Source organism: Lepidochelys kempii, chromosome 5 (assembly GCF_965140265.1).
Source record: "Lepidochelys kempii isolate rLepKem1 chromosome 5, rLepKem1.hap2, whole genome shotgun sequence".
In the NCBI taxonomy this organism is placed as follows: Eukaryota; Metazoa; Chordata; order Testudines; family Cheloniidae; genus Lepidochelys; species Lepidochelys kempii.
Window position 1 is genome coordinate 21,048,574 of NC_133260.1, and position 60,948 is coordinate 21,109,521.

Sequence of the window (60,948 nt, forward strand, 5' to 3'; positions counted from 1 at the left end):
ACCTTAGAGACTAACCAATTTATTTGAGCATAAGCTTTTGTGAGCTACAGCTCACTTCATCGGATGCATCCAATGAAGTGAGCTATAGCTCACGAAAGCTTATGCTCAAATAAATTGGTTAGTCTCTAAGGTGCCACAAGTACTCCTTTTCTTTTTGCGAATACAGACTAACACGGCTGCTACTCTGAATCCAATGACTAAAGTTTTGCTGGATTGGATTTTGCTGGATTGGATTTCCCCCCCTATAAAGAGCAGTGCACATCTATAGACCTGCATAAATGATTATATATATATATATATATATATCATTCAAGGTATTTCCAGAACTGATTTGGATATGATGAATATTAAGTAGTTTTTAAAAACACCTATAAATATTTAAAAAGAAGCCAACTGCCTTTAAAATATTTTTAACTTTGTTTGCAATGTCCTTCTAGCATCTCAAACACAAAATTAATTTAGCCCTGAAATGGTGACAGACCTTTTAAACTATCACATCACTGCCAGTTATGTTCTAAATGTAGAATTCCAGGGAAAATACATTTCTCCAAGGTACCTCCTGACACAGAATTTGATTAATGAGGCTGTGTCTTTGGAACTCTACAGGGATTGGAATTCACCCAAATCTCAGGCACGATGCTGTTTATAAGAGCCCTTTTACAGATTCTCCCCCAACCTATAGATCAGAATACCCCCTTAATTGATTTTGGATCACTGGATACACTAGTTGTAGGTTCAGCAGTCCCCACCCCGGGCCTCCTCTCTGAAAGAGAAAGGATTCAGTACAACAGGCAATTTTCTCAGACCCAATTGTGAACTGCATGTATAGCATTTTGTTTTGATTATTTAGCTGTGTTCAGGGGCAGCAAGTTATATGGGCCTGTGGGGCCCATGCTCCAGGAATATTCAGGGCCCGGGCTCCACCAATGCTCGGGACCGGGTCTTTCCCCATGCCCCGCCTGCCAACCCCGCTCATCTTTCCCGGAGTGTCTCCTGGCCCTGCCTGCCGGCCCCCCAGGCAATTTAAAAGGGCCCCAGGGGCCCCTGGCCACCACCAGCAGTGCAACATGGCTAGGCCTCACTCTGTGCCACTCCCGGAAGCAGCCGGAATGGCCCTATGGCCCCCGGGGGGGAGGGTTCTCCATGCACTGCCCCTGGCCCAAGTGCCAACTCCGCAGCTACCATTGGCCGGGAACTGCGGCCAATGGGAGTGATGCCTGCAGGCAGCGGCACACGGAGATACCCGCCTAGCAGCTGCTGCCAGAGGGATATGCGGGTCACCTTCTGGAGCCACCCGAGATAAATGCCGCACCTCTCACACTCTCCCGCACCCCAACCTCCTGCCCCATCCCAGAGCCCGCACCCCACACCCAAACTCCCTCCCAGAGCCTGACCCCTCAGCCCTCCCACAGCCAAACTCCCTCCCAGAGTTTGAATCCCCTCCTGCACCCAAACTCCCTCCCGAACAGCAAGTACCGAAACTCCCTCCCAGAACCCGCACCCAAATCCCCTCCCAGAGTCTGCACTTCTCTCGCACCCAAACTCCCTCCCAGATCCCAAACCCTATCCTGCACCCAAACTCTCTCCCAGATCCCAAACCCTATCCTGCACCCAAACTCTCTCCCAGAGCCCACACCCCTCACTCCCTTCTGAACCCCATCCCCCTGCCCCAGCCCAGAGCCCACACCAAGCATCCAAACTCCTCCTAGAACCCACACGCCTCCCGCACCCAAACTCCCTCCCAGAGCCTTAGGCAAGTGTGTGGGGGGGGGGGCGGGACTTGGACCCATTCTGGGCACCACCAAAAATTATACAAACCTGCCGCCCCTGGCTGCGCTGTTAGGTTGCATTGTTTGCAATGGTTTGTTAATGCCATTTAATTGCACAGTATTTGACACATTACTCCTCAAAGTTGCTGTACGGCATACATTTAATCTGACTGCAAAACCAGTAGTCTTTCCTCCACTGCTGAGACTAAGATCTGATTTCCTTCTCATCCTCCACAGTATTTTGTTTGCAACATTGAAGAACTGGAATGATTAAGGTTTTATCCCTGACTTGTTTTAATTCTGAAGCTGAATTAAGTATTTAAATTAATCTTTTAAAACAGAATGATCATTCTGGAGTTTGAAATTTGTGTAACCTTGCTCCTCAGTAAGAGTGAACCCCATTTTTACAGTTTTGTCACATGGCTGGCTTCTTCGTATTAGTGATGCACAACTCTGTTAGAACTTATGGGAATAGATTAATGTTCACTTCAATCCATCCATCCCCGAAGATCTTGGTGCCATTAATTGTGCTCAAGTCAAGATTTCCCTCAATTTTCCATAATTCATTGACAAGTCTAATGCACCTTGGACAAGTTCATCAGTTTCCATGAATTACCAGATATGGGTGCGTCAGGAATGGGAGCACTGTAAAAAAACCCTAACCTAAAATAAAGCATTTGCACAATACATGCATTCTTTTGGGGACACACTACATGTGGGATGCATGTTCCATGCATTGACAGTTCAAGCATTTCCATGTGCGACAAGGTGTCTCTTACACAAGACCTGACAAAACTCATGAAGAAGTCAACGAGAGTTTTGCTAGAGAAAGTAGTGCAGGGCTGGAATGGTTCCCTCTGGTTTTCAGAGGGTAGTTTAAATCTCCTTTGAGTTGTGTTATTACTCTTTCAAATGAGTGTTTACTCAATGGTTTTTCTTGCCTGCTTTAGAAGGTAATGTGGAGATATCAAAATATATTCTGACTCTAAAGAATTCATATAAATACTGGCCAAAGCCCTAGTTAAGCACTTGGAAATAACATGGTTGCCATTTCAGTACATAGACAGTGCACACACACCACACACACCCTACCTTGTGGCAATAAAATGAGAAATATTAGTTCAAGTCAGAGATGATGCATTATCAAAAAATCTTATATTTAAGGCTGGTCAAAAAAATATTTTTCTGCAAATCACTTCAAACAAAATTAAATATTTTTGCTTTGATCAAAGTTTTTCAAGATTTTTTAAAAACTTTTATTGCAAAACAAATTACATCTCTTTTTTTTTTTTTTGAAAAATTAAATTGAAAAAAATGTTCATTTTAGTTTTGTTCCCTCCTCCCCAGACCTCTTTTCTCTCCCTTTTCCCCTCAGAGATAAAAGAGGGAAGGGGAAGGGGAAGGAGAAGCTCCCCCCAAAATACAAAATTTTCAGTTCAATAGGAAATAAAATGTTTTGAGAAGTTTTGTTGAAATGTCATTTCCTTTGAAAATCCATTTTTAATAAAAAAGGTGTAAAAAAACAAGCAGCTCTACTTATGATGACACTGAATGGAGAAAAATGGTATTGTGCAAGGATTCTCAGCTGGTATAAATCGATTTAGCCAATTTACACCAGCTGAGGATCTGGTACTAGATTGTTGCATACAGAGGTATCATCCTGGGAGACTCCTACTCTGTAGAATATAGAGGGACAATGATGTAAGGTAAGGATGGATTCTGAATTTCCCCTCATTCTGATATACCAAATGGAATTGATTCTACCCCTGATTTGGGGCACTGATCCATGTGCATGGGGATGGTTTTACATGTTACTCGAATATTTTAGTGTATGTTTAATAATTCTTAAGAAAGGTTTAAAATTACTGTTTGGATGTATTTTTCATGGTTTGAGCATATGCATGGGGATCTTAGACAACTGCAGGCCTGCTATCAGGGAGTTACTTAGAAGGGCCAAAAGTTTGCAGGAAAATAGGAAGAAAAGTTCTTTCCATTTTTTCCTCCCAAATATACCAATGAAGAGCCCAAAATTAATGAGCCTGAACATGTGACTTAATGTTCACCCTCTTGTGTCTCCACGAGCCCTTTTATACCATAACCTGAAAAGCATCATAGAAAAAAATTCACTTAAATTTATCTCCTGGACTATTGTTTTAATTTTGTTCTTAATCACGTAGGATCTGATCAGAGCCCATTGGCGTCAACAGAAATATTCCCATTGGGTCAATGGGCACTGGATTTTTTTAATCCTCCTAATGAAGTTCCTGGGAGTTGAAGTTATGATAAACATGTGTGGGGAAACTCAGGGCATTATTTATCGAATACTTGATTCTCTCTCACTCGTAGTAAAAACTAAATTTTGAACCCACTTAAAACATTGTTGAGGCATTTCTTGACTTCAATCGAGATGAGCATTTTGCCATATTGTTTCTATACATATGTTCTGAGTTTCAATTTGGATTGCTATGTGCCCTGCCTACCAGTTAGTTCCTCACTGGCTGTGGTTATCGGAGCAGTAATTCTAATTTTTATGCCACCATTTTAGACAAGTGTCATGATATTTTTAAAGAGCCTGTCTCCTACAATGATAGGCATTACAGGAGTCAGTATATCAGGTTTGAACATAATATTCACACTTTACCATTGAAAACTATATGTGATGGGTAACATAGCAAGTTCTAAAATTCCTGGGTGACAATGGGAATTTTGTCATTGACTCCAGTGGGGCCAAGATTTCACCCCTAATCTTCACCACAATAAATGATCTCTATGTATTTTGACATCTCCGTCCGACATAATAATAATCTCTGGGATTTCTAATTCAGAATAATCTCCAGATCATCCTTTCTTTAGCCTGCCTGTTGTTCAGCTCACCACAATTCAATTTCCACTTTAAATTGTATTCACCTACACTGTGGTTTTATATTGTTCAAGCCTGTCTTCTGCAACTGCATCAGGTGCACTGCCGTCTCTGTCTGGGAATATTGTTTGGGGAGAGATTTCTATTTATAATGGCTCTTTTCAGGTGCTGCAGTATGTTTGAAACTGGTATGCTTTCAGCTCTGCTAGAGTATTTCTCCTTTCTGCTGCTGTGTAAGGTTTTCCCTGCCACTAGGGAGTGTAAATGTGGCTTCACATGCCGTTCTGAAAGACCCTTGAAACCTTTCTATAAATCAGTACAAGTTAGTTTGGATTTTCAGACTATTGTGGATAATGTATTTTTATGTCAAAATAATGAGGCAGAGCCTTGATTTTTAGTTCTAAGTCCTTCATAGTGGGTCTTACCCCTGAGAGGTGCTGAGCACCCAGAGCTGTCATTAAAGTTAATGGGAGTGTTCAGTGGTCAGCACCATTAAGCATCAAGTCCATTATATTTATTTTGAACTCAGCAGCTCTTAGCTTTCATATTAATTTTGCTTTTTACTGAAATGCTAACTAGCCACAAATATAGCTTTATCCTTATTCCAAATAGACTTTCTCCTTCTAATGACATAGTGTTCTGAGGTTTGAATCACTGCCAACGATTCTGTATTTTAAAAACAGTAATAGCACTACCATAGCACTTTTCTTTTTAAAGCTACTTACCCCAGTATTCCAGCTGTAACATTGTTTCCTTTGCTCCCCACTGTGAGAGACAATGAAATATATCCTAGAGGAGTTTTCAGATTTGTTCTACTCTGGGCAGGTGACACTTTGCGTATGCACACAAATTGTTATCATGCAGTGCCTCCACACAGAGGTATATGCTCTCTCACTCACTATGCGGGCCACGCAAATACCCACCCACACGCATGCACAAAAAAGAGAGAGGAAGATTACTATTCCTACAGAGATCAAGTCAACAGTGTACCAGTAATGATCAGAAAATATCCCACAAACAAAACAAATCCGTAATACAGTTTGGATACCAACTGGTTCTTAATTGCACTAGTGTATTCACTATTTTTCCTGATCTTCCCTTACATTATCTCACCCTTCCCTACCCCATGAATCATGTGATCTAGTCTTAAACTCTTGTCCTTTGAGAACAATAGGAATGACACCTTTAGTGCTTTCGCCTTACTTTATGGCCTCATGATCTCTTGCCCTTTGGAGTTCAAATGTCACATGAGGCAGCAGGCAGGCAATTTTTGATGTAACCTCTGAACTCCAAATGATAAAAGACTCTGCAGCTGAAGGAGACAATCCATCTCAGTACAGTCACATAAAGAATGCTACTCAATCAGACAGTAGATGCAAATTAAATCACATTTTCCTGGCAGTTACTGCTGAATCCAGATTCGGAGAGGAAACAAAAACAGATTTGAAATGCATTCCAAATTTAGAACTCAACGTGTTCAAAGTGAGAGAGAAGGGTTTGTGAATGTGGTAACGGAAGGGCTTTAAAGTCATGAATTATAAATAAGTCACTTACACATTGTCCGATGGATTTATAAATCAGTCTTTTGTTTAAGGTGTAGTGTAGTTTGTAATCCGCTGGCTGCTGTATCACTTGCCTTTCTGGCCATTAGAACGCCCTACAAACCCTGTGTCAATGGTAGATAAGTATTAACAGGTGTTATACAATATAAGCATTAACGGCACCACATTGGCATAAACGCAATAAGGGATGTCCTGAAAAGATTCCCTCTAGATACAGCATTCATTGCATGGCACACATGCTACACAGCAAAGGGCCAGTTAGGATAGCAAAGGTAGGACTAAATCATGAATACTCATAGCATCATCTTAAGTTTGGCATAATGATAGGTAGACCAAAAGGATAATGGGCAGGTTCCAGGGACCTGTCTTCCCCCCGACTCTTTGCAGGAGCATTTTTCTGGGAGATGGGTAGTGATTGGGGATGGGGAATGCTATAGAGTCTGTCTGATGTCAGCAGGGGCATTCTTGAAAATTGAAGGGAAAGGTTACTGCATTCTTTGTTCCCCATTGCAGCACAAGGCTCTGGTACCAAGGCAGTTGCAGATCCAAAGTGCAGTCTTGCAACCCAGCTGTCTGTCTTTCTCATTGCTTGCCAGCATTGACTTTCCCCCATTGAGCAAACTGAACTTCTGGAATGCCATCCCATGTGGTATATTTTCTTCTCAACATGGCCTACTTCCTGCTTATGCAGACAATGGTGCCTGTCTATCTGGGCACACCCACCCACACAATAATAAGGTTAACTTGCAAAAGTTATGATTCACCCAATAGAGATGTCACCATCTTTAAAAGCACCACGTGGCTCCTAGCCCTTGCAATACAAGTCACATCAGGGATTTTTAAAGATGCTCTTGTAACTTAAAGTTGTAACATGTTGGGCAGTGTCCAATGAAATCACATAGGTACATATTTTAAGCCATCACTCAGAGGAATTAAAAAGCCAATGGCAAGCTCCAGAGGCAACCTCCTCTGGCTGGCTCTATAATAAGTAATATGTAGCCAAGAAGCACTAAGCCCAATTCTTGTGGTCTGCCCTGTGTGCTGCTCCAGTGGTATATTGGGGTAGAAAGAACATCCAGAGAATCCTTCCGCACAAGAAGCTTCCACAACCAGTGCAGAGCCAAAGTAAGGGCTCTGTGCTGGCCCCATCTACTAACCTGCAGCCAATGGGGCTTGGGCAGGGCGGGGCATCAACATGGCCCGAACAATCTATCCTCTGGCTATTCTCTGTCTCCCATGTGGTGTCACAGGAAGCATACTGTAAAAGAGAGCAGCCTGATGAAGTCTAATTTACACTGGCACCCAGGTAAATACCTGGCTGACCCAGATTACTGGAGGCATAAAAGTAGCTTAAAGCAGTGGCTCCCAACCAGGGGTACGCGTACCCCTGGGGGTACTCAGAGGTCTTTCAGGGGGCACATCAACTCATCTAGATATTTGCCTAGTTTTACAACAGGTTACATAAAAAGCCCTAGCAAAGTCCGTATAAACCACAATTTCATGCAATGACTTGTTTATACTGCTCTATATACTATACACTGCAATGTAAGTACAATATTTATATTCCAAATAATTTATTTTATAATGCTATGGTAAAAATGAGAAAATAAGCAATTTTCCAGTAATAGTGTGCTGTGACACTTTTGTAAGCAAGTAGTTTTTAAGTGAGGTGAAACTTGGGAGTACCCAAGACAAATCAGACTCCTGAAAGGGGTATAGTGGTCTGGAAAGGTTGAGAACCACTGGCTTAACTCCATCACCCCACTTGTGCTGAGGCATAAAAACAAGGGAACTATGTCAAGAACTGTACTGCCAGTATCATGGATGGGCTGTCAAAACAAGAAAGTAGACAAACATGTTACCTTGTGCTTCATGACAAATTTATGGAGAAAATAACTCAAATGTTTCCTTTCTACTTTGAGAAAAAATAATTTGAGATACAAATTCTATTTTCAGATTCCTAAGAGGTTCTTACCACCCGAGTAAAAATGAGTTTTATGATACTATAAATCTTCTGTTAATGACAGGTATCTTCATGCAACTGTATCTATTTTTCAAACAACAAACACAAATCCTGCCGTGCTTACTCCAGCAACACTCCATTCTAAGGGATAGGGACCACAGTCTGGCAGAGCCCCTAAGCATGTGTTTAACTTTATGCACGTGAGTAGTTTGCTCATGTGCTTGAAATTAAGCACACGCTTAAGTGCTTGGTTGAATTAGGGTTTATAGCAAACAGCTGGGAGGATTCTGTTCCCTCTCCCCATGCACAGATTCCCTGTGAAAAGTCTATTACCGAAGCATCCCACGGGAGTCCAGAATTATGCTCACAGCAATTGAAGACATGAAAGGTCCATTTCACCGATCCTACTGCCGGTGGAGGATTGTTCCCTACATTATGTTCTCCAGCGCTTGTTCAGTCTAGTTTTAAAAAGTGTCAAGCGACGGGGCTTCCATTTTTAAAAATCATAATATTCTTCAGAAGCCTGGATGTTATTTAGACCTATTGAAGTAGTCAGTGTCTTTTAAAGATGGAAAATCCCTTTGGAAATGCCCTTGAAACAGAGCTGCTAGAGAAACAGCCCACCAAGACCCTCTTGAACTCTCCCTCCCTTCCCCCATCCAACCATGTCGTTCCCCACATGCACACACACACAGAAAAGAGATCAGTAATGAGAGCTCACTAATGGATTGGCTTAAGTATAGAACAACATCCCATCACTGTTCTAGAAAATAATCAATCAAGCACTTAATTTTAAACATAAAAAGTAAGCTGCCTAGAGACTGTTAATAGATAACCAAATAAATTAACAGTTGTAGGTGGGATTTGAAACTAGGTCAAATCGGTCTCTCACCATCTTTTTGTGCTTGTTACAAATGGTGTCCTTGGATTTGTGCTAAATTTCACACCTTCTCATAATGGGAAATCCTCTGTGATCCAATATTGCTTCATAGCTGGATCATGACTACAAGCGATTGTGCATAAATTTTATATCTACTTTCATATATTGATCTGTAACTTGGCTTCGTATCGAACACTCAGTGGGGTCATAGCAAATGTTGAGGAGGGAAGCAGAGCAGAAGGGAACCCAGATACACGTAAGAAAGAGAAGATTTATCCATAAGAAAATAGACTGTACATAAGTAGCCCACACCACTGTTCCCTCTAAGCTGTGCACGCACACACAGATTCTCAATCGCGTGCACACGGGGAAACACCACCCACCCATTTGTCGGGACACCCGCTCACCATCACCGCCAAAGTCCCGGGGCTGGTGTGGCAATGCTTCTTGGGGCAGCTTCCGGTGGTGCGCCCACCTGCAGGAGCCTGCAGTGCAGGCGGCTCCCTCCTGCCCAATCAGACCTGCGGGGGTGGGGTTTGCAGGTGCCCCCCCCCAACCTGACCCTAAGAGCCAGAGAGACCTGCTGGCTCTTAGGGTCCCTCCGTGCTGCCGGCACCTGCATGCCCCACTCAGCGGCTCCGGCAGCTCCCGTTGGCACTTTTCCCAGCCAAGGGGAGCCACAGAGCTCATGCTTGTGGTGGGTACAGCACATGGAGAGTGGAGACCACCACCACCCCCCCACCGCTCTGACCCTAGGAGCCAGAGACCTCCCAGCAGGGCTGGTGAGTGCAGCCAGGGAAGGGGGCAGAGTGTGGTGGAGTGAGAGTGTCTGGGAGGTGTGCGTGTGTGTGTGGGGTGCTGGGCTGTGAGGTGCTGGGCAGTGGGGGAGGTTTGTGTGTTTGGGGGTGCTGGCAGTGGGGGAAATCTGTGTGTCAGGGCACTGGGGGTCTGTGTGGGGCATTGTTTAGTTGTGGTGGTGGGGTTGTGGGGAAGGGCACTGGGAGGGAGAAATCTGTGCACGGGGAAACTAGCAAGTTGGGGGGTTCTGTGTGAAGTGCTGGGCAGCTGCAGTGGGGCTGTGTGGGTGCTGGGCAGGGGTGGTGGTGTGCACAGCACTGTGCATTTGTGTCAAATGTGGGAGTTGTGGGGGGGGCTCTGGGCATAGTGGGTTCAGGGGGTGCAGGCCAGGGGAGCTGTGTGGCTCTCTTCTCCCCCCCCCCCCGCACTCGCTTGCCCAATGTGTCCTGATATTTCACTCTTGCGATCTGGTCACCCTATTTATGGTCAGGACAGGGGGACCCACACATCTCCTTGTAGTCTGTTCATTTGGCTGTGTACAAACTCGAGTATGTGCGAATAAGTCAAAATGCCTGGCTGTAGTTGCTAAGGAACTGAAAAGATTTCCCAGAAATGAACAAAGGTAAGTGTTGTTTTCGTGATTGAAATCTTTCAAAGGCATTGGACTTCATACATTTACTTGTTATGTTTTACTATTTTCCCGTGTTTTTTTTTGCTGCAGATACATGGACGTGATCTGAGCTATGCAAAAACTTCCGGTATCCTGATCTGAATGATCTCCCATTTGCCGTTTTGTCAAGTCACACTGTTAAGCACACTGAAATATTAGCCATATAATAAAAGTATTAATTTTAAATAAACCAATCTGGTAAAAAATCCATGCCAAAGTGTCACTGTCTGGAGGTCTAAAGCTTATAAGAACAGTGACTTCATTTAAACCTGGATGGCTGGATGAGACTATAAAGACGGTTACAACAAAGTCACATAGTGTAATGCCTGTTAAACTTCGTGAAATATTCACATATGATGAGGACAACGGAGTGGTTTGTATATATTGTCGAGATGCCAGAGCTCCAGGAGAATTTTCAACAGGAAGAATGTGGAAAGATGTGTGGAAGTTGGATTTCTTAAAGTGTCTTCTGTCAAATAAGTCTCATATAGATGGTGTAACAAGACTTAGAAACAAAAACCCTTCCTTATGGAGCGGATTGCTTAGCATGATTCTTGAAAGTCCAACTGAAAAGCAGAGGAGGCAAATTAATCTTGAACGCAAGAGCTCAAACCCAGAAGAAATCAAGGTACTTATTGACAATGTGTTGTTGGCTATTAAAATGAACAGCTCAGTGCTTTCTGTTCAGGATATTAATGACCATATGGAAAAGTACATGCGCATACCAGTGAGCTGGAGAAGTAAAAATTATGCATTTGAATTTCTTGAAATCATCAACTGCATTGTCCAAAATGACCTCATGCATGAAATAGCATCGGCAATGTTTCATACTCTAGCTGTTGATGAAAGCACTGATATATCCATTAACAGATACTGGATACTCTACTTTCAATATAGATCCATAAATTCTGCAGACTATAAAACTTCGTTTGGTGGACTATTACAATTGCAAGAATGTGATGCTGTTTCAATAGTGTCTGCAATCAAAGAGTTTTATAAAAAACACCAACTTGATCTAATGAAAATATTGATGTTCACATCTGATGGTGCCTCCGTGATGTTGGGCAAACTCAGTGGTGTGGCGGCTCAGTTGAAACATGACATTCCACACTTAGTCCAGCAACACTGCATTGCACACTGGGAAGACTTGGGGATTTCTGATGCATGGAAAGAGGTCAAGCTGATAAGAGACATTGAAACCTTAATGAGAACTGTCTACACAGTGTTCTGTCAGTCATCCAGGAGAAAATGAAAATTTCAGGAAATAGTGGATGCTTCTGAATGCGAGTCTGGCTTTCAGGCCACCCAATGAAGTGCGCTGGTTATCTAGGCACTTTGCACTTCGAGCAATTATTCGCAACTATCATCCTCTTCTGGAATATTTTGAGCAAGACAGATACTGATCCAGTTTCTAAATACGGCCACAAAAAAGTAGAATACCATGGAATAATGAATAACATTAGATCTTTTGAATGATGTTTTGTCGGAGCTGGCTTCACTATCCACGCTGCTCCAGAAACAGGGCCTTACACCTCTCAGAAGCATTTCACCTTGCCCGAGGTAAACTGAACAAGATCAGAAAACAATACCTTGGAGATTCAGTCTTATGGAGTGACAAAGTTAAGGCTCTCTTAGACATGAGCTCTCAAGAAAATAATGAAATTGATACCAGTTCCATAATAACTTTCATAAACATCTTGTTTGCACATTTGGCAGACAGGTTTCCAGAGGATGAAGTCCAGGAGTGGTCCGCTTTTGATTGGGCAGCAATAGTTAAGCGTGACTTCAATTTTGGAATTCATCAGGTCAAATCCCTATGTTCAAAATACAAAGGTTTCAGAGTAACAGCCGTGTTAGTCTGTCTTTGCAAAAAGAAAAGGAGTATTTGTGGCACCTTAGAGACTAACCAATTTATCTGAGCATGAGCTTTCGTGAGCTACAGCTTAGCTCACGAAAGCTCATGCTCAAATAAATTGGTTAGTCTCGAAATACAAAGACTTTCTTGCTGAAGAGATTGTTATAGTCAGTCAGTACAATGACTTCAAGTTTGCAGTAGCCAAAAGAATCAACAGCCAATCTGTTTTAAGTTTCCAAGATATGGTGACATTTGCTCATCAGAACGAACAGTTTCAGGATCTTGCAAAGTTGATGGATATTGGAGGAACATTCCTAGCATCACGTGCAGACTGAGAGCGTGGCTTTCGCTTAATGAGCACTCTAAAAAACAAACTACGGAATCATTTACAAGTAGATCATTTGGACATGCTGATGTGTATTAAGAGTTACCAGCTGGATGGAAGACTGATAGATCTGGACAGAGTTTATATTGAATGGGCAAATGAAAAAGATCACAGGGAAAAACAGTAAGGTTAGTTTAGCCGTCTTTGACATTTCGACCAATAAGGAAATTAAAATGCATTTTTAACAACATATATTATTCTTGGCTGATAATCATTTATTGATTTTTTTAGGAAAATTTTAAATTTAAAACACAAAATTTTGTTTTTCTTTTTTTACTTATGTCTCTATCTCAAAACCCATATAAATTGACACAAATTGCAAATTAAAACTTTAAATATACAAGCATTTTACTCACTTGGGCGCATTCGCCTCATGGCGCACACATTTGAACTCTGCTTCAAAAATTTGCACTGAAGAAATTAGAGGGAACACTGGCCCACACGTATACTGGACCTTACCCCTCATATAGAGAATGACAAGAAGAAAGTGCTGCAAGTGATCTTCTGTGGCTTTGTTTCTCCTTACCTGAAAGTCTTGTTGTTCGATTGTTTTAGCCACCATGTTATGTGATGAGTTAAGATACTAAGGTCTAATTGTCAAGAGCTGCCAATAACCCAATGGAAATAAGTGAAAGTTTGGGAGCTCACACCTCTGAAAAAGTCAGACCTAAATTGTATCGATTACTGAAAGATATACAAAGAGATAAATGTCTACCCTAAGAGAATTAACAGCTTTGACTATAAGGATTGTTGATTTATCAAAATATGTGGAGACACCTGCATGTATAGAGAATCCACTACTTACCATTGGGGGGGGGGGAGCGGGGGCTCATCTAAACTGATTAGTGAACTCCAACCTTGATGTACCCAGAATGTGCCGCTGTACGACACCAGGCTACCCCACAGGAATAAAACGCCATTATTTCCACCAAAAAACAAAGGGCACCTAGATTAGATGAGTTAAACATTGCTGCACGTAGGCTCTCTTTTTATCACGTGAAGAAAAAGAAGTTAGCACAGAGAATGCTGGATATTGGTCTGAAAAAAATCTTCCTTCACGTATTCAGAGAGACATCTCAAGTATTTCTTTCAAAAAAAATTTAATGTCAATATCCATCTTAATGGCAATTGGTACATCAGATTATTCAAATAATTCATTTTACACTAAATGGAAGTTCCTGTTCAATCTAATATCCCCGTCTTGCAGTTAAAGCAAACATTGGAACATGTAAGGTATTAAGAAATAAAAGGAACCATCTTTCACATCTTTCAGTGCATGCTAAGTTCCAACATTTTGGGTGGGATAGAGGGGGAAGTTAAAAGGAGCCTCTGAATACCTTGGGTGAAAAAATCCTGACCCCACTGAACTCAACAGTAAAATGCTCATTGACTTTAGTGGAGCCAGGGTTTCTCCCCTTATGTATTAGGAAAAAAGCCGACACTCCAATGTGGAAGTAGGGCACCACTTTCGGAAGCTATCACTTCTTTAAGTAGGTAATTAAGGAGATTGTGTTCAACCACAAGAAAAAAAAAAACAATTTCAGCATCCAGACAGACAGCAAAACTACCATGACAACCTAGTTTCCAAGCAATTCTTCCAAAACATATTCTTTGCAAATGTTTGTAATTCCTGTTTCTTTCCTCAGGACACCATTGCTTCTATTTCCCGTCTCCCTCTGGTTTTTAAAGTAACATGTTGGGATTTAGTTGCTGAGCTCTTATTAATGAAATAGCTGTTACACAGCCAAACCTGGGCACCCCACCTGCAAATATTTACATCTGCCCTCTCCTCCATAGGTCTTTTGAGCAATGTCTTGAAAATGAACTGTGGTTCTGTAAATGGAGTACCATTTATAACCACCATGAAGCTAGATTATTGTCCAAGGATCTGCTAAGGAACCCCTTCAACTCCCATCCAATTCATCCAGCGCAGACAAGCTCAGAATCTGGTAAGACTGGAGTTAGTAGCCACAAACCCTTAAAACTTGCCTCAGCTGCAGCTGAATGCATACAAATGTACCAATAGGTAAGAGAAGATTTTAACTTCCAGCTACAACAGTTATAAAAGATGGTGATAGAATGCTAAACAAATGACAAGGCACGCAAATAGGAAGTTCTCAGAAAACCCTTGGTTATTGTACCCATATATACTTCCAAGTATGTACTTATGGAGTCAAATGACTTGGGCCGCAATGGAATTCACATGAGCATTGCGGTCTCTGCTTTCACAATTATTTTAAAATGCAAGAAAAAAAATGTAGTTTCTTTAAAAAAAAAATCAGTAATAGTGCTAGTTAACTGTAATCGTATTTTATTATAATTTTGATGCTGTGATGAAATCTGTCAGACAAAACAATGTGTGAAATAGCAAGAGAATGAGATACTGTACTCTAAAAAAAGGAAAAAACCACCAACTCACTGAGACAGGATCAGTCTGCTAAAAGCTAGAAATTAAATGATTTCCACACTATGGGCTAATAGCAACAATAGCCTGAACAGGTTTGGTAATTATCCCACTTGTGGTTAGCATACATAAAAACAGAGTATCTCCTATTACTGGGGATAAATGTAATGCCTCATAATTAATGCCAACTAATATTCCCTCTACATTCTTCAGTATGAAAATAAAAAGCCAATCAATTTGTATAATATTACGTTCACATAAAGTTAGCCTTCCATTTCCAACTTTGGGTAGATTCCTAATTGTGCTGGTAACAATGCATATCAGAAGACCTATATATTCAAGGCTTTTAAGAGGCATTCACAAGGAAAATTTTGTAAATATACTATATTCTGTTACCCCATAACAGTCAAAGCAGAGATGTGGGATTGGAGACAAGCAATTTTCTGTATAATGGGAGGTGTAAGGTTAAAAATGTACTCCAAGGTATGCTGCAAGAATTGTTACTCTGGTTTTCTGATTCCTCAAATCATGGCCAGAGGCTTTCCCGTGTTAGGGCTCAATTTCGCCCTGCAATGCAGGTGGATAACTCTCACTGATTCCATCTGAGGGAAGTAGTTGGCTCTTGGTGGCCTATTCTCTGATCCATGCAATGGGTGGATGCAGGGAAGGGGATAAAAGAAGAAGATGGAAACATATGTGACTAACTCCCATTAGTGCTAAGAGGAGTTATGAGCATATCAGTGCTCCCCCTGGCCCCACATTAAGCAAGAGAATAGACTCTGACTGGGACTGAAGGAATTTAAAGGCAATTGGAGCTCCTGGAGAAAAACAAATTTAGCTATACAGTGCCTGGCCATCACTCTTTCAGTCTCTCCAACACAGACCCTACTAAGCAGGAAAAAGGCCAGTGTGAGGATGTACATCAAGAAGGAAAAATGTCATATGATGTTTGTTGCAGTCGAGAGACTATACAAAGCCACGTACCAGACAGTGTGGATCATGGAGCAAGATGCAGCACAAGTGCTGAAACTCAGAATGCTAGACAGAGCGTACTCTCAATTCACCCAGCTTCCGGGGGCATAAATCCCAGCACAACCCTGCAGCGGCAGCAAGTCCAGCATGAAAAGAGGGCGCAGCAGTGGACCTCCTTTCTGCTGAAGAGCTGGGGGACTGTAAGAACCTGTTCAAAAAAGTGGAGGGTGCAGGCCCGCTATACGATGTACTGATTCCGCATCCCTGCAGCAACCTCCTATGAAGCCCCTGGAAGCGTTTAAATGTAGCCTTCCCCTTTACACACCTTCTGGGAAGCTGAAATAGGGGTGGCAGTGGAAAAAACCTTGTTCTTCTCTTAGGGAGAGTGTTAGGCATGGGGTGTGTGGGGGTGTGTCTGGCTGAAACAGGAAGTGTAATTTCCATCTCCCTGTACCAGGGAATCTAGTCCACTGGCTGATAAACAGTTATGTTAATTTAGGTCTCCAGCATCCTAAACGTCAACTCTTTCAACATAAAATGGAGCAAAACAAGGTCTTATGGCAACAGGGGCCTGTGTTATCCTTAAACAACCCTATCTCTGGAGGATCAGGAGCACAAAGTATGTGCATCTCACAATTACCTGAGCAAGTAAAATTGTCTAATAATCACAGCCCCTGCCCTTCTACAGTTTATGATTAGTTGGTTCATCAATTTAAGCAACGTCTGCGTGTTATAATGATTTGCAAAAAGCCTCCAGTATTCGGTGCTAATTACATAGGATAAACATTTGTATTCATGAAGCTGACAGCTAGACCAGTGCCTATAAATGAGCTCTCCCACAGAATACTTTTAATGGATTCTTCTGGCCCTGGAGGGAATGGCCCCTATACGAAGGGACTGCTAATCCAGACTCTGTGATAATTCCATTCTGAATGTATTTCAAGCCAAAAACTGAGAAATGTTGGGTAGTGGCCAGCAGCTGAGACATTCAAAGACAATGTTGGTCTCCAAGCCTGGTGCCAGTGCTGAATGGCCACTGCTTTATTTTATAGAATCTCCATAATTTAAAGAGTTAGGATTAGACTCTGCATTCCTGGTATATCCAAGTGCCCCACTGAAATCAATGGAGATTTAGAAGGGTCAGGAGCTCAGGACCAGGCCCTAAAAATAGCCCACAGAATGTAATAGGGCAGAACTCTGTTTCTGGGTTAGGGACTTTATACCCACAGCAGCTGTTAGGATAAGAGGCATCCTGCACCCCTCATCTGGCACACCCACCACAATGTAAATGACTCCTAATATATCACTGGAGTTTTAATTGACAACATGAATTAAACTGGATCGATTGTGCCCATGTAGCTCCACAGATAACCCACAAAAACCACAAAGTCCTGACGCAGTGGAAAGCACAGAGCAGATCTATAAACCCTCAAAAGAGCCAGTTCAACTTTCTGAATTTGCTTAATCAAACAGAGAAAGCCCTTTGGAGAAGAGAAAAGCATTTGGCTTGAAGGATAAGCCAACCCTTACAACCAGCTACAGTGTTTGCTGTTCACAGTCACGAGGTTTGAAATATATCTAGAACTCCATTTAAGTGGAGTGTGCTCCAAAAATATAACTCAGTCCTGGGTCATTTCTTTCACTTCATGCTCTCCACAGACAGATTTTCCTTCAGACAATGAGGAAGTTTCAAGAAAATGTAAACAAATCACCTACAGTGCCACTGTTCCAATGGGGCAAAGCCTGTCTTGGCTTTTGCAGAATCTCTTTTCTCCCAGGAAAACCAAAATAATCTTCTATGTTTTAAAAAATATATACATGTATTTTTAAAAATCAGAATTCAAAACACATCTGAAAATATATCTGTAAAAGATGACCAGTAATCGTGTTAGCAATACTGCACCAGTATCATAAAAAAAAAATAGTACACTCTACCTGGAAGGCTGAAATGAATATATTCATGACATTAGTGCATATAAAGAACTCCCTGCAAAGAGCTTTAGATGCCAGTTTGTATCAAAGGTTTTTCAGTGCTTACTTTTCAGCCTGATGCTATGAAGTGCTCATTAGACCCAGGGGAATTGAGACCTCTCAGCACCTCACTGCATCAAGCCCTTCCTTCCTTCTCTTCCACCCACCTCTCTCAAATAAAAAAGAAAAACTTCAAATTCTCCTCAGTTACAAAACTGCAAGCCCACTGAAGCCACTGGGGTTAGAAGAGTGCACCAGAAAGCTAGAGTTGACTATTTGTGTAGCTTGTGCAATTGGCATCTGTGCAATTTCTGATGTTTGTATTGTTGCACCATTAAGCGATTTCCCTGTACAAAGCAAGTGTGTTCTTCTATGCTGCACATCACAACTGTTGATTAGTGAAGAAGGATTTTGCCTCCCTGCAAACAGGATTTACACAAAGCGGACAGCGGAGGGTTAACTGCTTGGAGCAGATTTCATTCGACTGGATATGTGAACAGACCAAGTCTGCCAGTGCCTGAAAGACAGAGTATTAAAAAACAGAGGTGAGTGAATCACTTGCAAAAAACATGCACACATTACCAAATTAACAAGTTAGCCAGATCAACAATTGGTCAGACCAAGGGATGTATTGTGACACCAATTTTTTAATATTACTTCCCCTTGATTTTAATGGGGCCCTTGATTTTAAAAATTCATTGCCACAATATTTGCCCTAAAAAGGAACATTTCTGCTTTTCTGGCAATCTCAATAAATAGGTGACTGAAAACAATGAGAGAAAAATTGTGTTTCTTTGTCAAAACAAAGTTCAAAATAAGTATCAATTACAAAATAACAGTGACAAAGAAAAATAGCTTGTGGTCTATGAACTACAAAGTATAGGGAATTCTTTTTTAATAGTCAAACTCAGAATTTTTTAATAATATGAGAGGAAACCAACAATCTGCTAGAGCTTTCCAGAGGACTGCTATGCTGTATTTTCTACGAAAGCTATAGTAACAATACGGATACCTTGGAGAACAATGGATTTCCATTAAGAGACTCTGCTCTTCTGATGTTTTCAACTCCACACTGGATCAAAAACAAGAGAGGAGAGAAAAATAAAGAGCTGTTACGGAAAAAAAATAATACCCAAGTATCTTTTTTGAAGAACATCATTTTCTATACCATTTAGAGGCTGCCCTAAAATGACTGAATTAAATGTAGTAATATTTTTTCAGCATGGCTAAAATGACAAGGAGACAAAATTTTACTTTGATAGCAGGTTCCTCAAACTCCTTATTTACTGATGATCATACAAACCATCTATCTTAGTTAAAATAAAATGGGTCAAAATCAGCTCTCAGATACACTGATGAAAATTCAAAGTAACATCTCTGAAGCCAATTCAGATTAACTCCAGATTTACACCAGTGTAACAGCAGAATGTGACCCAAATCCCATACCAACTTTCAACCATAAGATTGGAGCTAAAAACAGGGGGGAAAGAAATTTGGGAGCAGAATTGCCCAAGCAATTATGAGACCTGAAGTGATGTTTACCTGATTTGCTAAAACTTGAGCATATTCAATATCCAGCTCATAGAGAGTTTCAATGTGGTCACTGGTAAATGCTATTGGAACCAACAAAATGTTCTTCTGTCCCCTTTGACAGAGCCCTTCAATAGTTTCATCTGTCTGAGGACCCAGCCAGGGCATTGGGCCAACCTAGGAGAAAGTGGGAGGAAAAAAAAAAATATTTCTTCAAGCCTTGATAAATTCATTTCTACAAGAATTATCCTCTGTCATCCTTTACTTAACCTCCATGTATTCTATTTATTCAATGAAGAATCAAATTAGCCTGTTTATCTTATTATTTTTAGCAGTATCTTTGTCCATCTCTCCATCTATTACTTTTTGATGAAGAAACACTGCCTCTCTGTTTAGACCCCCAGATAATCCATCCTGATAACAAGCAGAATCCTATGAGACTGCATTTACTTAGCTTTATGTTAAACACAACATATTTTGAGTGGATGATTGGCTTTTAGAGGGGCACTTTAAAAAATTACTACAAATAAAGTGTCCTTTGTTTTTCATTCCAACCCTCCCCCGCCATGCTACTGAGCGGGATTTACCTGACTTTAAAGAATTTTTCTATTTTTAAGACTAAATAAGCTGATGGTGTTCCTTTAACATCCAAAAAGTACCGATGCTGAGCTAACACGATACTTTTCTTGATGCTTAGCTTTAGAACAAAACAACTCTGCCCCCATAACTGTAACACATTTGAGAAATGTAAATTACTGACACTATGTAATTCTGATGAGGCTAACATTTCTTAAAGTTCCTTCATTTCAGTTGGAGTTTACAAATGTCGTGTGCAAAGAAAGATATCAACCCATTCTGTGTTACCTGCTTTAAAAAAAATGAAGTCTATTTGGATTGGGCTTATGTCCTTAAAAACGGATGTAATCATATAAGTTATCTTTTGGAAGGTCTCGAAGCAATATTTCAGCAGACTTCATTATAGTTCATTTGCTTCCCATTTCCAACTGCTAGTCAGAGAAAAATCCCCACCACTGGGTGAGCATATTAGCAGTACTGGAGAATCTCTGGGCTATCAGAAGTTTACTTGGGAATGATGCATCAAGAACTTCTGCAAAGTGGCAAAAACTTTAAGTGGTTGTTCAATATATATAGAAGATAACACCCAGGCACAAAGAACACCATTCCATTGGAACACAGCTACTTCCAGAAAGTAGGAGAGATAGGAATAGGCTGTAATAAAGTTGGAGAGAAGAGATCATCCTAAACATTGATGACTAAGGGGCTGCAGGTGCCTTTTAACAACTTCCTTCTGGCCACATACCTTGGATTGCCACACGAGCCTATAGGGGTTGGAAAAGTTGAGCTTCTCCATGACTCTTTGGACGGTAGCTCCCACCTCTTGAGGGTACGGATCGCCACGGTTCACTACCTGCAGCACAGAAACACTGGCCTTTCATTCTTCATGAATGTTATGTTTTCTCATGTGCAAAGAGCATCTAAAAATTTTCAGTCTCAATCACTCCATTTTAAATGAAGGGAAGCAAGCAAGCAAAGTCTCCATGTGTGAGAACAGTGCATGTATCCCCTGCAACTGGCTGCAGCATCTGTGCCTCGCACAACGGCAGATGTTTGTGCAGACAACAGAAATCATTAACAGTTACATATACCACAATGAACGTAACTCTGAATTATCCAGTAAAATAATAGTAATTAAAGAGAGTTATAAACTCACAGTCTGACATGTAATAGGCCTATCTTAGCCATTGCAAAGAATATTTGCTCTTGCCCAACAGATTTCATGCGTGTGTCTTCAGTCACTAGCCAGAGTCACCAATGGTTTCCTTTCAATTACTTTAGCATCAAACTGACATTTCACAGGCTTCCTTTATTGCATGCATGTAGTTACCTTCCAACAGAGGATCTCAAAGCATTTTAAAAATATTTAAGCCTCATAATACCTCTGTGGGTTTGATATTTTAAACATACTTTAATATTTTATAGATGAGAAAACAAAGGCACAGAGAGCATAAGTGACTTGGCCAAGCCACAGAGTGAGCCAGTAGCAGAACTGAGAATAAAGCTGAGGAGTACTGAGTCCTATCCCCTGCCTCAGACTGGAGAAAGCTCATGTTTACTATTTATATTCTCTTCAAGTGAAACAGTAGTACAAACACGTTGGGGGAAAGCTCAGCAACACGTTGGGGAATGGAACACGGGCAGAAGAGGAATGTTCCATGCCACTCAACATGACTCCTACTGGCTGATTCAAGTCGCAGTGTTGACAGGCATTCAGGTGAATGCCATCCTGTCTTTATCAGTAAAACAAAGGATGGGTAACCAGGAAGTCAATGCAAGAAAAGGGGAGAAACTAAAGCCCAAAACAAGAGGTGTGTCCTTACAGCTCTGAAAAGAGCAAGCCAGAACTTTGCAGACCCATAAGGGAAAAACAAAAGCAAGAGAAATGCACATTAATATCTGGAAGCCAGGAGTCATAGTTCTGCCCCTGGTTCAGCTGCTCACCTGATGTGTGGCCTTAGGTAGATAACCCAACTTCTCCATGACTCTCTTTCCCTTTCCACCTTTTGTCTGTCTTATCTATTTAGACTCTCAGCTCTTCAGGGGAGGAACTGTCCCCCACCAGGTGCTTGTACAGTGCTTGGCACAATGGGGCCGAGATCTCTGCTGGGGGCTCTAAGTGCTATCTTCGTGCAAATAAACTATACTGCTGATGTCCACTGTTCCCCCTGCCCTTAACCACTAGATGGCAGCATATTCTAAGAATATGAGTCTCCCAGCACTAGGCAATAGCAAAAGGAAAGGACCAAAGATTACTTTTAATACAATACTTCTGAAACAGCAGTATCCTGTATCTCAGCCCTGATTGGCACTGGAATGACTTCCAGACCAGAGAACACAGTTTTGAATTACATCAGTTGACTGACATATTCCATCAGGTTTTTTTATTGTTGTTTTTTTTTTTTACTTATAATAACAACAATAATAATAAAAAGACCCCAATGGACATTATTGAAAGGTGAAACATGACACACACAATTTGGCTAAACTCGTACACTCTGAACTGTTAGTACCAAAAGCATTTTCAATGTGTGTTTATAGAACAAGACAGCTTTGCAGAAGAATTCATTATGAAATTGTCCTTTGCCACGTCACCTGATCGTTCCTCTTCACACAAATGAAGACAGATTCTGCAGCCTCAACTTATGTGTTACAATGCCACTGATTTTTTTTTTCAAAATGATTAGAAGCCACTGTATTGAAGTTGATAGTTACTGCCAGCCCACTGTGTTAAAATCTCCCACTCTAGATGGTCTATTCCAAACGTGTGAAGATTCTACTCTAATTGTTTCAGGGAGAGAGATTTATTTTTGAAAGGTGAGAAAACTATTAGTTTCCGCCCCCCCCCCCCATTATCCTCCCGTTGAAGCGATGACCAAAAAAGTAGGTTTTGCTCCTCGTCTGGGTCTAATCCTGATGGCCTACAAGCTGCAGGCTACTCAAAACTCTGCTCTGCTGGAGATGCAACCCAACAGACCAATAATGTGACTCCCCCGTGTGACGGAGTTTTAACAACTTCAGAAGTGACTTCATGTTACTTACAGACATTGGGAGTGAGTGAGCCGAGAAAAGAATGACAACATCTTTCCTTTTCTCAGGTGGAAACAGATCCAGTTCTTTCTGTATGTGGTCTGCAAAGCACTGTAAGAGAGAGGCAAAAGAGTAAAGATCGGTAACAGGAGATGCACCCATCTGCTGAAAATAATGCACACCAATTGGCTGGGCACCCATCTGCTTTGCTTTAGCTCACCATAAGAACGTCTGACGAGACAGCAGAGGTTCTTTTTTTAGTACCATGCCAGTGGGAGTTTGATCGATAGTCTGTACGATAAAAAGTTCAGTAAATAATGAATTATAGTGCCTAAATCAAAACCCATTGAAGTGCATTGGTAGGCTCAGCTCAATTGGGTCAGCTGTCTGGACTTCAGGTACAGGACACAAGATAAGATATTACAGCAAATTGAATCAGTGTCTGCGCACACACCCTCACTCAAGCTGCTCTCTCTGACAGAAGCCCGCTGTGTAAAATGCATGCCCTAAGGATAACAAACTTGGGCTTTGTTGGACCTACGGGGAGATCACGTTCCCCTCTTTCAGAATGCTCTGCCCCCAACCCGACATTTAAATCTGTGGGCTGATAGAATGAGTTCCTTATCTGAGCTCAACTGATAGGACAGAACATGGGGAGACAGATGGTTTCAGTTAACCAAGACCTGAAAACCAAAGCCTTCTTTCCCCACATGGAAGACTAGGGAATGATTCTGACCTTAGAGTCACAGCAGTGACTGAGATCAGAACCTAGCCCTAGATACACATGTCCAGGTAAGCTACAGAAAGGAAAAGAAGCTGACTTAACAACTTGCACACGGTGCGGCCAAAAGGAAAAAAAACAGTTTGTCATGTCTGTCTGCAGCTCCCTACCAGACACTTTGCAACACCACCACCACAGATAGGATAAAAACATTACCAAAATTTAAACTTTAATTTCTGTTGCAATGATACAATCAGGGGCTGAGTCATCCCTTCACTTATAGGCTCCCTTGGGCATGGAGAAATGTATGTTGGTTAGCTTAAAAAATGCAGCTGTATGTGTGTGCAATCCATCTAATGGAGAGCAGCATTTGGTAGATTTGATCACACAGCAGATTCCTAAACTCTGCTGAGACGTCTCAGTGAAAGAAGTGAACGGCATGCACAAGTGCCAAGAACTACTGTTCTCTTGGTCTCCCCTCAGTCACTTGCACTCTAGTCAGTAAGAGACCAGCATGAAAGTGCAAAAAAGGCAAAGGCAGAAGAGGAAGAAAAGCTCCCAACTCTGCTTTTCACGCTCCCCTGGCATCTCTCTCTATCTCTCTCCAACAAAAGCAGCCACTAAAATCTTCCCTGGTAAGGAAGGAGCTGAATGCTGTTAAGTGTTTCTGCCACAGCTACTGTGGCCAGCAGTACCCACCTCCTGATGCCAGACAAGGACTTTAGAACAATCGTACAAAACCACAGTAGTGCTATTATTAAAAGCCCAGCACACGCACTCCACCTCTTTAAAAAAGAAAAAGCTCTTCCCTCAGTCAAGTACGTTACCGTTTTCCCCCCGCTCCCTCACTTCTTTTTGAAGGGAGTCCTGATTCTGCTCCCACTGAAGTCAACGAGAAGTCTACCGTGAACTTCAATGGGAGGATAATCAAGCCCCTTAGGCTGTGGATCTCAGTGAGACATTACTAGCACTGATTACGTGGAGGCCTATGGAAGCAAAGCAAACTTCCACACATTAATCCTGAACTAACACTGCCCCCAGTAATTTCAGACCTAGCACACAGGAGATATATTTTATATTATGAAATACAACATGAAATTGAAATATTCCTTTTGTTCTGAGGTCTTTAAAATTTTGAAACCATCTAAATCAGGGAACAAGTTTGTTTCCCTTTAAGGCAAGTGGTCTCGGGGGGTACGTCCACAAAGGAAAAATAACCCCAAGGCAGCGAGTCTCAGAGCCTGGGTCAGCTAACTTGGGCTCACGTGGCTTGTGCTGCAAAACTAAAAATAGCAGTGTAGATGTTCAGGCTTGGGCTGGAGCCTGAACCCTGAGACTCCCTCGCCAGGTTTCAGAGCCTGGACTCCAGCCCCAGCCTGAATGTCTCCACAGCTATTTTTAGCCCTACTGGCAGGAGCTCAAGTCAGCTGACCTGGCCCCTGAGAGTCACTGCTGTGGGTCTTCTCTTGCTGTGTAGACGTTCCCTCAATGACTCCATGTCAAATCTGCTCAATTGACAAGCAGAAAGATAGTTTTCCTGAGAGCCACGATGGTTTGCATACAAACTCCATACCTGAATGAGAAGGGGATGTGTGGGCCACCTGTCAATAATACTCCATTTCATCTTTGGCTTCTCTCCCTTTTTATTATAGTAGCGATAAATGGCATTTAGGCTGCTTCCTGAAATGCACAAAAGTAGATTAGCAGGAACTTTAGCTATAAATTCATCAGAAGTGTGGATGCTGCCAGACAAAAAGAGTTTTACAACCAGCCATTTCAATATTGCAAATCACAACAGAGCATAAGAGTAGAAAAAAAATACTTACCTCATTAACTCTATATAACTAATAAGCCTTTTCCACCTGCCAAGTTAATCCTCAACTAAAGCAAAGTTATTTTCAGAAGCTTCTAAGCATCACTATGTGTTACTGAAAACCCCAAAGCGTGTTATATTGTATGGGGAGGATGGGTCCCTGCTTTAAACTGAACTGTACACAAAGCATCATCACCGGTCATAGGGCTGGGTGGGGAAATACACTTCTAGAACATGCACACACTCCTGTTATGTAGGTTACTGATTTTGTTTGCACTGATAGTAGCTCTAATGGTTAGAGCAGGTGACTGCGAGTCAGGACTCCTGGGTTCCATTTCCGGCTATGCAACTCACTTATGTGACTTCAGGAAAGTGCCCTTTTATGGTACTATGTTTCAGTTTACCTATGTGTAAAATTGGTATAAGGCCTCATAGGGATGTGAGGCATGGAGGTCTAACAAGGCCAATAAATTTAAAATTCCTTATTGTTAGAGAACAGGCTTCTACTTATGATTGGGAAACCTAAAGCAGGCCAGCGAGGAAGCTGGTTTTGAGGAATGCAGGCTGGGTGTCCCATCCCAAAAGGTCCCACATACTTTCATAAGCCTCCTGTACTTGGACTCTCAGCTGTTTGGATACATTTGTCTGTATGTTGTTTATCTTCCTCTTTTACTGCACTTTCATAGACACACTCACCTGTGGTAGAACAGCTGTACTGCGGATACTGTGTAAATGCAATAGCCCTCTCAACGCCATCTTTCTCCATCTCTTCAATTGCTTCTTCTGTCAGAGGATGGACATACCGAAATCCAATATAGTATCTGTGAGGCGCTGACAGCAGAAAGAGAAAGCACCTGATCACTTTATCTGCAAAGGCTCTTTTATTCAAATACCTTTCTGACCAGCTACAGCCCAACCTCCTCGGGAACACACTCTCCCTGACCGAACAACAGACAAAATGACAATCACGACGTTTACAAGATGCTGAAAATCTCTCCCCCGTTTGTGATAAGTTAGGCTGTGGAGAAATAATAATTGCACACTTTATATGCTTACCATGAGCTGTGAATCAGTTTTTTTGGAAATATATGTATTTTAGTTGCCGAAGATCCTACCCCTGACAGTAGCAGCATTAATCTGTAAAAGTATCCCTCCCCTCCAAACATGGAGATAATTTAAATTTATTCTGCAGGCCAGCATGAGACAGAGTAGAATGGCATGTTACATTTTTGACAATAGTGCAGGATCAAGAAGGCATGTTCAACTAAGTTAAAAGGAAATGACCAACCTTGCTCATGCTAGATGTGAACCATGTCACTTTAAAATACAAGAATCCTAACACAGCTCACTTCCTAAGAGCAGTTAGCTCAATGGGAATAGAATTCTTGTATGCCAAATGATTGGGTTAAGAAATGTGAGCATGCCTGGCTAAACATACCAAACAGCTTAATGCAGATCACAAAAGCACATAAATAGAGGAATCAATTTAGTAAGAACGGCCATACTGGGTCAGACCAATGGTCCACCTAGTCCAGTATCCTGTCTTCCAGCAGTGGCCAGTGCCAGGTGCTTCAGAGGGAATGAATAGAACAGGGCAGTTTATCAAGTGATCCATCCCGTCACCCAGTCCCAGCTTCTGGCAATCATTTCCAGTGCTCTGGTGTAGGATTCACTATTCACAAACCTCCTGGTATTGAAGTAGATTGTAAAAATCAGGGCCGGCTCTAGGATTTTTGCTACCCCAAGCAAAAAAAATTTTGGCGGCCCCCGCTTTTTTTTCATGCCCCCCTGCCCCTGGCTCTGCCCCAACTCCGCACCTTCCCCAAATCCCCAGCCCCACCTCCTCCCCCGGGCATGCCGCATTTCCCCCCACACCCCAGTTGCTTCCTGCGGCTCCCCCCCAGCAACCCCGCGCCCTAGCTCCCCTCTGCTCCGCCTCCTCCCGAGCACGCCACCTCTCCGCTTCTCCCCCCTCCCTCTCAGGCGAGGGACAGGCAGTGCGTTCAGGGGAGCAGGAGGAGCGGAAATAAGCGAGGGTGGGGGGGAGCACAGGAAGTAAAGGGGGGGGATTAGAGGAACCGTTCCCCGCCCCAGCTCACCTCCGCTCCACCACCGCCGCCTCCCACGAGCACGCTGCCGCTCGGCTTCTCCTCCCTCCCCGGCTTGCCATGCCAAACAGCTGTTTGGCGCGTGGCAAGCCTGGGAGGGAGGAGGGAGAAGCGGAGTGGCGGCGACACACTCAGGGGAGCAGGCGGGGCGGAGGCGAGCTGGGGCGGTGGGGGCACAGTTCTAGGGGCAGAATGGCCGGTGCCGGAATGCCGCCCCTAGAAATGTGCTGCCCCGAGCACCTGCTTGGTTTGCTGGTGCCTAGAGCCGGCCCTGGTAAAAAATGCACATTTCTAATTAAAAATAAAAAAGCTGGCTTTACAGGTCTCACAAGTTGTGATTTTCTTAAGGTTCCCTGTTTGCTGTGGGAAGAACAAAAAGCTTAAAGGATATGGGCATGTGTTATTTACTTAGATTGTAAACTCTTTGGGGTCGGGACCATCCTTTTAATCTGTGTGTGTACAATGCCTACCACACTAGGATCCTGAGACTCCTAGAGGCTACCGCAATACAAATAGTAAATAAGAATGTATAGGCGTGTGCACATCCCCTCCCCTGCTGCCTACAATCAAAAGATAAAACATAGTACAGTCAAAATAATATAAGCAGTTCCCATGATTCCCACTGTGCCCTTCCCTAGGTTAAAGCAATACTGTCCTCCCCACGGTTAGTCAAGTCCTTTCTGTAAGCATTTAAAGAGCTAGTGAGGTCTGGTCCTGAGCTGCTACTGCTGCTCCTAGCTGAGCTCTGAGGAGCACTGGGGTCAACCAAGGCTGCTCACCAAAATCTGGATAAAGTTTAAGACCAGGGATCTATCCCAATACAGCTGCTTCCTCCAAAAAAAAAAACTATTAATTATAATTGCAGAACTAAATCGCTTGTGACCCAGAACCCCTAGGCAGAGACTACATGTGCTTTTCAATAACCCACATTTCTCCTCCTAGAACAGACTATATGCTGATACCATAAAGATGAAAGCTGGAGAATAGAAAAATGCAAAATGTTGTCCTTTGAACTATCAGATGGTAACTCTGTTACCTGTCTGGTAATCAAACCCAAAATGACTGTAATCAAATAACAATGCAAAGGATGCTGCCAAACCCAACACTCAGGGAAGGACTCAAACAACCTCTGTTAAGACAGACTTAGCTCTGTCTTCAACAGCAAACGTTTTAAGGAAACAGAAACAAAAAGATCTTGGAACAGTTATAGCTGAATTGGGAAAAACAGCACAGACAAACAGGAGATAAAGGAATATAGATTTCTCATTAGATATAGAGACCAGTTATCATCTGTACTAACAATTCATGTATGTTAAAGATATTTCAGCTCTGATAAGAAAGCCAGCATTATTCTGACCAGTCAAGGCCCTGGTCTTGCAAACATGTGTATAACTACCTTTACACACAGAAGTAGTCTCATTACAATGATAGGGATTGCCTGCATATGTAAAATTACTCCTGTGCTTATGTGTTTGATGGTCACGTCTTAAGGAAGCAACAGGCATCCAGAATGGTAAAGGACTAAATTTTCCATGTGTCTAGTGATTTGGGGTTGCCTTGATTTTTCTGGGTCCCAAACCTAAAATGCCTTAAAAGGGCTATATTTTAAGAAAGTGCTGAGCATCCACCCTCTGAAAAATCAGGCCCCTGGAAGGTTCATCCAAAGATTTTAAGGTGTTTCAATTTTGGCACCCAAAATTGCTACTTACATTTGAAAGTTTAGGTTGTTAATACACCCCAAAATATGTGTACTGCTTTAAAAAACTGCTTTCTTTTACCATAACTTACATTCAGAGCATCAGGAAGACTCATATTAGGGTAAAGTTTTGTCTACACATAAAAATTTTGCCACTTCAACTACGCTGGAATAGTTAAAGTGTCATCACCTTCCACCTCCTCCTCCTCCTCCTCACTCCAGCAGACACAGTTGTACTGGTATAAAAGTGCGTATTTTGGCATATCTTATCCCTGTTTGGCAAAGTAAAATAAGACACACTAGTATAAAGTGCACGATACTAGTATAGCTGTATCTACATTTGGACTTTTACCAGCATAACTCTATCCGTAAATATCACACCTCTCAGCAACACAGTTATGCTAGTAAAACCTTTTAAGTGCAGGCCAAGCCTAATGAAATTTCAGAACTCTGAAAAGCACTCCAGAAATGTTACAGCTCTTGCTCAAGGTGCACTTTTGGCTTTTCAAGCTATTTTGAGGCAATGCAGTGATGTATTTGGCCTCACTAAATCCACCAAGGTCACCTTTAACAACAAATTGTGAGCCCGCTCTACTTCTAAAATTGCAGCTACAGTCTAGGCCGTAAAGTACATCTCTAAATAATGGATAGCAAGTCAGATGTAAAGGCTGCACAAAGAGATAAAGACAGGGTGGCTTTCTTTTGGTGACCACATTGTAAAGTAAGAGGGAGTGATACACTCTGAGAAGAACAGATAAAGCTCCCTAAAACCATCAGCTTCAGGATCTATTGCAAACCTGACTCATTTAGAAACTACTTTTAAACAAAAAATAAACTACTGCATTTGTGGCTATAGCAGGTGAGCCCAAGCTTTGGACAAAGTTTATTCTTTGGCTACACTTGCAAGGATTCTAGTTTCAATGGAGTCACACTAGTGTCTGAAAGAAAGGGTTGAATACAATCCACACAAAACAAACCCATGAGTCCGGGGTGCGTGTAAGAAAGTATAGACCATTTTGGCTTCAGTGTGATTACCTTTGAAGATTGCAGCTTTTTTGCTTACCAGTGCCAAATTCTTTACAATTTTCATATCTAAGCCTCAAATACCCAAGTTTTAAATGGGTCCTAAAATACAAAGAATTACGAATAACTTGGAGTCAAAAGCAGATGTAATCTTTCCAGACACAGATGTGGGTACCATGACATGCCAACTGATTCAGCAGCCGATTCCAATGCCAAGGAAATGGGGAGAAAACTAGTGTTTGTGGAATCAAACCACAGTTAAGTTACAGGGCTGAACAGAAGCTCTCCTTGTGGGCCAAAAACACAGACTTACTTTGTCCTGCTTTTGCAGTTTTCCCAGTAACTTTTAGTGCTTGCGATACCAGGTTATCAGGACTGGGAAAGGACTTCTGGCATTAATCCACAGTAAAGGTGCTCTATGGAAGCCAGAGCAAGCTTCCCCAATCTTCCCCGAGTTAGTCTTCAGCCTGTCTGCTGACTATCCAAAGGGGGAAAAGGTGCTGCGGGGACTGGCTCACTTAGAACTAAGGTGAGCCCTCTAGCTCATTTCAAATAGAGCAGCCATCAGATCATTGCTTTTTGGCTACAACCAAATGGGTATGACTAGAGATGACAAGGAACTAGGAAGGAACCAATCCTGCAGACAACTGTGGCCAAGCATACTGTACTTCATCCCCAGTGACAATGGGCACAGGGGCAGAACTACTGTGCCTTTTCAGGGCATTCCCTCAAGAGGTGAGGGACACAGGAAAAGCCTGACACTGCTGAACCTATTCTATGGACACAGAGAGAAATTGGTTTCCCCATGCTCCCAGACAAGCATATTCCAATCATAGCATAAAGATCCTTGTCCTACAGCACCTTATGTGCCGTAGTTCTATAACCCTCACAAAAAAATCTAGGAGAGGTACAAACGTTTCAAATTTCCAACAGCTGCTTACTGTGACCAGCATGAGATGAACATGAGGAAGTCTAGGCTTAATCTACACACAAACTTGCACCAGTTTAACTCAAATCCGATTTTAAACCGAGTCAATTAAACTGGTTGTGATGGAGTAGACGCCCCACAATAGCCCTGCAAGAGCTGAATTAGGCCAGCTGGGCCCAATCAGCTAATTAGGTTGAAGCAGGGGAGATTTAGGCCAGAGGTGGCTAATTAAGGACAGACTCACCTGTGCAGGAACAGGCAGGGCCTACATAAAGCCAGATGGTGGGAGGTGGGCTGCAGAGAGGTGGGTTGCTGTGGCTGGGAAAGGCTTCAGTCACTCCCTGAATGGAGGGAGTTGGAGGTTGGCAAATGGGGGGAAGCCTGATATGTAGGAAGAAGCCCAGAGAAACAGCAGCAAGAGATAGGACTGTGGCTGCTTGTTATAGGGTCCCTGGGCTGGAACCCAATGTGGTGACTAGGGCTGGGTTCCCCTACCTGCCACTGGGGTGTGGCAAAAGGCACTGGAGGTACGAGGTCTGGAAAGACTGTGAAATACCTGGAAGAGAAGGACTTTAGTGACCTAGCTGGAGAGCCAAGGCATGAAGAGAAAGCTGATGATCCATGAGTGAGCAGAGCAGTAGAGCAAGACAAAATGTGGCAAGACACCATCAGAGGAAGAGCACATGACTGACAGTGCTAATTCCCAAGATGGGCGCTTGCCATGAGTGGACTCCATGACTCAACTGGTGGAGAATGTGGGCAATGATGGTCACCCCTGATACAAGGGGAGTGTGAGCGACTGAGAAACTGTTTAGACAGCTGCCTGTGATACAAGGGGAGCAGGAAAGGCTAGATGAGACACTTGAGGCAAAGGGACAATGGAGCCACCATGTATGGAGGCTTTCTTTGCAGAAGGCAGGTGTACCTTCCCAGGCTGGACCACAGAGCTGCTGCTCCCAGTGAAGGGGCCTGATGAGCAACAAAGGAGGATACAGACCCTGATGAGGCAGAGTCTAGAGAACCAGCGACAAGAGTGGGAGGCACTATATGTGGCGATTAGCTGAAGAACAGTACAACTTGCTCAAGATCCTCTAAGAGGTGAGCAGGGGCCAGAGACGGTAAGGCAAGAAGAGAGGCCCCAGGGTAGGGAGGCCAGAAGCCCAAACAGAGCAGTGTTATGCCTGTGGCGGAGGAGACACTTTAGGCACTGATGGGGCTGAGAACTGGAAGACTGCCCAGGCCACTGTGGGAGTGACAGAGGGTTTGAAAGACTGTACCTCCTGGAAGGGGGGAAAACGCAGAGTGACCCAGCTGGAGGGCCAAGTCACAAGGAGGATGCTGTTCCAGGAGTGAGAGAGGGGCTCCAGACCAGAGAGAGAGAGTGTGATGGCGTGCAGCCGTGGGTGAGGATGTTGACCTCATGAGCTAATCCCCAGAGCAGCCAGGAAGATGAGCCCAACTAGCGGTGAATGGAGCACCCCAGGACACCGGTGCAGACTCCTGCATGAACACTCTTAAAATGGTTTAAACATGACTTTTATCAATTTAGCTTAAGTCAGTGAGGATTTAAGAGCGCTCAACAGTGAAGGTTTGGACAGGTTGAAAAACCACCATTGGTAACACCTATGTTCGTTTGTGTGGGAGTTAATAGGAACAAGAGTCACCCGTGCTTGATATGGATTTCCCCTGATAAAGCTGAGTGGCTAAGCAGACAGAGGCCCTAGTGGGAGACAGACATTTACATGGAATAGCAATTTTCTCCCATTTCCAAACATTACCCTAGCTCAGGGGTGGACTACAGCCCGTGGGCCACATCCGGCCCACAGGACCGTCCTGCCCAGCCCCTGAGCTCCTGGCCAGGGAGGCTTGCCCCCAGCCCCTCCCCCGCTGCCACACTGCCGCATGGCTTGCGCCTGCCTGCCCACCTCCCAGGCTTTCCAACAAGCCTGTCCTGCTGCTCTGAGCAGCACTGTAAGGGGGAGGAGGGGGCAGGGAGCAGTCAGGGGACAGGGGGCGGTTGGATGGGGCAGAGGTTTGGGGAGGGGGGCGGGCAGGAGACAGGGAGCGGGGGGGGTTAGATAGGGGGTGGGGTCCTGGAGGGGCAGTTAGGGACAGGGATCCCGGGAGGGGGGCGGTCAGGAGACAAGAAGTGGGGGGGGTGGTCAGGGGTGTGGAGAGAGGTCAAGGGACAAGGATCAGGGGGGGTTGGATGGGTGGGAAGTGGGAGGGGGCAGCTAGGGGGTAGGGGCCGAGCTGTTCGGGGAGGCACAGCCTTCCCCACCTGGCCCTCCATACTGTTTTGCAACCCCGATGTGGCCCTCAGGCCAAAAAGTTTGCCCACCCCTGCCCTAGCTGAAGGAGAAAGTACAAAGACTGTATGTACTGTATTTTGTGGATGCTGTCCAAACCAAACCGTTAGGCCTTATCTATCGCTCTAGCTTCAAGGGAGGATCCCTCATGTCCTGGGGTGGTGCTGACAGCAGTAATCTTGCTTAGTACTGCAGAATTCAACTGTGACACAGCATCTGTCTGTGCCACCCCCTTCCTCTAATGACTGTAATAAGATCAAGCCAAGTTTGTGTTAAGCCTTTTAGCCATGACTGACAATTAGATTCAGGAACAGTTTAGAGGATCCAGACTGTAGATAATCGTAGCTGTGAGACTGTAGTAGGAAGTTATAGCCGATCAAAGAAGCCACTAGATGGAGTCACGATCTCTCTCACACACAACAAATGCTCCACCACCGCATATGTCTAACTTTGTAAGTGATGTGTGTCAGGAGTCTTATCTTCGTGTATTAAACAGGACAGAGCAAACACACACTCTGTCAGGGATCAGGACCTGCAGCAGAGTCTGTCTGCTGGCAACCCAACAAGCATAGGAGGCCTGCAGCAGACTACCTGATTGCACCACCTGATTGGTCAGGAAAGGCAAATGCCTGGCTTTTAAACCCAGCAGCAACTCTCTGGCTGCTCAGTGCGTTCATGCCCATAGGTGTAACCCTCCCGAGGCCTGTTGCTCTTCACCTTGCTCCTGCCCTGCTCCTAAACCCATTCCTGCCTTGCTCCTGCTCAGTCCTTGCTACCTCACCTGGCTCCCAGTTCCAGCTTCCTCACCCTGACCCTAGTTCCCAGTCCCAGCTCTGACCCCTGGCTTGGCTCTTAGTTCCTGGTTTCAGCTCTGACTCCTGGTTTCTGTCTCTGGCCCTGACCCTTGGATTAGCTCTGCCCACTAAGCCTGACTCCTGCTCTTCCCACTAGGCATGACCACCCATGGCTCAGTCTTCCCCCCACACCCGCCCAATACAACAAACAGAACAATCTCCTAAACAACTGTACAGAAGGGTATAAGTACCAGTGTGAGGAGACATTTCATCCAGCAGTTTCACCATGCCTTCTCCCTGTGTTACAGTCCACTTTTTAATTGGAGACCCTCCTCCGATCCTGCTATATTGTTCTTGGATTTTCGGTGTGCGACGTTTGGCAATAAATGGTGCCAGCTTACTGAAACATTAAAAAGCAGAGTGAATTAGTAACATATCCCCATCACCTCCCCTCTGGCATCTTAAAAACAACAAAATCATCCAGCCCGCCACCAGCCTCCAAAACGCAGCAAGCTAATAATGTTCAGTCTCATTCTATGCATGGCTTGTTTTGTATTGTTTTATAATTCCATTTAATCTAATTCATTTGAATAAATTTGCCAGTTGGCAGTAAACGAAGAGTTGTGATCATGGGTTAAACGTCTCCTCCTGTAGCCCCCAGTTTCTGGAGAACTGCAATATAATTTCCCATTACCAAGTTCACATGAGACAGTCAGCACAGAGTTCTTGGCCTCAAGCACTGCAGCCAGCCGGAATGATTTTTTGATGTCCAAGTATATAGCCTACAATAACACTCACATACAAACACTCCAAGGGAACCAAGTGTTTCTTACTTTTGTGCTGGAAGCGTCATCAGGTCCTTATCTAGGAAAAGCCTAAGTAGGAAATCATGGACATCTCCCAGTGTTTCTGGGCCCCCCATGTTTAACATCAAGATTCCTGTTTTAGTTTTCCTATTAAAAGAAAAAAAATAGTTTGAAAGTCATTTTCTATCTCTATATCTAACCAGGTGCCACCTTTTACAACTGCAGGCTAATCAGCCTGACCCCTTGCTCGCATTCTATTGTGCAAAATGAGGATCATGTTCAAAAACTAATCAAGAGGTAAATTCTGATATCCTTATTCACGTTTAGCAGTCCCTTACTCCATCCCATTGAGATGAATGGGGCTATTCAAGGTGTACGTTTCTACTTAACAAGAGTAGGGTTATAAGAATCTGGCCCTGAGACACTTGACAAAACACTGTGTGCCAAATCAGCAAGTGCTATCTATTTATGCTCAATAAGCATCAGAGCCAGCAAACTCGCACCTACATGTGGCCTTTTTAAATCAAGTATTTTGTGTCCCACAGCTGAAGTAACTTTCCAGTATACATCCCTTTATAATAAAAACCACAAGTAAATTAATACAACGGTTTTCACACCTCAGCCAAATGCCAGCTACACATTTTAGGGTCACCAAAAAACATATTACACTATAGAGAGCAATCCTGTCCAGGCAGGGGTGAGCTAGATAAGATGTCCTAGCCCTGTATGTCTTCTCCATCTCTAACTACTTTCTGAAATGAAGAGCCAGTCCACACACAGAAGCAGTAATCCCTGTTTTTGAAAATCCTGGGTTCTTGACTCATCTCCGGCCCTGTCGTGCACCTCAGAGGGCACAGATGGACCAAAACCTGGGAGCAAATGGCCAGCAGAGAATTCCCCTAATAACAACAAATAGTTAAGCTTCAGGATGGCTGGTTGAGATTTTCAAAGCAGTCTCATGGATTTATACACTAACTTTCAAATGAAAGATATGTGCCCAAACCCCATAGACTGCTTCAAAAATCGTAACCACTGTTTATTTCCCTGCTTCTTTCTCCCTTCCACCCCAAACACTGCACAAGATGTAACAGGGCATAAGGGTAAATATTTGTTATCTATATTGCAGTCGTGCCTAGAAGCGCTGGTCATGAAGACCCCCTTGTGCTAGATGCTGTACAAAACACAGAACAAAAAGATGATCCCAGCCCCAAAGAGCTTAATATCTAAATATCCGACAAAGGACAACAGATGGATACAGACATACAAATGAGGGAAGCACAAGGAAACAGTGAGACGATTGTAATGCTTTAAAACCAGAGTGCTGTAAAGTAAAGCAATACCATTTTGGAGAGAGACAGAGAGCAATTATATGTAGGACACACACATACTTCATTTGCTGTCAGCACAGATGAGGCCTGTGATCATTCTTTACCTCTTTTCAGGCTGAATTTGAGGCTCTGTTCTTTTTGTTTGTGTGGCTGCTGTTGACTGACCTCTCCATTGTATTTGGACTCTCATTTGACTGCAGCTGCTGCTTTTCGTGACTGGAGAGAAGGTTAAAATGTATTGTTAGTTTATTACTGGGCAGAGGATTCTGTTTATGAGACATATGCTGGCTTCCCCCACTATCTCTTTAAATGTGCTTGGTGGTCTCCTCATATTTGGCATTTCTTTTCAAGCCCCAACTCCTGGAGCCAAGCGATTTAAGGAAAAATCGTGGGTTTCATACAGTTTTTTTCATACACTTTTTCATAAGTGTCTAGCCCAAGTGGTTGCAGAGAAAAGCTAGAAAACATGACCTGAGTGTGCCTTAAAGGCTCAAAAACCAGGAAGCAAAGAAAAAGAACCAAAACCTTTTTTTTGAAACATCTTATTTTAAAGTCAATCTCATGATTCTTAGGGCCTGACTCATGAGTTTTGAACACTTGGGGCTGGCAATGCTGCAAGAGACACCACTTCAGCCTGAAAGGAAGTGAAGTACCTTCAGCTCAGAGTGGAGGCACAATGAAATGGTTGTGCAGTAAAAACTGCAATATTGTAATTATTCTATGGACAAATGACTTCAGTCACCAAGACTGTCAAGCTGCTGCCAGAACCTTTCACAAGCACTAAATTTACAAAACATTAAAATACACCCGTCCATATATAAATATTATACGGATTAAAAAACATTTATGTAGCTTAATGTATTTGAGTCCTGGGTTGTTCCTAGCTTGCCCCTGTGTTGCAATAGACTGAACCAGCAATTTCATAGGATCAGTTCAGGGCCAGTTCAACCACGGTTCTTTAACTTCACTCTTGGCAGCCATCTCTCTCTCTCTCTCTGATTCCACTAGATTCTTCCCATCACTCCATGGCTCTAGCCTCAGCCAGCCTTTTCCCAAAGCCCAAAGGCAGAGATGGGTAAGAGGACTACACTTGTTAATGGGGGCTATTAGTGGTTTAAGCACTTAGACACTCTAAATATTAATAGTGGGTTAAAACGTTGTGATCTAAGGGATTGAGGTGATTTAAGCACTTTTGCTGCTGGAAGGATTGTTTTTTCTCCTTCTCTGAAAATCTTAATTTACTAGATTTATAAAGGTTGTACAGTATGTTCAACATTGTACTATACAATGCAAAAGTGAAGCTTTCAGCTGCATTGTAAATATGTATAACTCATCGTTTCACTGGTTAAATGTGTGGTTTTTATATTTATTTCTGTTTCATAAAGGATATCCCTCATAGAATATACAGGATGTACAACACTGCTAGTGGGAACTCTATTTCGCATATCTTTTGTGATTTAAACTGTTCAAGCTTAATGTTATGTTAACACAGGTTTTCTTACTTAATTTTCCAAATACCATAAACATTTTATCCCTCTAGGGCACATTTTTAAGCTAGGGCACAATTTTAAGAGCCACTTCTGCCCTTGAACATGCACACAAAATTACTTTCACAGTGTATGCAAGTGCAGAAATGCCTCTTTTACATGTTGCCATATTAAATTATCACAACTCTATCAAACAGTCCATGTTTACCATTGCTTACACTGCAATGGAGAATGGAAAAGGGTCCCCTACTTACAAGACTATCTAAAAAGATTGCACATTCTAAGCCACAATCTACAGTACATTTACTTCACAGAGAAGCACCATTAAAATACCTGGAAAACTGACTTGGAACTGTAAAAACTATTCACAACTTTTCAGCATCAAAAGTTTTTTCTAAAGCACAATCTTGTAAGTTTTTCAATTAGTAATAATTTACAACAAAATGTTCTTACGAGGAGGAAAAAAGTATATTAAAGACTCCAGAGAGGGGGAAAAACCCCACATTTTGAAATGCCAAGTTAGATATCTGCAAATTCCATGTTTGTAGTTGAAAATGAATGCCAAGGCTTCACATTCCTCTTCAATTAGATAAAAAATTTGCAAGTCGAACAAAATACAATAATAGTTGTGTATGTCAATCACCTCTCACATGACCAAATAATCCAGCTACACATTTTTATCTCTAAAGAATTTTGTTTGCTGTATTTCTTATTCCCAGTATTCTAAGTAGCTCTTTTAGATCTACATATACATACTACCACTTCCTCATTCATGTGCACCCAATAAAATAAAACCATACATCTGCACACTCAAGTTATCTTAAATCATATTCCTTATTATGTTGTATTATTCCTTTTAAAAAACTGTTAGACTGTCTGAGCATAAGTTGTTACACTGATTCAATAACATTTAAGAAAAAAAAATCTATAGATGTACTTTTAAAACAAAAATAAAAAGTGCTCTGCTAAGTATATTTAAACCATTGTTAGCATTTACTTAAAATTTGAGTCACTGTTCTGTGCTATTTTTCCACAGAGCCCTGGGGATAAAAAAGGGAGGGGGGAAAGACAGACCATACAATCTTAATAAAACATTTCCCACAATATGCAAATAACCAGGTTAAGGTTAAAAACAGACCACAAAAGCCAAGGAATCTTGAGGAAAGGCCTTTCAGCAGTCCCATGTGTTGCCTAGGGCCCTAGGCATTTGCAGCAAGTTGGATCACGAGATCAGTTACTCACTTTTACCATAGGTGTTGTTCAGCAAACAGGCTGAGTTTACAATAGTTTCTTTCTCAGCAAAGAATGATCTTGCTTTTTCGGTTGTACGTCTCAGTTACTTTAATTCAGGGATTTTTATTTAAACTTTTTTCTTTAAAAGTCGTACCCCTTGGATCAATACCCTACCATAATCTCCATTCACTTACACGGACACTGGAAAAAAGATACTACGCATGCCGGGTGTGTAAGGGATGTGTTCTGTTTCACAACCGATAGACCTAGTCCTCATTAATTATTAACATTTTCTATATTAAACCCTTTTTAATTAAAGCTGAGAGGGGGAAGGGGATTCAAATTCTGGCTTTGTAACAAGAGAGACAAATTTAGGGTTAAATACTAAAAAGCGATGACCCAAACGAACTTAAGTCAAATCCAAGCTATTGGGCTCATTATAGGAGTAACTGGATGAAAGTCTACGGCCTGCATTATACAGGAGGTCATATTAGATTATCTAATGGATCTTTCTGGTTTTAATATCTATGAAGTTTTACATGTCCAGCTCAGCCCTTTTGTATTCATCTCCACAACTGACCTGCTGCACTCTGTGTCTCATCTTATTTGTATGAGTTAAATTCTAAAACCTTTGGGGGACCAACTCTATAGAAGTGATTTGCATATATCTCAGCCTACATGGCATGTTTCCTGAAACCCAAGAGACCACTTCTTCCTTTCCCATAATCAAAAGACTACCAGGAAAGCTGGGGAGTGTCATCCAACTCCAAATGTATACGGCAGGTAGAAGGTAACAGAATGTTTTCAAGAGCGGTCTCTTCCCCACTGGCCTGACAGAGTCTGTTGATCGTAAGAGCATGGCACAAGTCTCATCTCTTTTCACAGGCTGTAGTCTGTTGGGAGGGGCATGTTTCCTTTTACACTGATTTAACATAATAAATATAAAAAATGACCTTTTAAATTAATTTCTGTAGATGTCCAAAGTGGCTACATTTTATAAGTCAAAAGAACTGAATAAATAATAATCGCTGTGGAACAGCAACAAATCCTGGTGGTTCTACCACTGAAAGCAGCCGCTTAAGGACTAGCATACTGCATAGCTTTAGAAGACAGCAGCGTCAATCTACTGACCCAGGAATTTTCTGGGGGTACGGCGAGTGGCTGGGAAAGTTAAGTGGGGAGGGTCTGTTTTTGGGAGTTAGAAAGGTCTCATCATTCACATTGGGTCTATATGAATTTTTGTATGCTTTCCAAAATAATACACAGTCCACGCACTTAGAGTTTGAGAACTTATCTATTTTATAAAATACTTTTTGTACTTCAACTGTTTGAGTTTCTGGCTTTTTAAAACCAAAAATTTATTTTTGATGCAAAAACCAGACACATCCACACCCAAGTTGTAAGGCAGCTAAATATGAAGAAAGTCTCTTAACCACCATGGCTTGCAATAGGAACAGAAAGGATTGTCAGTCCACCAAAGGGCTCTTATTTGTGACAGAATGAATAAAGACAAGATATTAGACAGTCAAGGTAGGTAAAGTAATAATATTTTATTGAACCAACTTCCGCCGGTGAAAGAGAGAAGCTTTTGAGCCACACAGAGCTCTTCAGGTCACCAATGGAAGTTGGTCCAATAAAAGATATTACCTCACCCACATTGTCTCAAATATCCTGGGCTCAACACAGCTACACCACCATTGCATAAAGGCAAGATACTCAGCCAAGTGCTCTCTAATAAATAACCTGCGTCTGCAAGGCCCAGTTATAAGAGACATGATTCCCAGTCTCCCATGGTCACCTAAACTGGGTTTGCTTTTACATTGGGGTCGACAAAGCTGTAATTGGATCTGCTTGCAGACGTTTGGATTTCCCTGCAAACAGTTTGTACAGATGTAGGGCCAGACTCAATTTAATGGTACAAGCCCACTGATTGAGGTGGATGGCTGTAACTGACGGCAGAATTTGACTCCCTCCCTGGGGTTTGGCCTCCAGAGACACTTACTGCACCAGACAGAGCACACCACACTGGTTACCCGCCTGTAACAGCTTGGAGAGAGCACTGCTGATCCTGGGCACCAGAGACAGGTGGTGGCACAGGCTTGATCAGAATGGATTAAGCGCCCGCAAGGTGCGCCGCACGGTGTAAAGAGACAGAAGATGCCTACAACCTACCCAGCCAAACGACACGAAAAATGGGAGAGACAAAGGAAAGCAGAAGCTTGAAAGATCTGGACTGAGCGGGGGCCCTGGCTCTGGGTGCCACAGCACTGGCCAGGCCACTTACCGCACTCACCAGGAGGCACTTGCTGAACCAGGGCACGATGCCCCGGCCCTACCGCTGCCTCCAAAGAAACCGGCCCCGCCCCAGCAGGGCGCACCGTCTCTGGGCTCCAGCGGCCAGCAGCACCCAGGGTCAGCCACTGCATTACAGGGGCTCCCGCTGCCAGCCACCAACTCCCTCGCCGCGGCGGGACGCACCAGTCACCCCAGGGCTCCCGCTGCTGCTAATCGCGTAGCGTTATGCAAACGCTTTTCATTGAAAGGGCGCGTTGCGTAACACAGTCCCGGCTGCAGCGCCCAAAGGGAAGCGGGGGGGGGGGGGATCTTCCCGTGCCCCCTCCTTGCACCCAGTACAAGGAAAAGTGTTACACAGGCCCTGGAGAGGGGCCGCTGGTGCCAACGCCGCCCGGGCTACAGGTCTCAAGTGGGCAGCATGTGGGAGAAGTTAAATCTTCCCTCGTCTTCGCTGCGCTCAGACCATCCTCCGATCGGGGCTACGGGGGGGGGGGAAGAGTTTGCTCCAGAAATGCTCCTCCAGCCCTGCCCCCCCCCCGGAGGGGGGTGTTTCCCACCCAGGGGAGCGGGCACATGCTCCGCACCGCTCGGCGCGAAAGCCCTTTGTTTATGCAACGCAGCCAGGCGTTCGTCTGCCTCCCAGCTGCACAAAAACCCTCTCTCGGAATTGCTGCTCCCTTTGCAAGGCAGCGGCGGGGTGGGGGTGGGGGTGGGGGTGGGGGGGTCACTTTTCAGAAGGGGCGGCTTCCCCGCCCCAGGAATGGAGGGGTTTTTTTGGGGGGGGGGGGGCTAGGGGCGTGCAAGGAAACATCCCAGCTCTCCCAAGTCCGACCCCGCCCGGGGAGCCAGCAAGTGCAGCGAGCTGCGGGAGAGCCCCCGGCCGGCCCGCGGGGGCAGGCTGCGTTTCCACCGCACGCTTCATTCAGCCCAGGGCATCCCGGCCACCCTTAAAATGCAGTTGGAAACTTACATGGACACAACACTCGGTTTGCAGCTCTGAAGGCAGCAGCCATGTTTGTGTGAACTAAATACATTCCCTTAGTCTGCAGGCGCCCGGGGAAAAGGGTTCCCTTCCCCTGCTGCAAGCGCCTTAGCACTAGGCGGAGTGGGCTCGCCTCCCTCTGCCTCCTCCTTCCTCCCTGTCAAGAGCCTTCTGTGTCAGCCCGCCCGCCGGCTTCTTCCATTAGGAAGACCTGCGTTTGCTTTGCCTGGAAGGGGTGGGGACAGGGAGAGAGGCAGGTCCCAGAACTAGAGATCCTCCCCCTTCCTTTGATTGTCAAAGATCCAACTCCCAGCCACCAGCAAACCAGCTGCCAGCGCAGCCAGAGCGGGTGCGACTCGGATCTCAGAGCAAAAAGAATCTGCTGGTTGCAGATGGCTTAAGAGCTGGGGCAACCAGCCAAAACTAAAGTGACAGTAACAGTTCGATTGATTTGTAAACAGGTTTCCTCTTCTTTTTAGGGACTTGAGTCCCAAATTAATTTAAGCCAAAGAGATATCAAGTATTCTAAAAAGCGTGGTCAACATCTTCTATCGTGGATGTCCAAAGTTAAGCACCTACATTCATATTTAGGCACCTAAATAGGTTGTCTGATTTTCAGAGGTACTGAGTCTGGACAACTCAGTTAGGGGTGCTCAGCATCTCTGGAACTCATGCAGCTTATTTAGGCCCCCATCTTGCAAACACTTAAAAGGAAGCCCATAAATAAGTGTTTACCAGTTTGGGGCTTTAGGCACTAAACTTTAGGCACTCAGGTTTGAAAATGTTAACTTTTTATTTTTATAGCTAGTGACAAAAGAATAATTGTTTATACTAATTTATCTTCTATGGTTTTAAAATAGAAGATTGGTGCATAACATGGAAGAAAATTATTGAATTGTGACATTCATGCAATCAACAACGAGGAGACCAGTGGCACCTTGAAGACTAACAGATTTATTTGGGCATAAGCTTTCGTGGACAAAAAACCCACTTCTTCAGATTCGTGGAGTGAAAATTACAAATGCAGGCATGAATATACTGACACATGAAGAGAAGGGAGTTACCTTACAAGTAGAGAACCAATTTTGACCAAGTCTTGTAGCAACTTCAGAAAAAAACCACATAAAAACAGTTCCTTTCCCCAAAAGGCAAAAGGCACCAGTTTACACACTATGGGTCATTGACTGCTCCCTGTCTATGTAACTCCTAGTGCTGTTCTTCTCCATAAAATGATTGGGTTTTGACTGTTCAGACAATTTTTAAAAAACTGACTGGCTAATATATCTCTAAGGTCTTTACAATAATTGATGTAAGAGTTACGGCATTTCATTTTTCCCTTTTATATTTATAATATCAGTACAGCTACATGTTTATTATGTGTCTGACATGGTCATACACATGGATCCAGAAATCCATCTGCTCTGCCTGATCCCAGACAGGGAAAATAAAAGACCTTGTCCTGACTAGGAAAAAAAGAAGTAAAAGGAGTTAAACTGTGCTTAGTTTTGTGGTAAGTGGGGTTTTCAGTCAAGTTAAACTAGCTTGACTGAGCTAACTCAGTTGAAAAAAAGCATAGATTCATAGATACCAAGGTCAGAAGGGACCATTATGATCATCCAGTCCGACCTCCTGCACAATGCAGGCCACAGAATCTCACCCACCCACTCCTGTGAAAAACCTCTCACCTATGCCTGAGCTATTGAAGTCCTCAAATCATGGTTTAAAGACTTCAAGGAGCAGAGAATCCTCCAGCAAGTGACTCGTGCCCCATGCTACAGAGGAAGGCGAAAAACCTCCAGGGCCTCTGCCAATCTGCCCTGGAGGAAAATTCCTTCCCGACCCCAAATACTGCGATCGGCTGAACCCTGAGCATCTCTTTTCTGAGACTACACAAGACCAAAGAGACATCACAAAGGCATGGATATCAACAAATACACAAGGCAACATGTCAAAAACCTGTACTACTGACAGTGGAGACTTTGTTGAGATACGACTGTTTCTTTTACAGCATTCAATGAAAAAGGGAACATGGGAGATTCATTTGGCTCAATATTAATGACACTTGAAAGGGGGTGTGAATAGTGTTATACTAATTCATACCTTGATTCTGTTAACCCTGAAACTGGTATGAGGAGGTTACTTACCTGTAACTGAAGGTTCTTCGAGATGTGTGGCCCCTATCTGTGGGTTTATGTATGTGCACCATGCACCCAGAGCCAGAGAATTTAAAAGTAGTGTCCGTTGGTCCGTGTATGCACCCTATCAATACAGCCAATGTTTCCGTTTGAGGTGATAAAGGGTAGGGAGGACCGACTGCATCTCCAGTTCCTTTTCAACTGCAAATCAGATACATCTGTAGCAGAGAGGAAGGAGGATGGCAAGTGGAATGCAGATAATGACCAAGGATCTCGAAGAACTTCCAGTTACAGGTAAGTAACCTCTTCTTCTTTGAGTGATGGTCCCTATTGTATTCCACTTACTGCTGGGGGAATTCTGCGCCACTGCGCAATGCAGAATTTTGCAGAAATTAACATTGTGTGCACAGAATTTCCTTCCCCCCCACAGAAATGGGCTGCAGTGCTGCTAATTGCCACTAGGGACTGCTGGACCTGGCCAAGCCCAGCTCGTACATAGAAGACACTGCTGAGGGGGGATAGCTCAGTGGTTTGAGCATTGGCCTGCTAAACCCAGGGTTGTGAGTTCAATCCTTGAGGGGGCCATTTAGGGATCTGGGGCAAAATATTGGGAATTGGTCCTGCTTTGAGCAGGGGGTTGGACTAGATGACCTCCTGAGGTCCCTTCCAACCCTGATATTCTATGACTATGAGGGAGCTAAAGGGTTCCTGGCAGCTGCAGTTCCCAGCTGCCAGGAGAGGGTGGCACATAGGAAACTCGGGGCAAGCCTGGGATTGAGCATCAGGCTGTTTCTCCCTCTGGATTCCTGGGCTCCACGGGGCAAGAAAGAGGATGTCTGGGCAAGGGGGGGCCCCCATAGCTGGGCTCTGTTGTGGGGGGGAGAGGGTGTGGGTATTTGGGGGGGCACTGCAGCTAGTCTCTGGGAAGGAAAGGGTTGTGGGTGTCAGGCCCACTGGCTGGGGAAGGGACAAAGGGGACAGAGAAACAGGAACTGGGTTGTCATAGGGATTTCTTTAACTCTCTACTCCTGGGGGAATTTTTGTGTGTGTCTGTATTGTTCCAAGTATTGTATTGCACTTGCTCACAGGTATTTTAAAATAAATTACCAAAATAATTGAAACTGGCATGATTATGTAGTGTTATTTTGACAAATAAAATTTTCAGAATTTTAAAATATTGTGTACAGAATTTTTAATTTTTGGGCACCAAAGTTTTACATTTTTGGAGCAGAATGCCCCCAGGAGTACTTCCACTGAGGGTGATTAACCAGCAGTACCTAAGTCAGAGGAGGGTGCAAGGATGAAGATGGAATGGTCATGCAGAGACTTGCCACACCAAAGGAGGTATCTACTAGGGCTGCTGACTCTTGTGCTAAGGTATAGTGTATTGCAAAGGTGTGTACAGAACTCCACATAGCTGCTCTACATCTGTCCAGAAGCAGCACATCCTGAAGGGAGGCCAGGGTCAAAGCCTAGGGTCTGTGACAAAATGGCTGATGTTAGTATGGTGGGTCCTGCACTTTTCTTGGTGGGGGGCTAAGATGTCAGCCCTTGCCCCTGCTCTTGAGGCACTGAGAGCCCCTGCTAGAGGCCTAGAAAGGTGGTAAAGGAGGGAAGCAGTCTGGATTTGCTCCTTACTCCAAGCCCCAGCCCCTCTCAACCTCTGGAGGTTCTTACCCTCTTCCCCCTTGAGCGGGGTACCTTCAGTCCTTAGACACTAGGGAAGGGCGTCTCCCTCACTTCTATTTTCTGCTCTTTCAAGTCTCACAGCACACCTCCAGATAAGCTTGCTTCCTGTCTGAAGCAGGGTGGTTTTATTAGGTTCCTGACAGGGCCTTAATTGACTGCAGGTGCTCCAATTAACCTGTAGCCACCCTCCCTAGTCTACAGGGAACCACGCCTTAATTAGCCTTGGGCTTATATATTTCCCTCTAATACTCTACTACTGATCCTTGGTCCTCCTGTATTGCAGGTAGGCTTGCTTGCAAAGTTTAATGCAACCTGAAATCCACTTAGAGAGTCTCTTTTTTTGGAGATGGCCTGTCCCCCAAATCTTTCTGCTACTGTCTGGGGGACTTCCTGATGGGTCTTATTCTCTGGGTACAAGGCTAAAGCTAGTCAGACACCTAGGGAGTAGAGTAACAGCTGTGTTAGTCTGTATTCGCAAAAAGAAAAGGAGTACTTGTGGCACCTTAGAGACTAACCAATTTATTTGAGCATGAGCTCATGCTCAAATAAATTGGTTAGTCTCTAAGGTGCCACAAGTACTTCTTTTCTTTCTAGGGAGTAGAGTTGATGTTCCTCTGCAGATGTATGTGGTTTGGGGAAGAAAACAGGCAACTGAATGGATTGATGTGAAACTGGGAGATTCTTTGGTAAGAATTTGGGATGCAGGTGCAAGGAAACTCTGTCTTTGTGGAAAATTGTGAAAGACAGGTCTGCTATCATAGCTCTAAGTTTATCAACCCTTTTCATGGAAGTTACAGCAACAAGGAAGGTGACTTTAGTGAAAAGGAGGGACATAGAGCGTGATGCCCGCAGTTCAAAGGGTGGTTTTGCTAACATGGATGGAACTAGGTTCAGGTCCTATTGGGGGGTGATGTGTCGGATGGGTAGGAAGGTTCTGATGACACCCTTCCAAAACTTAGTAGTTAATGTGTGTGTAAAAACGGAGTGACCTTCCATGAAGGGGAATATACCAATAGCCACCAGGTGGACTTTCAGAGAGTTGATGGTGAGACCTGATGCCTTCAAGGACAAAAAATAGTTGGGGGGATCCCTGCTGATTCTGGTGAAACTCCCTTTTGTTGGGCCCAGGAAGCAAAGCATTTCTACTTTGCCTGGTAACCATGTCTAGTGGATTATTTCCTGCTGCTGGAGAGGAGATGTCTTGTATGGCTGAAGAATAGGTCCATTCCAAAGCAGATGCCCATCCAAATACTATGCTCTGAGATAGAGCACCTGTGTATTGGGATGTCTGATGTTGCAGTTGCACTTTGTCAGCAGACTGGGGAAGGTGGTGATAGGAATTGGTGGGCAGGTTGTCCTACAAAGGAGATTGGGAAACCAGAATTGTCTGGGCCAGCAGCGGGTGATCAGAATGACTGTTGCTCTGTCCCATCAGATCTTGTGGAGTACCCAAAGCAGGTGCGATAGAAGAGGGAAAACGTAGTTGACTTGGCCTGACCAGGCAAGAGGGAGAGTGTTGCTCTGAGAGTGGTAGCTGAGACCTTCCCTGGAGCAGGATGTGGTGCATTTGCTGTTTATATGGGAGGTGTCTGGTCAGAATCCCCCATCTGATGAAGATATCATGAACTACTGAATTAGAGTTCCCACTCATGGTTGATCACAAAATGTCTGCTGAGCGGAAGATAGGCTGTAGACAAGAAGATCCAGTGAGTGACCGCTTCTGCGCATAAAGCAGTTGATATCGTCCCACCGGTTTGTTGATGTAGAAGACAGTGATGGTGTCCGATGTGGTGGGAATGGATGAAGGGGAGAAAGGACTGACATATTTTCCTTACAGCTCAAAGTTCCGGGATATTGATGTGCATCCTGAATTCTTGAGGAGACCACATTTCCTGTTGTTGTCCCATAATTGTCCATGTGTGCTCCCCAACCAATGAAGGATGCATCAGTGATGATCCTCTTGTCCAGAGAGGAGGAAGGGAACCCCTCCGCATATGTGACATTGGTATATTCGCCACCACAGGGTAGAATTGGGCAGGAGGGGCGTGGGGGAAATCTATAGCATCGTGTGGGTGGTGGGCAGTGGAACTTGCGCTTTGGGCTATAGACAACTTGTGCCTCTATACTGGGGGGCACAATCTAAAGGGGAGGATGTGTGACCACCCCATGTGTCTCCTCTGTCCAGCAACTCCCCAGTGTGGGGCTGCCACACTCTCACTGCCCCACGTTACCTGCAGGGGGGTGAGGGACTCTGTCCTTAACCCAATGCGCCACCCTCCACTATGTTCAGCCACCCTCCCTGGCAGCTGGGCCTGGGTGGGGAGCAGGAGGGAGCTGCTTCTCATGTGGCTCAAGCTGGCCCCTCCAGATCACTACTCTGTGCAGTGCAGAAGCTGCCTGAGAGCCTGGCTGGGGAGTGGTGGCAGCGGCAGAGGGCCACCCCCCATCCAGGCCCAGCTGCTGGAGACAGTGGCTGAGCGAGCTGGAAACATGCCTAGAGGGGGAGAGAAGGGGCTCCAGAGCCTGGACAGGGGGGCCCCAGGCAGGGGGCGGCCAGTCACCACCACCTCCCCAGCCAGGCTCCGCACACAGCAGCGACCCAGAGTGGCTGGCATGAGAAGCGGCTGGTCCTGCCCCCTCCGTTCCCTGCCCAGGCCTGGCTGCCAGGAACAGGGGCCGCGCATGTTGGGGGACAGGTGCAGAGGGAGGACAGAGCCCCTCTCCCTCCCCACTCCCGACAGGCCAATGTGGGGGGGGGACTTGACCCCACATGTCCCCCCATGTGTTGCCTGTGCTTCGGGCAAGGGTGTTGATGCCCCGCGAGCAAAGGGTGGCTCTAGAGTCCTTGAGGGTATGTAGGGAAAAATCATCCATCTTTTGATTTAAAAGACGGGATTCATTAAAGGGGACGTCTTCTATAGTGTTTTGTACCTGCTGAGTGAAACTGGAAGAGTGGCGTCGACATTCCCTATGGCCGTAGCTGTAGCCCTGGAAGAGGAGTCTACTATGACCACTGCTGATTGGAGTGCTGTTCTGGCTATCTGCTTCCCTTCTCAATGAGCATCTAAAAATCAGTCCAGTCCTGCTGTGGGAGTCTATCAGCAAATTCCTCAAATGTGCTGTAATTCAGGAAGTCGTATTTGGCTAGTAATGCCTGATTGTTCAAAATCCTGAACCAGAGACTGGCTGAGGAAAAGACCCAAAAGGTTCAAACGCTTGCTCGTCTTGCCAAATGGGTTGGCGTGAGGGTGCTGTTGTCTGACTCATTCAGTCATTGCTTGGACAACCAGGGAGTTTTGGGGAGGGGGTGTGAGAAGAGAAACTCAGACCCCTTAGCCGGAATGTAGTAGCATCTTTCTGCCCATTTGGGGGGCATGTGGCTGGGATGTGCCATACTGCCCTGGCAGGCTCAAGAATGGCATCATTAAATTAGCCAGTGCAACCCTAGTTGGTGTCTGAGGTAGAGGATATCCAGTTTATGTTGGGCATCATGGGTTTTCTCTGGGGAATGTGGTGGTCCCCCACAATTTTGCACGGTTGCTCTTGGAACTGCCTAAAATCCCCCGGAGGTGAAGTGGACACTGTAGTTGCTGCCTCATCAGGGGAAGAGGAGGGAAATCTGCCTGTCCAGGGGCACCATCGGAGCCAGGCTAAGGGGTTCCACCTCCATCAACGGATCCAAGCACCTGCTTGAAGGGGCCCTCAATAGGGAGGTAGGTGAAGTTTCCCTTGTGGATCAGGGCTGGTTCTGAGGGAGGGTATTGGGACCAGGGTCCCCAGTATAGCCAATAGTTTGAATCTGGAGGATGTTGAGGCAGTCCCCATGGCATGGGGCACCAGTGGGTCTGTGGTGGTTGGAGCAGAGAATGTTGACAAGATCGGGATGGTCTCCATGAGGGCACATACAGGTGGTATCACATCAGTGGACACTCTCTGGCATCCAGTTCATTAAAGGATAAGAAAATGGATTCCAGTTCCATTGGCAGTACTGTCGGGGCTGGAAGAAGTATGTAGATGGTTGGAATGGGAGGTGAGAGGTTCCACAGTGATGGCAGATCATGAGGGGGAGAAATAGCCTCCCTAGAGGTAGAAAGATGGAGTGATCCCAGTTCTGTTAGGTGAATACATCCTGGGCTCAAACACAGTTCTGGACCTCCCTGGTGTCAGAGGTACCCTCTCTTTACTTGGTGTCAGCGGTGGTGCCAAGGTGGACTTCCCCAGAGTGGGTGGAACCCACATCTTATGAAGCGCCAATGTTGATGGTACCATTGGACTGGTGCTTGGAACCACCGGTCCCACTGTTTCTGGGACTACTTGTTGTGTCTGAGATTTTGTGCATGTCCTATTTCCATGGTTCGAACTCATGGAAGGAGTGTGCACTTCTTTGCTTTTGAGGAAGACCTATTCCCATGCTTATGGGTCTGCTTCCTGACTAGGCCCTGGAATGGGGTCCATAGTGGTGATACTGTCTGACAGTGCCGGATTTGGACTCAGTAGCAGGGGGTGCACTCCTTGCCATTTATGGCTGATGTACAGGAGGGTCCCCTGGCCTGGGTCCGAGTGAGGCCTCATGGTGACTTCCATGCAGTGCTTCCGGAGGGAGAGAGCCTGGGCTTCTCGTGTAGGGCTGGGGAAGAACTGGCAGATACTGCCATGCACTTGGATGCAATGTGAGCTTCCCCCAAGCAATAGAGGCAGCGTTGGTGTTTGTCGCTGACCAAGAAGGAGCATGGGCAGGAGGAGGCGGCACAGAGTTTAAAGCCCAGGGTCCTGGACATAGTCTGGTACCTGCACGTGGATACGAGGAGTGTGTGGCGGGGGAGGGGAGGACAAACCCCCAATCTATCTACACTAATCACTGAAAACTATGAACTACAATAAAACTCTAAAATTCTAAAAACTGTTTACAGCTATGTATTTAAAGGTGCATCAGAAACGAGGCCACTGGAAGTTCCAGTCCAGACCGTGTGGCGGTAAGAAAGAAATGAAGATGTGGTCAGTCCGCCCCACCCTTTATCACCTCAGACAGAAGCAAGAGGTGAGCCAGGACATGTGTGCGAGCCAAAGGATGCTACTTTAAAATTTTCTGACTCCAGACGCCTGGTGCGCATGCATAAACCCACAGTGGAACACAACAGAGATCTTCACTGGAGGAAGAAGTAACCCCACTCACTGTGGTCCTCTGTCCCCCTCTAGTGGTAACTGGGCCATATCTAGAAGTTGATGAGCCTCCTACAAGCTTGCTAACAGAGATGAATCTCTTAGCTCAAATTAGCACTGGCTCATGCTTTAAAATCCAGAAGTTCCAGGTTTGATTACTGGTAACCCACCCAGGGGTGCAATATTATATGCATAGTACAGAACTCCACAGGATTATTCAGGGGAGAAAGGACTACCTTTGTGATGAAGGGACAGGATCAGACTCCTCGTTTGTTGGTAAGTACAATACAAGGCATGCGTTAAAATGTATCCCAGCTCTGGTAATGGAGTATCTTATTGCAATTATAAAATACTGGTTTTAAAGAATATTAAACTAGTCAAAATAGTTTCCTACATTCTGATCTGTTTGTAATTGCCAGAACAACTCAAAATTCAAGGCTGTAGGCAGTGGATTTTACTGATGACAACAATAGTTCAGAATTCTTACACTCCATCAGATCACTCAGTTCTTCTGTCTGTTTTATAATCAATCCAATCCTCCATGGTGTATTTTCTGGGGCCATTAATGCACATTTCACACATGGTCCGAGGTTTAGGCACAGGCTAAAGTCATTAATTGACTCTGTCATGTCTTGGTGGGGGATGTATTGTATTTGGGGAAACTGACATAAACATGCTCATATTCAAGGATATTAAACAAGGGTAAGTGTGGTGATTGTATCAGGTCAGTAAACATGCCACCCCCCAGAGAGTCCTATTGTGTCCAACAGGCCAGGAACATTAACTATTATAGCATAGCTGATGTGTCTTGACTGCCCAGACATCAAAGGGCAATAAAATAATCTTAAATTCAGATAGCCAAATACACAGTGGAGACCCATCAATTGGTGTTACCCATCTAACTTGTCTAGGATGCACTTTTCAAATAACCAGTAAGGATCTAGCCAGGAGGTCAATTAAACTTTCTTTTTGCTACAAAGGGGATGGATCAGAGTAGCCAGACTTTTTTTTTTTAAATTGTTAGGGAAATCTAGGATTAAAAAGTTCCCATCAAGAGGGAGAGAGCGTGTGCGCAGGACAGAGGGGCCTTTTAAGCATGAAGGATAAGCTTGAGATGAATTATCTGTGCTTTTCTTATTGCCTCAGACTTGCTCTTTATTTCACATTTCAAAATATAAAACACTAACGATGCCACATATCTTTCCACCATGTAACATAGTTGTTTATGGAAGGCCAGGAGAGAGAGAGGAAACTTATGTTTGGGATGAGGGAGGTGATTTGTGTGCTGTGGGTGGGGGAACCAAAGCAGTGGAGGCAGAGAAAGGGAACTAAATAGCAAGGTTTAGATCTGAGATTATTTAATTTCTTTTTAGGACTTGTGTTGGTGGGCTATACAGTCTAGCAACGTTAACTCACAATTAAGCTAACTTGACTGCTTCTTGAAGTTCTCTATCCATCCTCAGAACAGCTTTAGCAAAAAGCAGGAGTATAAGCTCCCCTGCTACCTCGTCTTAATCCTGGTCTGGTAGGACCACTGGTAGGGTTATGAGAGCAGGTTAATCTCTGCTTATTCAAACCTTGGCCTCTATCCTGCCAATGTCAGTTCTAATAGTGATTTTTGTGGTGATGGAGGCTGTTCACTAGGAACTGAACTGAGACCATCAGTTCATTTAATCTAAACAGTCAATAGATGGTAATGACTTTCAATCCCTACCTCAGGTAGATATGCCCTACAGACATAAGACTCTCAGTACTATTACCAGTCCCTGAAATTACCCAGTTTCATGGTTTTTAGCTAGCATACACCTGTCCAAGAATTTGGTTTTCTTTCCTTAATCAATAATTATACAGTAGACTCTCTCCCAGCAATACAGAGGTCATACTCCCATGTTTGAAGCTTCCCAGATCTTCCCTTGTTCCCTTTTTGAACAGGAGCATCAAAGATAACTTCTCTGAAGTCCCGAGATATACCTCTTCACTCTGCTCTCTAACGAGAACTGAAAACTATCTCCTTCTGCTCCTCCTTTTGTGTTTGCTGTCTCTTCCAGAATTCTGGCATTTCTCACCCTCCAGTCCTCCAGCATCTATTTCAAATTGCTCTGTTGGTTTTTTAACATGGTGAGATCTGGAGCTGGCAGAAACTCAGAATGTCCATTCCACAGGAAAGTCTAATGTTTTGAAATTTGTTTTCATATCAAATTGGAAGAAAATCAACAAATTTCAAAATATTCCATAAAATAAAATTTTCTGAAATGTGTTTGGGGTCAATATAAATGTTCTGTTTTAATACAATCAAAATGTTTCATTCTCATTTTGATTTTTTTATATTTGTAAATAGATCATATTGCATCATAACATAGCAAATAAAATACATTTCAAAATGAAAAGTTGTTTTTAAATGAAATTGAAATTTCATTTTAGAAAAAAAGAGAATCACTCTGAGGTTGAAGTGTTCCTGTTTTGAACTATCAGAATGGAACATTTCATCAAAATTGACATATTCCTGCAGAGTCTCAATTTGAACAAAATGGCACTTTCCAATGGAAAAATGGCCTGCTGGAAATCGTTTGACCAGCTTCAGTGAAATTCTTTGTTGCAGCAAGGCTTGGTCTATATCAAGATTTTGTACAGTACAACTGTCAGGCAGGGTGTTGATTTGTACCAAAATAGTTATACTGGTACAACTGGTATGTCCCTTTTGTGAACATCTGTATATAAGCACTTTCATATGGATATAACTGTCAACACTAGGGGAGTTGTATGTCTAACTATACTAGTATAGTTAAACCAAAATTCCTTTTGTGTATAGTTGAAGCCAAAGTTTTACTTCCCCAGAAACCTTTCAGTCACAAAGAAGTCCTTCTGGTTTCCAAGTAATAATTACTTGTACTGTCACAGTTTGCCTCACTGTCTCCTCAGGGATCCAGACCCTCCCTGTTGCTTCTTGCTCTATATATTTGTAAAATCCTTATTGCTTCTCATCCCTTAAGCAATATGCCTTTTATTGTAAATTAGAGATGGTCACAAATTGTCTATTAAAATGTTTTGATTTTTTTCCCCAAAGAACAGGCTTTTGACAAAAATTAAAGAACAAGTAATTGTGTGTGTTAAGTCACAGGAAAAAAATTCATTTCCTGCCTATCTGTATTGTAAATATTGGATTTCTTGAGCCAAGTGCTCCCTCCCATTGCTATAGAGCATCTTCACCAGATGCGGTGCAGTGGTGCAGCTGTATTGCATGGCTGCAGTGCTCTACCTATATGGACATGGCCTAAGCCTCACTCATGATCTCCTGATACAATTCTTAAATGTCAGGATTTTTTTTCCCAGCCAGGGCACAGTTTAATGTGTTTCCTGTCAAACAGGAATTACCCTGCCCTAACCAAAAGAATGTGGCTTCTCCACTTGGCAGTTAGTTCCAAAGTACATTTGGAATCTGACATATGAGCACGCTAAAAGTGAGGCTTAATTTTTACTTAAAAATCCTGGCAGCTGCTCCCCGCCAGCCTGGGAAGTGGGAGAGGGGTCCCCACTGCACTTCCCCCCCCAGGCCTGGGGAGGGTGATGAACCCTAATAAGCAGAGATGAGGCTGGAGGACTGAAGTGAGGAGATTGAGGGCCCATGGGGTGGGAGGTCTGTATTGATGGTGGGTTCTGAGCAGATGGGGTAAGTACTGGGAGGGTGAACTGAGGGTGGCGGGGGTCGACGGGGCAGGGGGGCTGAACTGATGGGGTGGTGATGTGGGAGAGGATTAATTGCTAGGTGGGAGTCAGGCAGATGTGGGGGTAAGAGAGCTCCTGCAGCAGGGGCCAAAAATATCACCTTATCTAGTACATGTGGGAAAGTGGGTGACACTAATTATCACATGCACAGACCCTGGGGATGGGCAAGGGGAGTTCAAAAATCAAGAGACTGATCTAAAAAACACAATATAATCTTTTATTAAAATGTCATGATTTTGGGGCTAATCTCATGATTTGAGGGGGATGGGGGGGTGTCCAACTCATGATTTTTGATCTCTTGAAGTTGGCAAAACTATGTAAGTAAGCACTGACTTACATCTTGAATGGCTCTTATGTAGCTAAGTTGTCTCCCTCATGACATTAGATATAATTTTTTCAGACTAAACTGCTTTCTTTAAGAGAAATTTAGCTTTTAAGCTGTTTGGGTCTAGTTCATGAAGAGCTAGAATATTCCTCCAAGTCATCAACAGCTCAGTGGAGCACTCACTCAAAGACCCTGGGCAAAGAACTGCTCATCCCCAAGAGATATTGCTGAAAAGCTGCAATTGGTAAGGTGCATGGGACAAAGCCTAGTGACTCAGGAGTGAGGGGTGTATATGCTAGGAATAGGGGATTGCCTGTATCAGTGTCAGAGCCAGGGCTAGAATTCAGAATTAGAAGTGGGAATTCTCTGCTCAAAATCGTGTGTTCAACTCAGACTACACCTCTGACTCATTCTTGTCTTCCCAGGGCCTCTTTCCCATTCCTTTTTTCAGTTAATTTTGCTCAGTAATACATGAATACTTCCATATTTTGTGGGATATTTATTTCCAGACTGTGGGATCCTTGGGATGGGGATCTATAGAATTAACAAAATAACAGGGTGAATGCTTTCCTTGATCTTACATTGTAAACCCAGTCGGGTCATGGTCACGATTTCACAGCTGTTCCCATGTTATGTTTACAAGCAGGTCTGTTTCACTAATTGCCAGGCTGCAAACTGCCTCTCACTTTGCATCTGAGGGAGCCAGGATAAGTAGCCATGGCTCTTGTCCAAAAACAACATACCTAACTATTCCTTGTCTTTGGCATATCACAGTTTATACATGAACAGCTGGAAATCATATTCCTCTTATCAAGACTGCTACCTTTTGTTCATCCTCCTGCTTTCATTTCTGGAACTCTGCACCTTAATCCACTTTCATTGGCAATAATGTCACTTTAGTTGTAGCTCTCTCATAACACAACTTTTTAATAGCACAGGTACCTGTTGGACTGAAGATCAGATCAAATAGACTTCTATCCTGCCCCATTTTGCCATACCATGGATATTCTCATGCCTCAATGTCATGTTCTTCAAAAGAAGTTCAATCTGTTATTAGAACAGTCAAGGCAGCCTATAAAAACTCTAGCAAGTAAATGCTAGGAAATGTGATAGTTCCATTCTGTTCCTGTTGCAGATACTCAAAAGGCTAATTCCCATTACTTACTAATTACGTAACTAAGATTTCATTAACAAAGGAAAAAAATTGGCAGGATGAGTTCATAAAGCTTCTTCCTAACAATGGACCATAATCCCTACAGCTGTAAATCATCCCTGCCAAAGATTATAGTGTTATGCAACTGCTTAGCTGCATTATGGGTTAGAGCAGAGTTGTCTGTCTTTGAAGTATCCGGTAGATACTAAATGCCACTGCTACAGGCAAAATATTAGACTAGATGGCTTAGTGGTCTGTTCTGGTATGGCTGTTGCTATATTCCTATATAACGGTTATTGTCAATCACAATGCATGGAGTGGCTTAAAAATCACAAGATTTTTCTTTTTTTTTAATTGGGTTCTTTTTAGCCACCTTGTGGTTTTGAGGCTTTAGGTTACATTGGGTCTCATTTTCAAACTTTTCTTTGCAGCCAAAAAAGCTAAACACTTATTTAAAAAAAAAATAATAAAAAAATCAAGCTGAGACCCTCTTGTATTTACATGGCTTCAGGAGTTGGGGCTTTAAGGAAAACACCAAAGCCACAAGACTGGAAATAGAATCATGAGAGAGTTGGTGACTGATGATGGGGCATAATCTGATGTTGAGGTAGTGTACAGTCCTTCACTATTTCATGCAACCAGCCCCATTGTCTCCCAAGGGATTTCTAGCTTAATGGATACTCATCTGAGAAAGTGTTGCCAGATTGGGTCCCTATTTTGTGAGCCAGAAAGCTCCTCTTTTCACAAACATTCTAGGCTTACTCCTGCCATCTTACTCGCTAGTCCTTATTCACATGAATTCTATTATTGATTTTTAGTATATTACTCACCGGAGGCAAGGTTTGCCACATCAGACCCTGGTTCTAGAGGAGTGGCTCGCTGAATTTTAGTTCCTGTTTATTTTTGAATGTCTACTTTATAATTACTACCTTTATTGGAACAGCTGTTCTTTGTAATGTTTAACAAAAGCCTACCAGGTATTCTTTACATGGCTTTAAAATCTCCAGCAGTCATATGAATATGAATGATCTCCAGCAGTCATATGAATCAAGAATGCAGACTATAGGCCACACTGTAAGTTGGTCATTTTAATAATTTCACTGGGAAATAATTCAGGGTAACTGAGGTCCAAATAGGTTTCTCTTTTATTCAGCTTTCTTATGTACACAAACTAATTCCTCTAGTATGACTGGTAAGTTCATAGATGTAGTAAGCTGAATTCTTCTTGATTGCCACAGGGCAAATGCATCTTGTCTCCAGGCACAGGGAAGCTAAGTGACTTGCCCTATGTCACACTGCAAATGAATGGCAAAGCTGCGAACAGAACCCTGGTTACTTCACTCCAGGTACAATTCCCTATCAAATAGACGATGCTGCCTCATTCTGACCATGTAAAGGATGCTTTAAAGGGACATGGTCAACTTAAAATAATAACTTGCATGTAGTTTTGGATACTAAACCTGCCTATGAGTCCCTTCGCCAATTTTTCTGTTTTTTCAACATTTTCCTCTCCCTGCTGCTATGTGAAAAATCCACACAAACAGAATAAAGTGACTGACTAGACAAGGGAAACAGTGAAATAAACTATATATGTAGTAAACAACATGAAAAAAGAGGAAAATATCCTATTCTGTTGTCAGTCATGGTAAACTTAGGTGATACTTATAACAATAGCTTAAAAAAAGTCTGATTTTTTTTTAAAGTTGATTGTGCCCTTTAATTCCCAAGAGGCATTGGAGGTTCTACCCTCCTTTATGTAAAGGGAAAAGTTGGAAGGCTGAGTTGTTAAAGTAGGTTCTCTCATGGCAGCTCTTGTTTAGAAATGTTATCTGAGTACATGGCTTTATGAGCATTAATATGGAGGAATAAGGGTTAATTTAGGTACAAAAACAATATCTGTGCATTTTCTGTTTATTTATATGACTGTGTTTCTCTGAATTTTGCCCTTTCTATTCTATGTAGGTTCTTTTACTGTCCTCACAGCGGAGTAGCTGAGCACCTTTCTGTAGTGCACTAAGCAACGCTTTGCACTATGATCACTTCCATTAAGCTATTCTTTAAATAAATCATAGCCCAGTACTTAAAGAAAGCAGGGGGAAAGGAGGGGAGGGAATATTTGAGAAAGCAAACAAGGAACAAAAATTGGAGATCATCAGAAAGCAATAATCTGTGTGCATTCATATAACCAGGGAATTTGGGGTGTGGGTGTGGCAAGGGAGACTGTACCTGAGGTTGGGAGGCTTAATTAGTAGATAATGCTCAAGCCTGGCACAAATGGGACCCCATATCTGCTATCAGCTTGTAGTCTCATAAAATGAATCTTGATTTCAGCTCAGTGCTTCAGGAACAAAATCTGAATCATTATTTGCCATGATTGGCATTCTGTGCTCTGCAGACTGAAATCTTCTCTAGTGGGTAGAAAGAATACTCTTTTGAAAGCATTAAATTTGTCATTGACAGGGCACTGTAGGGAAGCTTTGCATTGAGACTGCACAGCTGGATACACACTGTTTATTGGATACATTATTTGATGAGATTCCCTTCACACACACAGAGGAACAAAGTCCCTCTGCTGGGTAGCAGAAACCCACATGTCTAGATTTATGACCTAGCACCTCCGCATACCATTACAGACCTGGTTATACTTTTACATTGTATTCATGCCATAATATTGTTTGCACATACAGTATACTAATCAGAGGCTGCATGGTTTAGTGGATAGGGCACTAGACTAGATGTCAGGATACACTGATTCTACTTCTGCCACTGATTTGCAGTGTAATTTTTCTGTGCCTCTGTTTCCCCTCCACTCTTTTCCTGTCTTGGCTATTTAAGTGTAAACTTTTTTGGGCAATGACTAGCTCTCACTATGTGTATGTACAGCATGTAGCACATGTGATCTCAGCTGGGGCCACTAGGCATTGCCAGAGTATATATAATAAGGCCATGCACCAAGCTAGACCTAAATTTTTGCAGCAAGGATTCTATACCACACTTGTGTGACTGAGTGAAAATTCCCTGACAGCTTCATTTCTTAAAGCATGGTGTTTTAAATTAATTGAAAAAGAAAATGAATATGGTCAGTACAGCAAACCCTGCTTAGTTAATCTAATAGATGCTCTAAAAACAATTCACTTGTTTTGCCTTATTTGGGAGAACTATAGAGATCAGATATCTTAAAACTAATCAGGGAACTTTACCAACTTTTCTTTTGGAGACCAACTTATTTCTTGCCTCGTTTTGTTTTTAGATGTACTTGTCTTTTAGCACCATGGTTCTCAACCAGGGGTATGCAGAGGTCTTCTGGGGGTACATCAACTCCTCTACATATTTGCCTAGCTTTACAACAGGCTACATGAAGCACTAGCAGTCAGTACAAGCTAAAATTTAGAGACAATGACTTATTTATACTGCTCTATATACTATAAACTGAAATGTAAGTACAATATTTATAGTCCACTTGCATTATTTTATAATGCTATGGTAAAAATGAGAAAGTCAGCAATTTTTCAGTGATAGTGTGCTGTGACACTTGTATTTTTATGTCTGATTTTGTAAGCAAGTCATTTTAAAGTCAGGTGACACTTGGGGATACACAAGACAAATCAAAGCTCTGAGAGGGGTATGGTAGTCTGGAAAGGTTGAGAGCTAGTGAACAAGTGGGTAAAGGAGTGTTTGTACATCTACCAAACAAAGGCCTGCAATGCAGATGTAAGCCAACTAGGTTAATGGAACTGAATAACTCCTTACAGGTATGTGATTCTGTACCTCTGGCCAAGATGGAGTTTATATTACTGTATACATAAAGGTTGTTACCCTTCCCTTTATATTTATGACCTGTTCAGACAAACAAGTTTGTTTACATTTACAGGAGATAATGCTGCCCGCTTCTTATTTACAATGTCGCCTGAAAGTGAGAACAGGTGTTTGCATGGCACTGTTGTAGCTGGTGTTGCAAGATGTTTACATGCCAGATGCACTAAAGGTTCATATGTCCCTTCATGCTTCAATCATC

General features: G+C 43.5%; 1 protein-coding gene across 6 annotated transcripts; it reads right to left on the reverse strand.

The window, feature by feature from the left end:
- Window positions 1-12,936: 12,936 nt before the first annotated feature.
- FECH (ferrochelatase) lies at window positions 12,937-42,946 on the reverse strand. Of its 6 annotated transcripts, none has more exons than XM_073343614.1 (11): window positions 42,737-42,946; window positions 36,856-36,967; window positions 35,451-35,570; window positions 34,869-35,017; window positions 26,456-26,590; window positions 25,520-25,626; window positions 23,238-23,336; window positions 20,941-21,048; window positions 19,632-19,796; window positions 19,102-19,161; window positions 12,937-18,606 (listed from the first exon to the last, which is right to left on the reverse strand). In XM_073343614.1, exons 1-11 carry the CDS (start codon window positions 42,798-42,800, stop codon window positions 18,472-18,474), a joined length of 1,254 nt encoding a protein of 417 aa, XP_073199715.1. In that variant the 5' UTR covers window positions 42,801-42,946; the 3' UTR covers window positions 12,937-18,471. The 6 variants fall into 6 exon arrangements, with proteins under 6 accessions (XP_073199715.1, XP_073199714.1, XP_073199713.1 ...); XM_073343613.1 differs by lacking the exon at window positions 42,737-42,946 and adding an exon at window positions 41,765-42,020; XM_073343612.1 differs by lacking the exon at window positions 42,737-42,946 and adding an exon at window positions 41,756-42,020.
- Between the last annotated feature and the right edge of the window lie 18,002 nt (window positions 42,947-60,948).

Bases quoted from the DNA above. Each gene is read 5' to 3' on its own strand.
- FECH (XM_073343612.1), bottom strand. From the start codon at position 41,897: ATGCAGTGGCTGACCCTGGGTGCTGCTGGCCGCTGGAGCCCAGAGACG. The intron at 35,571-36,855 runs GTAAAGAATGAT...TTCTTTTAATAG, and splicing joins CAAATTCAGCCTGAAAAGAG to GAAAACTAAAACAGGAATCT. The intron at 25,627-26,455 runs GTGAGTGTGTCT...TGTGCATTTCAG, and splicing joins GTACAGCTGTTCTACCACAG to GAAGCAGCCTAAATGCCATT.